This window comes from Lupinus angustifolius, chromosome LG11, assembly GCF_001865875.1.
Source record: "Lupinus angustifolius cultivar Tanjil chromosome LG11, LupAngTanjil_v1.0, whole genome shotgun sequence".
Lineage (NCBI taxonomy): Eukaryota > Viridiplantae > Streptophyta > Magnoliopsida > Fabales > Fabaceae > Lupinus > Lupinus angustifolius.
In genome coordinates, this window is record NC_032019.1 from 4,887,226 (window position 1) to 4,958,592 (window position 71,367).

Below are 71,367 nucleotides of genomic sequence, written 5' to 3' on the forward strand. Positions count from 1 at the left end.
CATCATAGTGAAAGATATTAATTGTTAACATATCTACAAAAGCACAAGGGCGATGGCTGACTTTGATGTAGGGGTGACGTGGACATTGGCTTTGATGCAAGTTGTAACACGAGCATTGGTAAAGATGCAGAAGTGTGACATGGATATTGGCTTAGATGCAAGGATGTGACCCACACATTAGTTAGCATTGACGTAGTGTGTATCCTGTGGGTATACTCCTTAGGGTGGAGTATGATAGTTCTTTTGAACTAGGATTATTGGAGTAGACAATGATGATAGTGATTGAGTCTTTACAAGGAAGCTCCAAGATTCAGTTTGACTGAGTATTGAAGAGGACGATTATTGGTGAATTTTTGTGTAGAGGTTCCTATATATCGAAAGACTGGTTAGGCAGCGTGTTCCATTTGATGGCGGTACGGGAAGCTGCACTACAAGTTTGGAGAGCTAGGCTCTTGATAACATCCTCAAGGATACCCAACAGGTCTATGCTGTAGGGGAGCAATTAAAGAGAATTAGATATTGAACAAGGTGGAGTCATATATTCGCTAAGGTGAAGATTCTTGTGTAGATTTCCAAAGGAGCGAGATATTCGTCTATTTCAATCAAGGTGAAGATTGTTGGAGATGTTTGAAATATGTTATTATATGAAGTCCCACATTGCCTAGAATTAGAATAGAGTAGAATATCAATGTTATATATTGGACTCAAGTCCTTGTTATAATATGCACCAGATATAAGCACCAAATAGAAACACCCCATGGATAGGTGGGCCCATGAGTGTGCTAGGATTTGTAATCCTTATTCTCTAATAATATCTTGGTAGTCGCTCAGATAATATCTTGGTAGCCGCTCAGAGCTCCCGGGGACGTAGGCACAATTGGTCGAACCCCGTTAACAAATTCTCTTGTTTATTGTCTTCTATTTATTCTATGCACATTATTTGATTGCTTGTGGCTAGAGTTTGTGATCCTTATGCGCAACGATCGCTTCCACTGCACAAACATTTTTTTGCACTTCTACCAAACTCGATATTATAACTGAATATCATGTTGCTTTTAAATATTGATATTAGTTTTATAGTCGTTTGTTTTAATTTTTTAGCCTTTGTAATGAAGTAATAAAAATTACAAAAAATATTAGGATGATATAAAAAATTTATATTTATAAAATATATGTCTTTGAATAAAATACATATATGATGATAAATATTAAAAAATATGTAAAAAAACAACTAAAAAAATCACAACATAAGAAAAATAACCTCATGCTTCCAAAATCATGGGTTGGATTTATTTTGGGTTAGCTTATTTTTTCTCTCTAAAGTTTTCACTTCCCATTATACTCCATTATAAAACTTGACATTTGTGTATTATTTATTTTGTGAATTGTGTAATTCAAGTTTAACAACTTCTATTTATTTGTGACTCATGTTGTTTTTAATATTGATATCTATTTTTATATTTTATTTTATTTTTATATTTTTTTAGCCCTTGTTATGCAATATTAAAAATTTAAAAATTATATTAAAAATATATATGATGATAAATATTAAAAAAATGTATATTTAAAAAAAATGTAAAAAATAAATAAAATAATCATAACATAAACAAATAATCTCATACCATTTTTTATAATTTACTATGTAAAAAACAATAGTTTTAACTTACCATTTTCTGTAATTTACTATATAAAAATAATAATATTTTCAACTTACCCAAATAAAACAACTTAATTTATATTCAATTTTCAGATAAGATACCCAAACGTAACATATTACTATCTCATAGTTTATAATCTCACCGTTTATAAACTGAAACTAAAATCATAATTAGTATCAATATATGAAACCATACATAAATTTTAAAGGAAAGATGAATATTTTTTAAGGAAAATAATCAAAAATTTAAAATAATAAAGCTTATAAGAGATCCTTGATAATCATAAGCAAAATCAAGCTCCTTATAAACTCTTGTAAAACACTCACCACATTTTAAACTTAAAAAGAATATAAATTTGAGGACAAATTTATTTTTCCTACTCTCTCCAATATATAATGAAAATGATGTGAGCATGAGATTGATGGAACTATTTTTTAAAAGAAACATTATAAATATAAACAAATGAAAAGATAGAGACAACTAATTAAGAGGAACATATAGAGAAGATATCTATTTCAATATTGACCCCACTAAAATTAATCAATCCCAATAAATTAATGTAAGAAATAAACAAATCATAAATAATTATGTCATGACTTCATGAGTACATGTTAATGTGCCTATGAAGAAATGAGATATGTTATATTTAAATATTTTCCATTTGATTATTCAAATAAGTAAAAAGATAATTGAAGGACATTTTTTAGAAAGAGTAATATAACATTTTTAAGGTGAAAAGCAAATAAGGTTTGAACGATAGAGTTATGAAAAGTATATAATATGTGTAGTAGAAGAAGGGTCACATAATATTACATATGGCGAAGTGAGCAATAATTTCTAATGATAATAAAAAATTTCTTCATGCCTAAAAAGTCATATACGACTATGTGTTGTTTTTAAGTTTTTGTTGTAATTTTGAAAACATCTTGGGTAGGTACTTCACTTGTCTTTAACAAGCTCAGCCAGTGACCATTAATATAATTAAAGAAAACCACTATCAATCAACTTAGATATAAAATAAATTATTGTCCTACTTCACTTGGATTGCAAATAATCCTGTTTTTTATAAGACGTGTTTTATTAGATTGAAAATGTGTTTTTGATTGAAATTAACTCCTAATGATGACATAGTGTCATAGATATTAATTTTGAATGATAACCATGTGGAAATATTATAAGAGTATAAAGTTTATGATTTGTATTTTTCCCTGCATTTTTCTCTCGTTCATTGCCTATTTTAACATGGGAGCATGAAACATGCCACTTTTTAATTTTCACATGGAAGAGAAAATAAAAACAAACTGTGATTGTGTTCAATCTGAACCATATATATAAACACATGCCACTTTTGTTAAGCACCAAGTCACACAAACATCCTTATTAGTTATTGCTTTGTTGATCCCTTTGGTTTCTAAGGCCTAATGGAAAAAGTAGAACAAACCAATGGTGCACTTGCACATATTGATCCTAAAGACAAACAACTTAACCATAAAAAAACTATAGTGGAAGAAGAAAAAAGCTTCACCTATGCTATGCAGCTAGTAAACTCTAGTGTTCTTTCAATGGCCTTGCAATCAACCATTGAGCTTGGTGTTTTTGACATCATAAACAAAGCAGGTGCAGGTGCCAAGCTCTCTGCTAAGGACATTGCTGAAGAGTTTTCATGCAAGAATCCTGATGCAGCAACAATGCTAGACCGTATTCTAAGGCTCCTTGCAAATCATTCCATTGTTGATTGTACTGTGATTGATGATGAAAATGGTCCTCCTCCACATTTGTTGAGGCTCTATTCCGTGGCCCCTGTGACCAAATACTTTGTTTCCAATGGTGGTGGTGGCTCATTGGGACCTTTGTTGTTGTTGACTCAGGACAAGGCCCTCCTTGAAAGTTGGTCAGTTATTATCTACTTCTTGTCATTGTCACAGCATGTGAACATTTTATTATAACATAACACATATTTTTTTACAAGCTTGTATATGTTATGTTCGTATGAAAAAACATTACAAACACTATAAAACAACACTTAAGTACCAGAGCACACAGATAAACTAATAGTGGGCTAGTGGCTTATAACTTAATCCAACTTAATTAGTGATCTCAAGTTCGAATTTTGAGCATATAATTGTCTTATAATCTGTTCGGAAGTTAGGTTTTGGAGAGAAAAGAAATGAAAAACTTTAAAGTCATCTCATAAGGGTATTTCGTGATTCTGTAACCTTTCATTTTCCTTCAAAATCCAACTCGCAAATGGACCCTTAAATGCTTTAAAAAAGTTTCACCAATCTTATGTAACACAGAAATGATTGCGTCTCATTGACTATATCTATGTTCCTAGACAAGATTAACAACGCCTATGTTTTTTTCTTAATGAACAAATTCTAAAGATAAGAGCCCATTGCTTTTGAATGATGGCTATTTTAGTTTTGTGGGAAAACACAGGATAATGATATGTGAAAATGTTTCATAAGCTAGTGCATCAAATTCATTTTGTCATCTCACAATTTGTTTACATCAGAACTTTTCGAAAACTATATGTAAATCAAATAAACTAGAGTTGTCTTATTTGATCCTTTTAGCTACTAAAAAGCTTGTGCATCCATTCTAACTTTCAAGGTACCAACTAAAGGATGCAGTTTTGGAAGGAGGTATTCCATTCAACAGGGTCCATGGCAAACACGTCTTCCAGTATGCCAATTTGGACTCAAGCTTCAATCACCTTTTCAATATAGCAATGACCAATCGTGCCACTTTACTTATGAATAAGATTCTTGAATCTTACAATGGGTTTGAGCATTTCAATAAGCTGATTGACGTTGGTGGTAGTCTTGGTGTCACCCTTAACATAATCACTTCTAAATACCCTCACATTAAGGGTATCAATTTTGACTTACCTCAGGTCATAGAACGTGCCTTTCCCTACCCAGGTATAAGAATATAAGATCTCTTGTTTATATTTGTCGTGTAACATTGAGTTCACGGTTCAAATCCTGGGATAGTCTATTCGTTTACAAGGGTACCCAATAGATGGTAGACTCGTATATTAGACCGCACTAGTTGAACTTATATTTCCAAATTATGTATGCAGGTGTTGAACATGTGGGAGGAAATATGTTCGATAATGTACCACAAGGAGATGCCATTTTGATGAAGGTTGTTACTTTAGAATGCCCATTTTTAGCAATTAATTAATAAACTTAGGTGAATTAATTTAACTATTCCTTTGTTGATCTTAATTTTATAGTGTGTACTCCATGATTGGAGTGATGAAGACTGCTTGAAAGTGTTGAAGAACTGCTATGCAGCTATTCCTGATAATGGTATACTGATTGTTGTGGAGGGAGTTCTTCCATTTGAACCTGAGACAACTGATGCAGTGAGGAGCATTTCTCAATTTGATGTTCTCATGATGACAACAAACCCAGGAGGGAAAGAGAGAAGTGAATATGAGTTCATGACACTAGCAAAAGGTGCTGGATTCAGTGGCATTAAATATAAATGCTTTGTCTATGATGTCTGGGTTATGGAATTCTTCAAGTAGATATAATATCCAATCATCTGCTATAGCATCTAGAATGCTCTTCCAAAAATAAAATAAGATTGTCATTTCTACTACTTGGACCACTAGTCTTATAAAAGAGCTTGGTATCATTTTATGGTGTTAATTTATCATCTTTGGTTAAAATTTATCTTATGAATGAAGACTTCTCCCTATGAATACAATTTTCCATTTTTAACTCCCTTAAAGGGCATTTGTTAACCACTGCAATTGAAAACGTTTCTTAAATTTGCTACCAATCTAAATATCATAGATTTCTGTCAACATTTGGTGTGGGAAACAAAAAACAATTTCAAGTCCACACAATCAATTCTAAATGCTCAAAGGTGATTAGAATTTTTCAACAAATTCATGTTTTGTTAAATTAATCGCCATATAAGGGATGAAGATAAGAGAATCATAAACTTAATTACTTATTCTTATGTGCTTCATTTTATGTTGTTGCTAATCATAAGAGATTCTTGATAATCATTAGCAAAAACTAGCTCCTTACAAACTCTTGCAAAACACTCACCATATTTTAAGCTTAGAAGAATAAAAATTTGAGGATGAAGTTATTTTTCCTGCTCTCTCAAATATAGAATGAAAATGATGTGAGCTTGAGATTGATAGAACTATTTTTTTTAAAGAAACATTGTAAATATAAACAAATGAAAAGTAGAGACAACAAAATTAAGAGTAACATATAGAGAATATACCTACTTCAATATTGACCTTATTAAAATTAATCAATCACAAAGAAAGAATTGATGCAAGAAATAAACAAATCATAAATAATTATATCATGGTTTCATGAGTACATGTTAATATGGAGAAATAAGATAAGTTATATTTGAATATTTTCCATTTTGTTATTCTAATAACTAAAAAATAATTGAATTTTTTTTTAGAAAGAGTAATATAATATTTTTTAAGGTGAAAAATAAATAAGATTTTAGTGAGAGGATTATCGAAACTTATATAAAAGGTGTAGTAGGAGAAGACTCCCATGATATTAAACATGGTGAAGCCTCATAGACCTGAAGTGATGATTTGATGATGATAATTTTTTTGATGATGACAAAAAATTTCTTCATGGCTAAAAAGTCATATAGGACTATGTGCTGTTTCTAAGTTTTTTTTGAAATTTTGAAAAAATCTTGGGATAGATTCTCCACTTGTCTCTTAGACCATTAATATAATTAAAGAAAGTCATTATCAATCAACTTAGATATGATAAAATCATTGTACTACTTGCATCCAGTGGGGATGATTATAGGGGCAGGTCGGGGCTGTTGCCCCCCTGAATTTTTGCATATCGGAACATATTTGTTGTCCCATAAAATATATTTATCCATGTGATACTTGAAAAATATTTAATTATTAAACTTTTAAATTATAAAGTACATTTTTTCAACCAATCATAACATGTGACACATAGATTAATACACTTTTTTGAAACAACACACACTCCACTTACCTACCCCAAACGACATTTTTATGAAGTAACTCATTGAAGCTCACATATTCCTTTAATTTCTACCTTGATAAATAAATGTAGTCTAACTTGTTTGTCATTCTAAAAATTATACATAAAAGGATCTAATTCTTTTACATGTGTAGATGATGATATTGCTTATAATATATGACTTCATTTGAGTTCGAAAATACTTTACACATAATGAAAGAAATTATGTATGTATTGATAATATATATCATAAAAATTCATTTAATATTAATAATATATGTATTTTTGTCCAACAATTATATGCTATGAATTTTAATGAGCAAGAGAAGAGATTAGTTTGAGATGTCAATTTCAACATTTTATTCTTGGTGTTATTAAGTCATTCAAGTTTGAAAAACTCTCAAACAAATGTTGTTAGTCATGTCTTGTTTTATCAAATTGTTCGTCTTATCTTAACTATTGTGGTTCAGCTAACATAAATATCATTTTCAACAATGAAAACAACCAAACAAAATTAGGTAGGAAGATAGAAGATAAATCTATTGCACACAACATAGTGATTAATATTGAAAAGAAAATAAATGAAAATTTTATCACATGTATAATTAATTAACGTGTAATTAAATATTATTGTCCCTCCTAAAGTTTAAGTTAAGATCCGCACTGCTTGCATCCCAAATAATCCTGTTTTTATTATTATTTACGAGACAGGTTTTATTAGATTAATTTGTTTTTGCTTTAAATTAACTACTGGTGATGACATAGTGTCATAGATATTAATTTTGAATGATAACCATGTGGAAATATTATAAAAGTATTAAGGTGATGATTAATATTTTTCCCACCATCTGTCTCTCGTTCATTGTTGGGTGGATATATTTTGTCACAAAAAGTCTACCAATCAGTATACAATTGTTTTATATTTGATGAGAAAAATATTTAATTATTAAATTTTTAATTTAATATATTTGTTTAACCAATTATCAATTGTGATATTATTTATGGGACACCAAATATACTTCCTTAATTGCTTATTTTCACATGGGAGTGTGAAACATGCTACTTTTTATTATATTTTTCACATGGAAGAGAAAATAAAATCAAACTATGATTGTGTTTAATCTGAACAATATATACAATCAGATACCACTAATTAGTTATTGCTTTGCTGATCCCTTTCGTTTCTAAGGCCTAATGGAAAAAGTAGAACAAACCAATGTTGCACTTTCACATGTTGATCCTAAAGAGGAACAATTTAACCACAAAATAATCACGGTGGAAGAAAAAAGCTTCACCTATGCTATGCAGCTGGTAAACTCTAGTGTGGTTTCAATGGCGACGAAATCAGCCATTGAGCTTGGCGTATTTGACATCATAAACAAAGCAGGTGCAGGTGCCAAGCTCTCTGCTAAGGACATTGCTGAAGAGTTTTCATGCAAGAATCCTGATGCAGCAACAATGCTAGACCGTATTCTAAGGCTCCTTGCAAATCATTCCATTGTTGATTGTACTGTGATTGATGATGAAAATGGTCCTCCTCCACATTTGCAGAGGCTCTATTCCATGGCCCCTGTGACCAAATACTTTGTTTCCAGTGGTGATGATGGGTCATTGGGACCTTTGATGGTGTTGACTCAGGACAAGGCCGTTCTTGAAAGTTGGTAAGTTTTTATCTACTTCTTGTCATTACCATGTGAATATTTTACATATATATGTAACTAGGAACAAAGATTTATTCTTCTAAATTTTATCCCAAATTATGTCCTGAACCAATGATAATGAAGTATAAACCAAAAAATAATGAAGGTTTAAATTTTTTAATTCACATGACATATTTTCATTAATGCGAGACAAAATTTAAGACATGGTTTAAGACATCATATATCATTTCATTTAATAAATGTGATAGACATGTTTTTTTACAGTATATGTTATGTTCATATGGAAAAACATCACTAACACTTATCAAACAACACTTAAGTACCAGAACATTCAGATCAACTAATAGTGGCTAATCACTTAATCCAACCTTATTAGTCATCTCAAGTTCCAATTTTGAGCATACAATTGCCTTAAATGCTTTAAGAAAAAGTTGTGCCAATCTTATCCAACTTGGAATTGATTGTCTCATTGATGAAATCTGTGTTCCTAGACAAAATAAACAACGCCCATCTTTTTTTCTATTTTAGTTGTGGGAAAACACAGAGAAGAAACACAGTATAATGATATGTGAACATGTTTCATAAGTTAGTGTATCAGATTCATTTTGTCATCTCTCAATTTGTTTACATTAGAACTTTTCAAAAACTATATGTAAATCAAATAAACTAGAGTTATCTTATTTGGTCCTTCTAGCTACTGAAACAAAAGCTTGTACATCCATTCTAACTTGTAAGGTACGAACTAAAGGATGCAATTTTGGAAGGAGGTATTCCATTCAACAGGGTCCATGGCAAACACGTCTTCCAGTATGCCAATTCGAACTTAAGCTTCAATCACCTTTTCAATATAGCAATGATCAATCGTGCCACTTTAGTTATGAATAAGATTGTTGAATCTTACAAGGGGTTTGAGCATATCAATAAGCTTATTGACGTTGGTGGTGGTCTTGGTGTCACCCTTAACATAATTACATCTAAATACCCTCACATTCAGGGTATCAATTTTGACTTGCCTCAGGTCATAGAACATGCCTCTCCATATCCAGGTATAACATCTCTTGTTTATATATCTAAGATGCTTGTTATGGGAAAAAAGTGACTATTAATTTGTGTTATATTATGCACTACTTAGTTATAACATGAAAATGGTAAGAGGTGACTTATATGCAGTACATAGTTATATTTCATAGGGTGATGCAACGACAATGTTGTTTGCCCTGTAATATCGAGGTTATGATTAAAATCTTGGAAACAACCTATATTCGCTTGTAGATCTATCCTCTCCTTTATACCTCAATAGATGAGAGACTCGTACAAATTATGTTTGAAAATTATATATGCAGGTGTTGAACATGTGGGAGGAAATATGTTCGAAAATGTACCACAAGGAGATGCCATTTTGATGAAGGTTGTTACTTTAACATGCCCATTTTTTGCAATTAATAAACTTAGGTGAACTAATTTAACTATGCCTTTGTTGATCTTAATTTTATAGTGTGTACTTCATGACTGGAGTGATGAAGACTGCTTGAAAGTGTTGAAGAATTGCTATGCTGCTATTCCTGATAATGGTAAAGTGATTGTTGTGGAAGGAGTTCTTCCATTTGAACCAGAGACAACAGATACAGTGAAGAGTATTTCTCAATTTGATGTTCTCATGATGACAACAAACCCAGGAGGGAAAGAAAGAAGTGAATATGAGTTCATGACACTAGCAAAAGGTGCTGGATTCAGTGGCATTTCATATAAATGTTTCGTCTATGAGTTCTGGGTTATGGAATTCTTCAAGTAGATATAATATCCAATCATCTGCTATAGCATCTAGAATGCTCTTCCAAAAATAAAATAAGATTGTCATTTCTACTATTTGGATCACTAGTCTTATGAAAGAGTTGATATCACTTTATGGTGTTAATTTACCATCTTTATTAAAATTTATCTTATGGGTTGAACCATGTACCACCTTTAATCATTTTTGTCTTCAAACTTGAACCATGTAAAAGTTGAATTGGGTTGAAACATTATGTCGGTTCTAAAACTAGCCCTTTTTTTTGTAATCTATAGAATTACTACAAGTGTCAATTGTAGTTTGAAAATGTTGAGTCGTGGTAAAACCAGGACTCCAAAATGGTTTGAGTTTTTTAGGTAAGAAGTTGCTCACTCTTATGTATTCTTAAGAGTAATAAAGATCTACGTAGTTTTATCTCAAAGGATAGGTAGTTTTATCTCAAAGGAGGGAAATATGGTGGAAAGCTTTTTTTGCACCTTATATTTATTCTAAATGGTATTTTTACTTATGACTTAAGTTTCTCCCTTTCTCGTAATATCTCTTTTAATTCTTCGGATTTGAGAGATTTATCTCTTGGTTTAGGAATATATATTAGGATTTGTGAATTTATTAATTATGATTTATCCTATAGATTTATCAACAAAATAATAAATTATGTTTTTCTTCTAATTATATTTTAGAATTATCAATAATATAATTCAAATATGATTTAACATTTAATATTCAAACATGTGTTAATTTGATACTTCTTGATAAGCCTAACATTGCTACTTTTCCATGTGTAGAAAAGACATTAGTGATAAGCCTAACATGTCTTTTCTACACATGGAAAAGTAGCAATGTTAGGCTTATCAAGAAGTATCAAATTAACACATGTGTTATCACTAATGTTTTTTCTAAACATGTGTTATCACTAATGTCTTTTCCGGTTAGATTTTTGGGTGGGGGGCCTTCTTAAAAACTTATTTCCAATATTATTTCAAATACTATTGATAAAGATGTCTCTATCAATGATTTGGGGGAATGAATCAATGGTGTATGGTCCTGGAAATTCACTTGGAGGAGGAACTTGTTCCTTTGGGAGCAAAAGGAGAAGGATGAACTCTTAAAAATTCTTGGGAATTTAGTACCAGATCAAAACGCCAAAGGTGGATGGAGTTGAGTTCATGACAAATGAGGACAATACTAAGTTATAAGTGTTTATAATATGATATCTCAAGAAGATAGGAGAGGCGACAACGTGGACTTCAAAAAGGTATAGAAGTGTAATGTACTACCAACGATGAAATGTTTAGTGTGGAAAATCTTCTTGGTGGAGTCCCGATAAGGTTATGTCTTGCTCAACGGGATGTCTTAGGAGCACATGTTCTACTGTGTTATGCTCTATGTGGGGAGGAGGACGGAGCAATAAATCACCTATTTTCCACTTGCTCAAAGTCTTATAATGTTTGGCAATGTATTTCAGGTTTGGTCTTGCCTCAATACTTCATAATGAGTTTAAGGTAAACTTTTCTATTCATAGGACTTTGTTGTGGTTGACGAACAAGAATAAACAAAGGTGGTTATCACTTTGCTTCATACTATTTAGAATATATGGCTTGTGAGGAACAATATTATTTTTGAAAATGCGAGATTTCGTCTTAATGAGGTGATGTAACTTATTTTCTTATATTCTTGGAACATCCTAAGAATTCGTTGTAATAGTTTCAATTTCTCTTTTTTGGATTGGACGTTGAATCCATCCAAGTGTCTTTTTGATAACTAATTTTATGTTTGTACACAGTTGACTTATAGCCAGCAGTAAGTTGTGATAGCCACAATCTAGGCATTTGCTTGCCATATAACATAGGATCAGGTGAGAGCTTCAGGCGGCATGTAACGGGCGTTAGCAGCGCATCAGGTGGTGGCAGATGTGTGGTCTTTGTACTGGTTTGAAGTGACATCTAGGTGATGATGTTGTTTCCTTAACGAGCCTATTTGGTTGGTTGATATGTGTGTCGTAGTGACTTAGAGTGTTGCCAAGTGCTTGAGCTCAACAGACATCGAGTAGTCCAGTCCAATCAACGAGACTACGAAATTTTGTTTGACCAGGATGGAACAATTTTAAAACTAAGTACATAAGTCTTCCTGACTATTTAAATACAACATTTCTAAATTGAAGATGTTCTCTATTGGTTCCTTATTTTTAAACTGTTAACAAAGCACTAGCATATGGGGTCTCTTTGGTAGTTGCTGTCAATTATATCAATTAGACCCAGGTTCAAATGCCACTATGCTCGTACCAAACAAAAAGTACGTTTAACAAAACTCATGTTTTAATTAATTCAATTATGTTTTTAATTAATTACTACTAATGCACTCATTTCATAGTTAGAAACTTAGAGGATGAAAATAAGTTGTCTACTATATTAATTACTAAAAAATAGGATGTTTAATGTGTATATGATGTTATTATGCTAATGACATATTTTAGCTTGTCCAAAAAGGATAATTATACATTGAAAATTAGTTAGCATATATTTATTAACGCATAGTGTTGGATTTATTCAAGTGTGAAGTCTCAAGTTGTATATGCGGGGAGAAGTGAAAGAATTTATAAGTGGAAAAAGTCCATGAAATTAATGCCTTAAAGTTTTGGTCCAAGACGTAGTATCTCACTTGTGACTCTACACCTTTCTCATACTCCGCTAATATGGAACTCCCTGGTGGTTGGAGCTCCCTGGTAGCAGTCTAGTCCAATAAGTGGTATTAAAGTCGATGATTCAGCTGGAACATGGTGGACTAAAGAGGAGCAGGCCAATAAGTGTATGGTATCCACACTTGAGAGGGGAGATTGTTGGATTTATTCAAGTGTGAAGTCTAACATTAGATATGCGGCAAGAAGTGAAACAGTTTATAAGTGGAGAAAACCCATGAAACTAATGCCTTAAATTTTTGCTTCAAGACGTGGTGTCTCACTTGTGACTCTACACTCTTCTCATACTTCAGCTTCAGTAACAATAGAACTACCTGATAGTTAGAGACTCGTCTACCACATGGGAACTTTATAAATATATCCTTGATAAATACATATTTTCTTTTTTTAGTAGGTAAATAATTTGGTGGTAATATTGCTGAATGTAATATGTGGAAACGATTTTAGCTTACTTATTATTTAGAAGAAAAGTGGAATCTAATTTTTGCATTATATGAGTATAGTGTGCACACTATTCCATCCCTATTACCAATGCTGGGACGTAGTCTTATACATGGATTATGCATAGGTCACATAACTGGTGGACAAACCAAGCATCCAAGCATAATAATAACAATTGAGATCCTCTTTGCTATTGGAGTTGAGGGGAATAAGAGATTAATAAATTTTGCAATTATTTATTAAAAATAGAAAAAAATTGGAAATTTTAAAAAAAATTTACACTGATACCCTAAGTTTTAGTGAAATTACATAAATCACCGGTTACTTTTCTACACCTACACAAACCTCCCCTAATTTATATACTTTCATTACACTGATCACCACTGCATAAGAAATAAGTGTAATCTTTTAAATAAAAAATGTGATAAATGTAATTAAGTTAAATAAAACATGATATATTGTGTAGACAAGTCTAAATAATATACAAATCAATGTATATTTATTATTTTTGGTTACAAAATGCATCAACAATTCTAAAGAAATATTGTTTAAATAGCTCTTATAATATAGTGTAACGAACCAAAAATAATAAAGAAATATTGACTCATATATTATTTGGATTTGTCTCCACAATATATCATGTTTTGTTTAACTTAATTGCGTTTATCACATTTTTGTAGTCAGTGTAATGAAAGTGATGGATGATTTGTGTAATTTCATTAAAACTTAAGGGGTGTCAGTGTAATTTACTAAAAAAAATGTTACAACATATCAACAGACTATATTCAGTCCAATAATTCAGGCATAGGCCAATAATGTCCAGATTCTGATTCTACAAAAATTATATAGTAGCACGGTCCCTCAAAGGTAAAGGTAAAACTCATGACTTTTGCTTCTGATTTTGGTCCAAACCATTAGCAATAGGTGTTGGCGTTTTCATGGGTTAACCACGTCCAACATCAGTGTGAACAATCTTATGCAAGCCATAATATTAAATAAACAAGATCGTGTGTTAATTTATATGAGTTTAAAATATACATGTGTACAAAAATTTACACTCTCAACTTATCATTTATGATTGATTTGTATTATTTTTGTTTAAAAATCAATAATATTTAATATATGAATAATGAATGATCAACTAACAGTGTATACATATTAAATTATTTATATAATAAGTTGCAATCAATAGTAGTTAAGTCACTGAAGTGATCATTTCTACTTCTTGGCTCTTGTGTTTTCCTTCCTCATTTGCAAGGAGCAACTCAAAATAATGATAAGGTGTATTTTAAATTGTGGTCATGATTATAATTACAATGATTTCGGTTGTTATGATGCATATTATAGTTCAATATGAATTATTTTATGAATAAAAAATATTTTTGAAATTGATACGATGCAATATGGTTGTTTTGCAATTTGATGCAGTCTGATGTGGTTGTGTCATAGTCCAAAACAATCATATCATTGTGATTCGGTGTTATATTATAATTATAATATAATGTGATTATTGCAGTAACCACAATCATAATATTATAACTACATCACTTGGTATGGTCCACAATTTGAATGACATGAAAGAAGTAATACTAGTTGAAGAAATCAAGAAAGCATTGAAAAGTAATGATGAATAAGAAATCATAAGTATATCAAAAAAAGGAATAAGAACTCATAAATTTAACTACTTAATTGAATTGATTGAAGTGTTTTTTTACCAAATTTTTTTAGGGGGAAACAGATTGTCTTGCAAGATCAAAACATGCCATAAGAAAATTAATCCAGTCTTTTGATTAGAGTAGTTAATTAAATGTTCGTTCGATTATCAGTAATCTCTTCAACTTTTTTTTACCTAAATCAAAGAAATTATCGATTTTGATGTTGTTTTTTTCAAAAAATTGTTATTGCTTCTTTTGTTATATAATTTTTTATTTTTCTCCCCACTTTAATATTATTTTTTTCTATCTATAATAACGAAGATAAGAAAATAATTGATAAAGCACTAGTTAGTATTATCTCCAACTTTGAAAAAATACATTAAGATAGCAACAACTAAAAAAACAATATTAATGGATGCAATATCTCAAATTGTAATCTTATTATTTTTGATAAAGAAACAATTTTTATGTGTTCTGCAATCATATTATGTTCCTCACTTCGTTTTATGTATTTAAAAAAAAAATTATGTTACTCAATTCAACACAAACTGCTATTTTACTTTCTAATCATACTATTATTACTTATTAGTCATTTTTACTCATATTTCTCAATTTATTTTTAATTCAATTTTCAATTGGTATTAAATAAGGTTATTTTTGTCAAATAATATATAACCTTAAACATCTCCCAATCAATAATTTTAGTTTAGATTAGTTTATTTAATGAAATAAATTATGTGTATAATTATAAATTTTTGATCAAACATTTGGCATTTGTCTCAATGTGATATTTGTGGTCTTATATCATTAGACAATACATCATTAATAAATTTGTTTTACTTTAATGTTATGCACATTTTTTAATTAAGTTTAGTTTACTAGACCCTTGTGAATTATATTGGTTAAATGTCAGAAGTTGAATTTTTGTGAACAATACTTTTTAAGACAGAATAATCATATACATCTGTATTAATTCCTTACTCAGTTTACAAATATCTTTAATCATACAGAATTTTTTTAAACTAAAGCTCAACTAATTTCAATTACGGACTTAACTAATATAGCCAAGTTATTTCAAGTTGGGTCGGTTTAATTGAGGCCCACTACTCTTATGTGCTTTTATGTGCATCGCTTGATCGTGTGAAAATTTCTAAATTTCTTAATCTAACGTGTGATGAGTTCAGGAGTACTTGATTATAAAGATTAGAAGCAAAGGAAGTAATCATGAGTGAGGAATTTGGAGATTCACAAGAAGATTGAAGAAGCTAGCTAGTGGGCTCACATTGCATGATGAGTTCTAAACTGAGACCTTCTACACCACCTTGGAGATCAGACACAAAGAGTTTGTTTGAGAGTTGAATTTTGGAAGAATAAAAAGGAAGAGAAAACTTGAGAATATGTCACAAGTGTATTTCATGACGCTCGACCCTTCCTTTTTTCTTCATTTCCCTCTAAAATCCAACTCTAAAAAATAAACATAAAGGAAAATGGGAAAGTTGAAGGAAAAAGCATAGCAGCAAGGCATAAACAATAGGAAAATGAGGTACATCACCAGCTACAAGCCTGCAACACTAGGACCAAAAATGAATAGGACTTAAGCTGGGGCTGCCCTAGAAAGGAGAGGTTAGTTTTATCCTTCTGACACATTTGCACATGGGGATGGGTGTTTCTTTTGTTTCACTATTTTCTCTTTATTTGAGAGAGACAAATATGTCATACTATAATTTTATCTTTTAAGCTGTGTGGGGTTGTGGATTGGGATTGCCCTTCATCATTATTTTGACTTTGCCCTAGTTTCCTTTATATATAGCTTCTTGTCAAACACCTTTCACTAAGGAATTTTCCACCACGTCACACTATTATTTTGCCTTTTTCTCATTGGAATGATGCCAATGAAAATAAAATTGCACGAGCAGTTTTGTAAGCAAAAAATAATACATTTTCAAACCTGGCAGTTGAATTAAGGAGGGTGCCATTCTTTGTCTCACCTTATATGGTTTGCTGTTAATTCATTCTCAACTCTCTTTGGTCATTTTATATGAATTCCAAGAGGGGAAGAAAACACAAAAAATAATGCTATTGTTGTGAAATGCTCAAATGGTAAGAATTTCATTTTAACAATTTCAAGAGAATATATATTTTAGTTGAAACAAACAAGGAATGGCATGACTGTGTATTGTCCTTTTTTTATCACACCATGCTTCCAACTCTATTATTTTTTTTATGAGAGTTGAAAATGCAGATATTATAGTTTGGGTTGGCATATCCTTATTCCTCCGTGTGATACATATACCTTAATGTATATATTTTTCAACCGTAAATCAATGATATTTCACTATTTATAACTTTTTTAGAATTTCCATGATTGATAATATTAAAAATCTTTAACACCCACATTATATATCATAAAATAACCAATCCTTAGTTAGAATATTACTTAGGTTAATTACTGGAGGACCTTCACTGTTCCATTTGCTTGATTATTTATTTCGTTAGACCCCAGCAAATTGACTCACTGTGTGAACTCAAGGCCAAAAAGAACCAAGCAGAAAGTGTGCAAACACATATAATTTATAGTACACAAAGATCACCCAAAGTCAATATAAAAAGATAAGCATCATTCCCTTCCTTGAAATTATGAGAATCGAAAGTGGGTCTTCTTCTTCATGGAAACATGTTGGGACCCACCCCCACTATCATACCACCATCAACCCAAATTCTAATTCACATAGAAATTAACAAACAAATTAAATTAAACATTAAACAAACAACAATTATACAATTTTATCATCCTGATAATTAAATTAACACAAACTATATAAGACGAGCATCAAATTAAATTAAATAACATAGCATATGCTCTATATTCTGTTAGTTACTAGTACCCTCTACCTCTAGCTACCTAACATGATACATTTCACATTGATGTATATAGATGTAGACAATATTTGAGTGCCTTATGTTCCCCGTTTCCCATCCACTCTGTGCCATCTTCATTTGCAATGATTTGTACTTTATTCTTCTGCTACAATCTCCCCTAAGGTTAAAGCTAGTTACCATTAATGAAGTTGAATATTTGATGAACTGCTTCTGCAATATCATTTGCTGAACTTAGCTTGCACTCTTCTTCAATCTGCATCACCAATACAACATGCCAACTCCATTATTCATTTATTACAACTTACAAATGTCATGGTTGGTTCATTTGGTTGTAGTGTTGTACATCAAAATGAATATATTAGTCATATAAGGTAGTTTATGCAAAATAAATAATTTTTTGTTGATGGGAAATAATGATGGAAAGAGAACCAGATTTTGCTTTGATTATATTGAAGTCAGAAAAAATAACAGTATACTACACTGACTTGATTCCACTTTCAAGCGGCGAGTTGACCAATAAAAAAAACAAATTATACATTTCAATTAGTACGGTACTATCATACATGATTGATGTAAGTTGGATTTATTCATAGATTAGATAAGAATGAATATATTTTATATTAGATAATAATGAATATATTTTAGATTAGATAATAATGAATATATTTTATTATTATTATGCACATAGAATTGAGTTGTGATGAGTCAAATCAAATAGCATAGAATAAGAAAAAAGATAGAAAATACAAAGTGATACCTTGAGATTGAAAGAGTATAGGACAGAAGTCACGGTGGAGGTAATGTTGAGGTGCAGAATAGTTAGTCTAAGGTCTTCTAAAGCAAGAATGGCCTTTATTAATTGACCATGCCTCCTTTGGCACTCAATTTTCAAGTTAACATGGGTTTGAATCAAAGTAACCTCTATGTGCCCCAAATTTGACTTCATTTCTGCCCTCACTTCATCCCCAAACTTCGCTTCTTCACTTGATAATGACCCCGCTGGCTTACACAACCCACTTGAATAAGAACCATTACCACTACCACTCTCTTCATTCTTTCTCACCATTTTCTGTGCTTCAAGTGATTGAAGCAACTGCTCCAACTCCTTCACAAAATCAATTGCACCTCCAATTATAGAAGCTTGGTCACCCTATCCCATGAAACAATTCAATATATCAATACAAAAAAGTTGAACTAAAACATAAAAAGATTAAATTTTTAACATGGATAAGGCAAAATAAAGGAATTTGAAGATCTGGGTCTGGCTCGATATTTCAGAAAGATAACTTTAACATACCCTTTGAATGTAGGAAGGGGGCACGAGAGATCTTAGAACACTGAGATGGTCATTCATTTGGCGTCTCCTATTGCGTTCGACAGCAATGTGAGTCATGCGTTGATTCTCCACGTCTTCTTTGTTCTTAGTTGGTCTTGTTCTCTTTCTCTTCCTTTTCTCCCTTGTAGCTATCTGAGTTTTATGGCATGATTGTGTGTTTGCATTTGCAATAATAACATGGTTGCACTCATCATAACTCATCATTTTCTCGACACATGAAGGTGTGTGTTGTTGAAGTTCATTGCTTTCAGATTTCATTGGTGACTGCATCTCCAATATGTCATGTGTCACACAACTCTCAAGTTCCATTGCTGCTTGAACCTGAGTCTCCATTATTGGAATGTAGGCCGTACTTTCCCATGGTTGTTGTTTCTTCATGTTTTGGAGACTCAGAATTGTTCTAAAACTTGGCTCCTTGAAAGGGAAAATGTGTGGAGTAGACTCCACGCTTTGAAGCATTTGCAAGAATGGCATGTTATCCTCTAAACTTGATATCATAAATTGTTGTTCATCTTCCACAAATCTCAAGCTTTGTGCATTAACCAAATCTTGCTCAAAACGATTCACTTCAAAATGGTCACCTTTGAACTGCAAGAAAATGAAAGTATAGTTGGATTTATGTGTTAATTCAGAAAATAGAAAAGAAAATGAAATGATTTATTAGGTGGATTTCACTTTGACACCAAACCCTTTAAAAAAGGAAGGAATGTAAGGTTCCGTTGAAGGATTTGGGGGTTGGGTCAGAATGGATAAAAGGGTAAGTCTATGGATGAAAAGTGAGCAAAAAAAGAAGCGAAGTGGAATGTGAAGAGAGCAGAACAAGTTGGCAGACAGATACATTTTCAGAAAAATAGTAATATGATGCATTCAATGCAAGGGTTTATTAGAGTAAATGGAGTCACTTTTCTAGATTCTAAAAATAGGATTTGAGAAAAAGAGAAGGAAGATGGAAGAAGAAAAGAAAGTAGTAATAGTAATAGGAATAAGTAACAGTGTAATACGTACACAGGAATTGAGGGGGCCAGGTCCTTGAAGCCTATCCATCAAAAATGCTGAGTTGAGAAGGTGAGTATCTTAAATGCTACCTTGTTCTCTTTCTCTTAAGTTATGCTGATACCTTATCTTTTGCTATTTTTCTGAGGGGTGACCAACATTCTATATAGCAGTAATGTTGATACTAACAAAAGAATAGTAATAAATGTAATCCCCAAGTAGAAGCAGAACGAGACCCCATATTAAGCAACACATGCATTCTTTTGTTTATATGATGATGATGCTGGAGGAGTGGAGGATACTCGCTTACTTATATAGAATATAGTATAAATGTATAATAATATAATAAATGTTGTTCTTGGAACAAGTACTCAAGTCACAACACACAAACACAAAGGGATTGGAGTGAGTTTAATCCTTGAAACAGTAGAGAGAGGAATGCGGTAAGAAATGAAAGGTGGAAAATTATGAAAAGGATTTGGAAGAGATATAGTACTATACTAGTAGATATGCATATGAAAGTGTGAGGGGGAGTTGGTGTGTGTGTGAGAGAGAGAGAGAGAGAGAGAGAGAGAGAGGTGTGTGTGTGTGTGTCTGGTTTAGAAGGTCCTAAGCATTATTGGCGGTGGCAGATTTGTCCAACAGCGTGTGGGACTCTCCACCATTTCTGTTTCACTCTCTCCCATGTAAGATAGTACCGCAATGTAACAAGGTAAAATACTTGGTTAATATGTTAGAACAAGGATCCACAATTACTTGTTTTTATTTATATTTTCGATCATAAAAATGTAATTTTATGATAAATAAAATAATAAAAGTGTTATTACACATATTTTTTATGTATTATTGTCTAACTTAGCTCTCCATCTCCGTTAATAGAGATGATCTCTACCATACAAAACAGAGTAATGTAATGCTATTCTACTAATTACAAAATTATCATTTATTTTGATTATTTCTTTTTTAAAAGTCATTAATAAAAAAATTATAAATAACATAATAATAGTATACATAATTCCTACAGTATCGGTATATGCATTGTTTTCCTATTGTTGTATTTATTTGTAAATCTCTTGTGCTAAAATTTTGCTAACATTTAGTAGAAGTGGCAATGAGATGGCTTTATTCTAGATTAATTTATTTTGAATTCAACTCAATAGTTCAATAGAGTTTTTGTCTTGGACCTGAATCCAACTCCAGTAGCACCTCAAGGATGAATCTAATCTAGTCAACCAGACATATTAAGGTAATGTATAAGTTTGAACATTATGGAATTGTCAAAACATAAAATGGAATAATCACAAGCTAAAGATGAAATATATTTACAATTTAAATTGTAAAGTAAATAATATTAATATAAATATATTACTACGGATTTGTTTATACTAAGTTAAATTATGTCAATTCTCATATCACTAATGATTTTCATATTAAATATAAATTACGTTGACTCATCCACTGATTAATAACTATATTTAATTTAAATCATTTGCCATAAATTCAAGAATATTTAAACATTAATATATATAGTCAAATATTTTCAATTTTCATACATTTCAAATACATTAATATTTTGAATACAGATATATTAGTAAGCAATTTTGGATTTTTGTGAAATTTATTATATTAGATCTCTATGATAGAGACAAATGGTTGATTAGATTTATATTATATAAAAATTTTATTAACTTGATGTAAATGTATCTATTTTTTGGCTGCTAAAGGCTAATAACTTACTTATAGCTAAGAAATAATATATTTAAAAAGAAAGATAAAAGGCAATAAGGTTCCAATTCCTGCAAACAGTGAGCAGTCTATTTAAAATGACGTTGTTTAGCCCAATGGACTCTCACTTTTGTCACAAAACTTTTTTTTTCTTAAGGGGCCATGAAAGTTTAACTTAATCTTTGCTTTTTCATTTGTACATTTTTTTGGGTTCATATATCTTAACCCGGACTAATTTGTCAATCTGAAAAATAAATTTGAATAACTATATTTCTCTTTATTTGGTTTTAATTTTAAGGACATCTCTATGTGATTTAAGAATGAAACCTCTTCAATCATTATTATCTAAGACCCTCAGGCTAAAAAATATGTATCATTCTAAATATTCAGAGTATATCATTCCAAAAGTACATTCTTCCTTTTGAAATATTTAAACATGCAAATAAATGCATTTTATTGATCATGTGTGCTAATTTTGTGACACTCATAACATTTATCAGTCTCGTTTCATGTTATACAAAGCATATAACAGTTTCTATCATGTATTTTTGGTATCTGGTTGCGCCATAATGTTCTAAAGTCCAGAATAGAGAGGTAGTTCAAATCAACCTTTCACAATTCACAAATATATCCAACCGTCCTTGTCTCATTTACATGCATGCCAGACATTGCATCTCTGGATTTTGGTCATAAATAATTATCAAATTTTGGACTGGGGCTTTATGCCACGTGCCTAAGACTCAAACTAAGTATACACTATAATGATTTATTGTCCCAAATAGTATTCCAAATCAATAAATCATGTTATGTCAACTAAAAAATACATTTTTTCATTTATTTTCCAATTTTTTTTCATTATCATTGGTTTGGGACATAATTTGAGATAATATATTCTTATCGAAGAATGTAATATCAGTTTTATCCGTACAGAATAATCACAACAAAGTTTTCTGAATTTCAACTTCATTAATAAGGATTGACATTCTAGATAAGTTGAGAGATAAGTGTGGATGGTAGCTGATTTTTTAGCTAACTATGTAGATTTGGATAACATGGTATCAACCAGGTATGGATATGAAGAGGGGAAAATGCCATATAAATCGTTGGCCTCAAAAGCTACAAACGTTATCCATTCTTCTGAATATCAAGGCACAATCAGTATCTTTGCAGAAATTCTCCAACTCAACTTTGATAAAGGACTAATAAAGATTCAAGAAGATTTTAATATTCCATTTTGTATCCTTGTTTAATTAGAAAGTGATATTTAATTAAAAGGAAATGTTACAAAATATAAACGAACATTTTTATATTAATTATCAGTATTTGATTAACTAGAAAAATGAATATATGAAGATATGATTTTTTTTTGGAATATGAGATCTTTGTTCAATAAAGAAAACCTTGTGCAGGGTCAATCCAACAAATGTGTCATTTTTTTCCTTGGATTGCAATCCAACAACTCACGCCTTCACTGCCCTACCAGGAAGTATTATATTCTGTCGTATAAGGCACTCAGTTTCATGTATTTCCTTTTCTCTTGGTAATTGATTTATTAGGGGCATTACTACTTACATTTTATAAGGCATGATTACCTTACATGAATTGTTAACCATTTTATTTTCTTATTGGTTTTCTTTATAAATTTTTAAATATTTTATTGCAAAGTCAAACAATTAACAAATAGTTAACAACTCATCCGTGACATCTTATATGTGAAAATACCAAAGCAAATCAGCACATGAAAAAATAGAGTTGAACTCCTTTATGGTCCTTGAAGATTCTACTACTGGAATATGAGAAAATAGGAAATATTTTTTTTCATTAAAACTAACTTAAAATTATGGTTATTAGATTTTTTATTTGATCACATGCATGTGACAATTATCATCTTATATTGAATTTTGTAGTATGAGAGATGATCTCCTTCTCATAAAACATGCCCCTTTTCTACTTTATAGGAAGAAGTGGAATACCACATTTATGCCTCCATTTCAAATACACATTTTCTTTCGGAGCACAACATGATTTTCCATATATCAATAAAAAAAGCCCACCTTTGGCTGAAGACGATTGTGGTGAATAGTTGTTTAATGGGTTTAGTGTGACTGTAGATGCCGTTCCTCTTAGGGCAGGTACACTTTGGCATGTGCCCTTTGTCTGTACTACTAAGCAATCATTGTCCACTACTAACAACTTGGAAGATGAGTTCCTAGCATGAGTTCTATTATATGACTATCTTATAAATTGTTCATTTTTTTTGTACTATTAAAAGTATTCCTTTACTTTATGTGCACAGCTTGTAATTGGTTGAAAAAATGTATTTAAGTTAAAAAATTAAATATTAAATATTTTTCTAACCAATCATAAGTAGTGATACATTAAATGGTACACTTTTATGGGACAGCAGATGTCCACCCATGGAAGAGCCGATTCACATGAATGAAGATTATTTATCCCCATTTTATTTTATAAAATTTTGATACACATTAAAAATTAACATGTTAAGAGAAAAAAATGCATGTATAAAAAATATAAAAGTTTTATATACTATAAGTCAATTATTTATTTTTCATTTTCAATCATTATTAACTCTTAAAAATGTAATATGGATAAATAATGGATAATATATTGATTGTCTATAAATTTTTACACTGCATAAATAGTACTTTAATTTTGTTCTCGTTATTCAATTTTTGTTAATATGTTTTGGGATAGCTAATCTTCATTTGTACTCATGTGTTATATAAACCTGGAACATAAGTGAGAAATACATCAATCAACTTTATTTTTTGGTTTTTCACTCTTCTTAATTTAAAAAATTTGCAAGAAAAAAATCGATTTTCCATAACCTGGTTAATCTAATTTAACCCATTCTAAAGTCTTAAGTCTTAACCAATTTTGATGGATTATCCAAGGTTTAACCGATACAACCACAAATTCAATTAATACCCTTACCCATCACCAAGAAGGACCACTCATTGTCTAATGGACCATGTCCCTCAGGTTTTGACAACCATGGTTGAAAGTCTTTGATAAAATATCCCTTCTCCCATTCTGCAAGCGATATTTATTGGGAGAGACAATCACGAATCCCGAAAAAGATTAATTACTTATTAAAAGAAAAGTAAGGTAATACATTTGGTAGTTAAAGAAAACAACTTTTATCATCCTCTGTATGATGGATGATCTATTACTACATCTATAAGTACTCACAGAGTTGTAAGGCTTGTACTGATCTTAATAAACATCCAGATCAAACTCACTTAAACTTCAAAAAAATATAGTACTAGCAACAAGCAAAGGAAATCAAATCATTTCCAAAACATTTTTCTGTTGCTTGATTTTAACAAGTTTTGTAAACAAGACCCGAGGAAAATATAAGGCTCCAAAATTCCTTTTTTGGAGCCTTCAAATGAATTATAATATGGCCACATTATTACTTAACGACTTTCCTGAGAATTAGTCAGACAAAGTCTCTGCAACTTTCATATACAGACCACCTTGAAGATATATGAAAACAAAACTTTTCAATTCATAAGCACGCATAAACACAACATATTCTTCATGCAAGTATGAATGTGTGTTGAGATATTTCGTATTTTTAAGTGAAGTATATATAGATTTTAGTGACAATTGTTTCTATGATAATTTAAGTTATACAAATTGCAAAGTTGTATATAAAATTAGAGTAGTGATACATTAAATGGTACACTTTTATGGGACAGCAGATGTCCACCCATGGAAGAGCCGATTCACATGAATGAAGATTATTTATCCCCATTTTATTTTATAAAATTTTGATACACATTAAAAATTAACATGTTAAGAGAAAAAAATGCATGTATAAAAAATATAAAAGTTTTATATACTATAAGTCAATTATTTATTTTTCATTTTCAATCATTATTAACTCTTAAAAATGTAATATGGATAAATAATGGATAATATATTGATTGTCTATAAATTTTTACACTGCATAAATAGTACTTTAATTTTGTTCTCGTTATTCAATTTTTGTTAATATGTTTTGGGATAGCTAATCTTCATTTGTACTCATGTGTTATATAAACCTGGAACATAAGTGAGAAATACATCAATCAACTTTATTTTTTGGTTTTTCACTCTTCTTAATTTAAAAAATTTGCAAGAAAAAAATCGATTTTCCATAACCTGGTTAATCTAATTTAACCCATTCTAAAGTCTTAAGTCTTAACCAATTTTGATGGATTATCCAAGGTTTAACCGATACAACCACAAATTCAATTAATACCCTTACCCATCACCAAGAAGGACCACTCATTGTCTAATGGACCATGTCCCTCAGGTTTTGACAACCATGGTTGAAAGTCTTTGATAAAATATCCCTTCTCCCATTCTGCAAGCGATATTTATTGGGAGAGACAATCACGAATCCCGAAAAAGATTAATTACTTATTAAAAGAAAAGTAAGGTAATACATTTGGTAGTTAAAGAAAACAACTTTTATCATCCTCTGTATGATGGATGATCTATTACTACATCTATAAGTACTCACAGAGTTGTAAGGCTTGTACTGATCTTAATAAACATCCAGATCAAACTCACTTAAACTTCAAAAAAATATAGTACTAGCAACAAGCAAAGGAAATCAAATCATTTCCAAAACATTTTTCTGTTGCTTGATTTTAACAAGTTTTGTAAACAAGACCCGAGGAAAATATAAGGCTCCAAAATTCCTTTTTTGGAGCCTTCAAATGAATTATAATATGGCCACATTATTACTTAACGACTTTCCTGAGAATTAGTCAGACAAAGTCTCTGCAACTTTCATATACAGACCACCTTGAAGATATATGAAAACAAAACTTTTCAATTCATAAGCACGCATAAACACAACATATTCTTCATGCAAGTATGAATGTGTGTTGAGATATTTCGTATTTTTAAGTGAAGTATATATAGATTTTAGTGACAATTGTTTCTATGATAATTTAAGTTATACAAATTGCAAAGTTGTATATAAAATTAGAGAATCTCACATTTAGTTAATTTGCGAATATAATGGTTTAATGCTATCAAGTGATGAAGAGTATGCATGCCTAACTTAATTTTAATTAATTTAAAGGAAAAATATCTATGTAACAAAAGATGAAAGAAGTACCTAATAGTGTTAACGGCTTTTGACAAATTTACAAATGACCACACACATCATTGCTCTTTAGAAAATTGGCTAGCGTGTATTAGATCTTTGTCAAGCATTTGACATCATTTTTTGGGTTAATAAAAAAATCTGTCACTTTAATAAGCATGCCTCTTGATAATATTGAGTTAATAAAAAATATACACAAGGTAAGCAACCCCCTAAACAAGTACAATCCTAAATTTGTAAGTGACAGTCAAAATAACAAGCTAAAACAAAACTCTAAGTATGCTAAATTACTACCCTTTAGCAATAACCCTACTTGTCCAATACTTCAACCAAACAGATTCCATTAAAGGCACTATACCCTACAGCTAATCCCCACCACTAATCAGTCTTGAAGTCAATTATGAATCAACTTGGCGTACAAATTGCCCTTTGACCCGAGGGCGCTGCTCTGCAAGTCTTTTCCGGCTTTGATATCGAACCTGTACAAGAAAAATTCAAGCAATGAGCATTTGAAAGACCAGTCCAGTTAACTTGGACATGAATGTCATCAGATTCCAGATTATGAGATCTTCACTGAAATACGCTATAGGAGTTTTTGACTAACTAAAATCATAGATGCGCATTTGAATAATTTTAGAGGGAATTGAACTAGCATACTTGTAGTACCTTTTTCTCATAGCATCTTTCTTTTCGTTTCAGTCGAAACTTTTCTAGAGCTGCTTCTCTTTGACTTGAGTCATAAGATTTTGTTCCTCTAAATCCACCATAATCAGGGCAACTACTGTCACTAAAAATTTGAGGGTTGTTCTTGGTTACCACACTTGAAGTAGCATTTCCATCACTTCCACTGCCTATGTTTCCATGTGCACTATTAATATGATTTGCACCATCATGGCATAAACTAGTATTACCAGCAGTTTGACTAGCAGCCGGAGAATCAAGCCTTGCATGATTCAAATTGCTTTTATCATGTACATTTTTATCACGGGAAGTATACGTAGCTTCATCACAATGGTGACAATGTTGTTCCGAGTTCTGACTTTCAGGACTGGATTGAGAGGATTGACTTGTGGGAAAGGAAGAACTCTCTTCCTGGCATACTGGTTTTGGATTGCATATGGAATGAACATCAGATTGTGCACATAAAACAGAAGTGAAAACATTATCATGTCCCATAGATGGAAGATCAGAGGTAACCCCATTCCCAGAGAAGATTCCAAATTGCTTGTTTGATAATCTTGGTTCAACATGTTCAAACTGACCAATGACCAGAGTGGTCATGTTCTCCTGATTTTGATTTGTGCCACCATACTGATATGAAGTGTCAACACTATTTCTAGATAATTTATGGGATTTATGAGAACCCCCAACCGTGTTGTTTACTATAGCAGAAGTAATTGGTGGTGATGGAAAAAGAGGTTGCAATAACTTACTACCAGTGTACCTGCAGATAGAAATTTGTCACTCATAATCAGAAATCCTATGTAGTCACAAATGATTATCACATGTTGATTTTTTGAATAAGTCAGTAGGAGAAATGCTTTTGAATGAAAGACTTGATCTACATGTAAAGGAGCACAAAAAAGACTGGGAAGGGAACAAGAAAGCAAAGGTAAAAAAATTATAAAGTGAAGAACTTCAGATTTAAATTTGCCTTTACATAAGAAATATAGTATCTGGAAATAACCTCTTCGCTTACGAGAATAAGATTACGTACATCTAATTTCCCCATACCCAACTAGTAGAGAGCCTCTTACACTAGGCTAACCTTTTAGAAGAGATATAGCATAAAATGTCTTGGGTATTATCGGTTTAGAACTAAAAAAATCAACTAACCAAGAAAAGGCAGATGTATTTGAATGGTCCATTCTTTGTCTTTCCTCAGATGCTTCATTTGCTTGCTTACATGAGCTCATAGAAGAACATCTTAAAGAAAGTTCCAATCGTGTATCAAAATCAAATTTGGTTGTGTTACCATCACTCAACCTACAGTTTTCATCAGGGTAATTCCGACGATTATCAAATGTGCCAATCAAGTTAATAGCTGCTCTTGAAGGCTCTACCAGTTCCTCACTGCTCCCTTGGATCTCAAAATTAATATAAGGGTCGATTCTGCTTAACATAACTCCTAAAACATCATCTTTGTCTTCATTTTCTGTACAGCAAAGGTCTTGTTCTAGTCTTAAATCTGCTGATTTAAAAGTTTTGCTGCAACTCGCACCCTCTAAAACAAATGTAATTGATTCCTCTGCAGTAAATGTTTTTATGGGATGACGCAACTGTCAGTAACAAAAAGAGTACAACAAATTAGAATAAACGTAGATGAGAGAATTACACACCTCCTGACCCATTATCATGCTTAGCTGATTCACTTTCAAATGTGGTAGACTCTTCATGTTTCACCACATCAATGTTGCTCAATTTCAAAGAACTCTTCATCTGGGACGCATCCGGCATATTTTCCATGTATGTACTCTCAGCTTCCAAAAATGGCAATCTGTAAGTGCTCTGCACACAAGAGTTGGCAAAAGATGAAGCTTGTGTGAAATTTCATTAAGCCAACATTATCTAGAAATATAATTTTCCTCAAGCTCAGTGGCTATGCATTGTACAAAGGATTTTAGGTTTCTAGGTTGCATGTCTTGAATGTCACTCAAGCCAACATGAGTAAAAAGTTTAGATAGAACAAAAATAAAATTAGCTGAATTAAAAATTACAACACGACAAGGACGAGGAAATCGAGGGGGATCTAAATCATTAGATTCAAGTAGGATAGATGAAATGGCAGAATTGTTCCTCCTAGTAGGACTAAGGCTTGGTTTTTGTTGTAAATAAAAACTAAACCGCTTAACACCAAATTGAAAGTTGACATATCTAAGAATCAATTTACAAGATGACTAACTAGTAAAATTGGGAAGGTGGAACATACTTGAGCCTCACTCCGTTCATTATTTTTCTGTGCGGAAGCCACAAAACCACTATATTGATTGCTTGCAGAGTTGTCTTCTGAGGCAGTTTTAAGCCTCTTCTGTAGTAAAGTTGTATTTTGAGGAGGACTTCTAATCTGTGCACACAATATACAATGGAATGAAACAAAAGATAAGTATATGCAAATTTGTAAGCCACAACAAAGCAAAAAAATATAAAAACATTTCTATAAAAATATGACATACAGCATGTCTTCTCCATACATGCTGCCACAAGTTCCCAAGCTCATTCCTCCGAACAGGTTTTATAAGAAAATCAGCTGCACCTTTTGACATGCATTTAAGAACCATGCTAACTGAATCCTGAGAAGACATCACTGCAAGTTCGAGAGAATAAACCTGAGCTCAATAGCCTTATTTAACTAGCATGAAGATTAAGAACACACATTAAGAAGACAACATACTTATAACAGGAATGTTTTTGCAAATGTCATGTTCCATGATTAAAGTGAGGAGTGGAAATCCAGATATTGCTGGCAACTGCACTTCTGTTAATATGAGATCTATGTCAGGTGCTTTCCTCTTCAATGCCTGCCACGCCTTTAATCCATCTGGAACAGCCGTAACTACACAAAAAAATCACCATTACAAAGTTCATAAGATCCTATACAGAAAAAGCATACACCTTCTGCGCACATACTTGAAGAAACTAACTTTCAGAGAGCAATCCCACTACCATAAAATAGCCACGAATATGATTGTCTGACAGAGATTGGATCAGCATAGTATAATATTCAAACCACAAATTTTAAATTGCTGCATATGGATTCGATCATTATAGAGCAGTAAGAGCACAATATGATGCATACCAATGTGATGGTGTGTATATGCTTTAGAGGACTAAAATGAGTGTGCTGCGTTTAAAACGCCAAGAGTATTGCCAAAATTGCATCTATCCAAACAATAAACTAAAAATACTAGATTCCTCTCATGTAAAATAACAGTCATTCTAGAGGGGCTTAAATATGTTTTTGGACATTTATACGTCGCGTTACTTACGACCTGTTTGCGAGTTGGATTTTGGAAAGGAAAGAAATGAGAAACTTAATAGTCGTAAATAGTCTAAATGGTTCCGAAGTCTCTCATTTCCTTTCCCTCATAAAGGAAACTCGCAAACATACGGTTAGTCTTTGTCATATACTTTTTTTTCAGTATTTAGTATGTTCCTTGAGTTGATCTTCATTTTCGAGCTAAAGTATATGATTAAATACTTCAAAAAAACGGGGACTAATATCAGCTTTACCCGTGTAGATGTAGGAATAAAACATATTTAATTCATTATAGGAAAGTAAATTGTATCTTTATCTCTCTAACGTGCCCTCTCATATCATATTCAACAGAGATCCCTAAAAAATAAAGACAAAAGATACAATTCATCTTTCATACACCCAAAACAACAAAAGGATACTAATAATCTCTAACTTAAGCAGAAGCATCATTTGGATGTTCTTATCATTCGTAAGTATCATAAAGAAATTCTCTAGAATCAAAACAAAAGAGCAGAACATAACTGAAGGCTCATTTTAGCAAGCCATCCAAAAATCCAATCCAAATAGATCGCAAACCAAACCAAACCAAAAGGAATTACAATCTACCCGGTTAAATAACTCAATCATTATTTTTTTCTATAACAAAATTTAACCTCTATTTTCATTTGTGGAAAAAAATGCAAATACATTATCCAAAAAATAGAAGAAAAGAAGACAATAATAAATACAAAAAAAATGAATTAAAAAAGAAATAGAACCTTTATAACTGCAATTTCGGAGAAGAGCAGCGATGATGTGGCGGGTAGAATAATCAGGTTCAATGAGAAGAACTCTAAGAACCATCTTTGGCAAAATCCTCTCCCACCTAATCATTTCCTCAGCACAATTACTATTATTGTCATTCTTCATCTTCGTGTTGCTCTGCTTCATCGTTGCATCTCAAACACCGTACTATATAATAAAAAACAAGGAATATACTACAATTAATTAACCTCGGCCTGTAAGGAGTAGACACGTGGAAGAAAAATATCTGGAATTTCTGCATTATTTTAGTGGGGAGCCAAGTGGGGAAAATGATTTCCAAGCTACTCTTGTCTACTGTACCTGTAATCAACCGTGAAAGTCGCCAAAAATATCTTGCATGGAATCTCTTTCTTTTTAGATTTAAAGCTAAAACCATGTTGTATGTTTTTTGTGTTTTTTCATAGTAATTTCCTCTAAGCTAATAAAAGAAATGATTAAAAAATAATATATTCTCCTTCCTAGTAATATGTGTCACATATGTTAGAGAAACAGTTATTAAAAGAAACAAAGATAAGAAAACTCTTGTTAATATTAAAAAACATATTATTAAAGATTAGAAATGATATATGTCATATTTTTTACGTGTGTAAGAATTTGAATTAGAAATTTTGTAAGAAAATATACTATTACTTAAAACGTGATATACTTCACTTTGTGGAATCAAAAGTAATATAATTACTGAATTTGACGATCCAATTAGTCTGATACTTTGTTTTGGTACATGAGCGATTGTTAGTTCTAATTCTTTTTTACTATGAAAAGTCTCGTCTGAATAAGTTAAACAGGTTGAAGTGGATATATCCGATCCGAATAGACATTTAAAGGATAAAACCGATTAAGCTTTATCTTCTTCTGATTTGATGTTTCATTACATTCTTGCGGGATATGGTGGGGTCTACCTAGTGTACAGTTGTTGCGCTTGTTGGTGCTCTTCACTCTAGATATTTTCCCTCATAGAATCATCTCGGTCCCACACTTTTCATCTTGTGGTGGTAATACGTACACGTGGAGTATCCATTATTCACTCAAATTTTATTGTCACTGTCTTCTTTATGCACAATCATATTCTTAGTATGGAGACATTTTGTGTTCATTTTAAATGAGAACAAAAACAACATAATAAATATAATATCTATATGATGATAGTGTATAGATTTATATACAATTAATATATTATTAATTATTTATTGTAAATTGTTTTCTCAAACAAAAATAACATGTAAAAGTAAAATTATCATTTTGCACCAGTTCGTAGAGGCTATGAAATCTGCAAAGGAATGTAATCAAACTTTCAGCTACATTTTCAGCCTTCAAATACATTTTCAACCTTCAAATACATTTTCAGCTTTCAGCTAATTTTCAATTTAACAACCATAATTTTAGTCAAATTTAAAAAAGCTTTTTAGTTCAAACTTTAAACATCAATTCCCAAACATTGATTTACATTGCCGTGTGATAAGGCCAAGATTCTCAGCCACTAGATAATTTGCCTACAAATATAGGACTTTGTTATCCCACGTAGCAATCATATTTGAGACACCTAAGATATAAATGGACTAACAAAAATAACATGTAAAGGTAAAATTATCATTTTACACCAGTTCGTAGAGGCTATGAAATCTGCAAAAGTATGTAATCAAACTTCGGGGATTGTTATTCTTGACATAAGTTCCACAAACAGATAAACATAAGACAAGAAAAAACAAAATTTCCAACCTAAAGAACAAGACCTGTTTATATAAGACAACATAATGCATTCTATTTAGTAAGATTTGATGACTAGAATCTGCATATAAAACTAAAAGGTCCAAGAAGATAGAAGTTGTGAAGACATAAAGATTAGACATGAGCAGTGCCTTGGGTGAATTTTGGATCCTCACATCTATACTTGCCATCTGGACCAATTCCAAAACCTTTAGGATCAGCAAACACATTCTCTAAAAGCTGGCTGCGTTCCGGATGAGGACTCGCGTCTGCAAAGTCAACAGCTTCATCTAGGAGCTCCTCGATTTTCTTGTCTATGCTCTTCAATTCTTGTTCACTGGCTAATTTGTTCTCGAGAATGTATTTGGTCAGTGCAGCGATGGGATCCCTGGTAGCATACTTTGCTTTCTCAGCTGCCAAAGCAAAAACAGATTACTATGATGATTGATAATCATTATGAACATCGCATTGCCAATTCTGATGTTAATAATGTTTTACGAACATATGAAGAAAGCATAGAAAAGCAGCCCAGTATATGAGGCTCTCACCACCTAGTGGGGTCTAGGAAAGGTAGATAGATATACACAACCTTACTATCACTTGCGAAAAAGTTGTTTCCAGAATTTGAACTCATGGCTTCCAGCCTTCCAGGTTACAAGGCAAATTATAAATTTAGCACATCTTTAATGATAAATCATGTTAAATGTATTAGACAACCCAATAACTAAGCAACTACCACCTTGCCAAAGTAGTCAAGTGACTGCTTTAAAAAGTAGTTCAAAATTTCATATAGTTCATTTAAAGTAACAAACTTCACATTATACACACATTAACATACAGATGAATGCCCCGAACAAAACAAAAATAGGAACTGATATAAAGCTAGCAATCATAATAAGCATTCCCTGCTTTGCAATAAACAACATTATGAATGGACTAAGGAAAAAGATAACACTGTAATCCAGGATAAAACAAATCAGATTTAATTTTACTTTTTCCGTCTTATACGTAAACTCCATCAGGCGAAGGATACCCTCATATGTCAAATATAAACCCTTGCAAAAACATTCACCTGTTTGTTTAGTTTTTTATTCTGTTGACAAGTGGCTAAGCATACAGACATTTGATAGGATGCTTATTATGGGATTTATTAGAAATAGGATGGTCATCATCTAACAATATAAGAACATTCTAAAAATATTGAATACAAATTATTTAATTAAATCTAAATAACTATATAATATTCTATCCTATCCCATTTCTAATAAATCCCATAATAAGCATCCTATCAACATTCCAAAACATTTCTGCGAGGAAGCCATGACAACAATAAAAGTAAAGGAAAATGGAAATCTTTTATACTCATCAACATAAATTAGGCAGTGCTAGAGATGGAATATACTACATAATCTCAGGGTCAAACTGAAGTTGTCAATAGATGTTTACAAACTTATTTACGTGGCATGACAGGGAGTCAGGGACCAAGCCTAAACAATGGGCAGATTGGTTGGTGTGGGCGGTGTTCTGGTTCAATACTAATTACAATGCTGCTATTCCATCTAAAGCGGAAGCTGTAAATCAATTACAGCAACTGCGGGATGAGGTGCTGCAGGAATTGAAGGCTCGCCTGTTGAAAGCTTAATAACAGAACCGGGTACAGGCTAAAAAACACAGATGAGAAGTAGTGTTTCAGGAAGGGGGCTGAGTCTAATTGAAGTTGCAGCCCTATAGGTCTGAAATCTGTAAAACGCCCAACCGCTAAACTTAGACCATATTTCTATGGTCCTTATCAAATCATTCAACACATTGGGCAAGTGGTATACAAGTTACAACTGCCACCGAACAGCTGCATTCACCTGGTTTTCCCATAGCACAGGGATCAAAATGCATGTCAATACACAATTTTTTCACAAATCATTTGAAATCATATGATAATGGCTCAAGACTAAGAAATTGGTTGCTTAAGGTAGAGAACCCTTCATTTATTGATTAAACCTAGTATCCCCATCCTATTGGACATCTTTTCCCAATGAAGTTACTAACATTACCAACACCCAATGATAAAGGTGGAACCTCTTTCAACCATTACTAGATTTAAAGTGCATGAGTGCAAGTTTAACCATATCAAGATATGAGGTTTATATATCGCTAATCTATATAGCCAATAAGAATCAGAATAAGAACCTCTTTGTTCTGTTGTGAGGGAAGAAGGGCTAACAAAATGACTAGCAACTACCTGAATAGGCATACATTGTCTCTGAGCATCATAATATTGTTGATCAGCAACATGTAAAAGAAAGATCTTCAAAAAATGTTTAAATTCCTAGGAAGCTTGGAAGTTAAGCAAACCAAACAACCAAGAGTTATCTTGCTTTAGATCAGTTAAGCGGTTAAGCCATTTGAGTATACAAAAAGGAAGCTTAGTAAACTATAAACTATATGACAAAATAAACAAATAGGGATGCATAGTGCAACTGAAGATAGGTAGCACCAGAAAAGCACAGGAACAATAACATATTTGCTTCAAAATTAAGACCATGGTGGAAATAAATAATTATATAAATGCTCACCAGGGTCACGAAGCTCATCGGGATCAGCCAATGAGTGTCCTCTAAATCTATAGGTCTCACATTCCACCAAAGTTGGTCCCTCTCCTCTTCTGGCTCTTTCGATTGCCTCCTTTGCCACATCTCTGACCTTCAAAACATCCATCCCATCTACATGAACCCCTGGCATCCCAAATGCTGGTCCTTTCTTCCATATCTGAGGATCAGAAGTTGACCTGAGATGTGACATCCCAATAGCCCACAAATTGTTTTCGACCACAAATATAATTGGCAACTTCCACAAAGCTGCCATGTTCAGGCATTCAAAGAATTGCCCATTATTACAAGTCCCATCTCCAAAAAATGCGACTGTCACATTATCAGCACCTGGCTCTTTCAGAACCTCTCTTCTGTACTTGCATGTAAATGCAGTCCCAGTGGCCACTGGAATTCCTTCACCAATGAAGGCAAACCCACCAATCAGATTGTGCTCTTTCGAGAACATATGCATTGAACCGCCCTGACCTCGGCAGATTCCTGTGGCCTTCCCATAGAGTTCACTCATCACACTGCGAGCCGGGACTCCCTTACTCAGTGCATGGACATGGTCCCTGTAGGTGCTCACTATATAATCTTCCTTCTTCAGAAGCCTGATAAACCCAGTTGACACAGCTTCTTGGCCGTTGTACAAGTGAACAAAACCAAACATTTTGCCCCTGTAGTACATCTGGGCGCACATGTCCTCAAATGACCTCCCTAATACCATGTCTTCATAGAGATCCAAACCTTCCTCTTTTGTAATAAGCTGCACAGACAAATACATGTAAAATCAATAGTCGCAAAAAAGAGGAATTCCCAATTGAAAATTGCAAACTAACCACAAGACTAATGTAGTGTTTACTATTTTGGAGGGTCTAAACTCAATTTTGAATATTTTTCAGCATGATTGATATTCCCAAGATAATCACCTATATCTGGATATGGAGCCCAAACCTTAGTTGAAGAAGTAATAAATTTTCAATTCTGCATTCATCAAAATACAATTTGGGTTTTCATCTACTATTATAATAATAATACCATTAGAAAATGTCATATTGTCCCATTCATTTTCACTGTGCATATTACAAATTCGGTAATATGAAATCTAAAAAGTTGGTCTTGCTAACACTATCTAAATACTATTCATTCCATATTATCCAAACATGAATAATCATTTACTACTTACTACAAACTCATTAAAATAATATTAAAATTGGAAAACCCACTCAATCAAAACTTAGTTTTACGAGTGGGTTCCCAAACACATCCTAAATGTTTTCAATAATCTGAACCCAATTGAACAAATAACACAGGAAAAAAATATCATTATCATTGTGTCAAGCAACTATACATCCAAATATACAAAAGGGCACTCAAATTTGAATCGTGCAGCTTATAAACCAACAGGGTCCAATTCACATGAGCCGAATTAAATAGTAATTACAAAAGTTCAGTTTTTTAAGATACCCATTACGAGAATCAATAGTAATTTTCAGAAAGTACAGATCTTTAATATGAAAACGAAGATGAATAAAGAGATTACCAGATTGGAGTTAGTTTTGAGCTTCTTCTCCTTGACAACATCGGAGACAGCAACAATATGTGAAGATGATGAACGGCGTTGAGAAAGAGACTTAGAGAAAGCATTGAATCGAAGTTTGTGTGTGGATCCAACAAAAGAGGAAGTAGCTTTGAATGATGGATCAAAAGAGAGAGATTTTTCAGTAGATCTGGGAGAAGGGGTGGAGGAATTGAGAGGAAGAGGGTGAACAAACTTGGTTGCAGAGAAAGACATTGTTGTTTCTGCAACAAAAAAGAGAGAGAGAAATGTTAATGAAAGAAGAAGAAGAAGAAGAAGAATGTGGATTATATATAAAAGGGTAAGGGAAGAAGGTGAATTTGACGGAGGAAACTAGGGTGAGGGACTTTGGAATTATCGTATTCAGCGTTGGGATTAAATGATAAATATTAGGCCTATAATTAGGAAATACTAACGTTTGTATGTGTGATTTATAATTCATTTTTATCAGAAAAACTAAATTAATACATTTTAAAAAAAATAATATTTCTTTTACCATTGTATTCTAACATTTAATCTTTTATTTCTTTCTTTTTTATGGTTTACATTTGTTACCGAAATTTGTTGAAAATAACAATCACATACTATAAAAAAAGATTTATTATATACCATAAATAAGAAATACTTTTTATTATTATATAAAAAAAAATTCACTTCTAACACTTTGTCCAAATCATTTCTAATGATAATAAGGTGTGTCATAAACCAAACTTTCCATCATGTTATAAAAACTGGACGGTCCGCCCAGTTTGATTACTTACTGGATTTGAAAACGGTTCTAGTTTACCGTTTTAATTGAGTGGCGGTTGGATCACTTTGAACAGGAAAAATTTTGGTCCAACCGTGTTAAACTCGGTTAAATCAGATTAACACGAGAAGTAAACTGGACGGTTCAATTAAAAATTAAAAAATGAAACATTATTCTAATATTTTGTTTTACTCTAGTCCAAAAAAAATGAAAAGACTTTACTTCAATGTAATTATACATTATTATTAATTATATAAAAGTTTACATTTGTATATAATTATATATTTATAGATAAAAATTATTAATTATGTATAAAATCGTCAGGTCAGACCAAACAGTTTAACTGTTTAAACCTAATACGAGACTTCTTCTGATTTATCGTCCGACTCGGGTTTCACAATATCACTTTAGATATCAAAGTTAGATTTTTTAACCAATGGTGCTCTCACCCTTGGTTTTGTTGTTTTTTCTTTATAATTTTCTATTTTTTTCATTTATATTGAGTAAGCACACGTTGTACTATTTTAATACATTTTTTTGTTTCAAAAAACAATCATTTCTAACCTCTCAAATCTTGTAAAATTTATTGCACCGATTTTTTTGTTATTAGTTATATATATTGCTCCAATTATGTTTCTTTTCAAAATCCATGATATATATGCGAACGTAACGAACCTTATCTTAACATTTTGTATGAAATATCCCCTATGTGAAGGTCAAGGTCACATGAGATTTTTTAACAACAAAATCATGTGACTTATTTTTCCCACATGCGACCATGATAAAACATTAAAAAAACTAATAAATTAGAAGAACCAAATATTCTTTTTGATACATTTTCCTGAAAAGGAGAATTCGTTTTTTAATATACACCTCAGTTGTAACGATTCCATAATTCCTGAAATCATTAATAGAACATAATATAAGTAGTTCTTTAAGGGTTAATTTGAGAATTAAATTTTATAGGAGAATAAATGAAAAATAAAGACTTGAGAGTCATAAAACAAGTGTATTTCATAATTTTAAGTCATTCATTTCTCTCTATTTTTATCCAAAATCTAACTCATAAAAGTATCCCTCAATGAAAAAACAAAGTGAACCATATTTCTTCAGTTGTGCTCATTTTGATTCGATGACACCAATTTTGCGGGTCTCGCTTCCACCGGTGGCCTATGGACCAAAATCCAACCAACTTTGATAGCAATAAATAGTCAATAGAATGAGGATAGACAGGTGCCACTGCCACCAAAATCCAACCAACTTTTCCAACACTACTATTCACATATTGATTAAAACAACCTTTTTAAAATAAAAACGAATTTTAAATAGTACCCGTTAAATAATATACATAATCTGATTTGGTGAACGACGTTTGATTATATAAAAATTATAATAATATATAATTATAACAATATACATCCGTATTTGGGAGAAAGAAGAAAAAAAGAATTGAGCATAATTGTTAATTTTTCAAATAGGAGAGGACTTCCATGTTTGTATATAAATCATATAATTACAACACACCTCTAAGCTCCAATCCATTTCGAGCTAATGTAAAGCCGGTAATTAAGGATAGTATATATGTTGTCTCATTTTTATACTACTCTATGTATTATTATTTTTGATTGGTTGAAAAAAATATTTAAGTTAAAATTGTAATTATTAAATATTTTTCTGACAAATTATATTTTCTGACACATTGAGTAATACAAAATAATGGGACAACAGATATGAACTCGGTGATATGAGAATGTTTTATACTTGAGCAGTTAGTCATTTTGGGTAGAGAAGAAAAATGGAGGCATTATGGGTAGATAAGTTTTATATTCTATTAAGCAATATTCATCATTTATGCTTTTAATGGTTGATGATAACGGATGGTGTAAATTGCAAAACATTGACATTGACCAAATATTATACCTTATAGTGAGAGCCTCTATCCTTAGTTGATGTGAGTTATATCTTTGGGAAATTAAGGAAATATGGTTTGGCTAGAATAGAGTTTCTACCTGAACTGAAGTAAGTGAATGGATTGAATATGTAAACCTTGTTACATGCAGACCTGGCACACTTCCAAGTCCTTTTCATACAGAAAAAAGAGTGTCCCTTATTCAAGCTAGTTGTCAATGTTATATGCAAACATGTCGTGTCTTCAAATTCATAATTTTTTTGGACAGAGTAATATACTTCACAATCTATTTTATTTTTGTGATTTCTATCATAATTTTACAATTAAATGTTTCTACCATTTCACATGGTAATAAATAATATGATTAAATAATTCAAACTCATTTGTAACATATTTAATTTCAAATTGAAATAACATTTCAATGGCAACATTTCCTACTCCCCGATTGAAATAACAGATAATGATAATTTGTCATCCTCCGCTCAGTTTGTTCAAGAATGAAGAGAGTGAGTGACCCGCTTAATTTCAATTGCAACGTTCCTACCATTATCTCAACATATATTGTTTTTTGTGTATAAATATTAAATCATCTCGAAACATATATCATATGGGTCCATAGCTCAGTGGTAGAGCATTTGACTGCAGATCAAGAGGTCACCGGTTCGAACCCGGTTGGGCCCTTTTATATGTTTTTCAGTATATTTTTCTCTCCTTTTTTTGGGATTCAACAATTAGTTTATGGACAAAACAGGTTAAAACTAGGCTTTCGGCCCAATATTATCCAGTAAGTTATTACTACAACAATAAGAAAAATATCATAATTCTAAGAAAACATGTGTTTGAAAACGGTTTTTTAAAACAAAACAAAAATATTAGCTTAGAATAACCAATGCTTCTTGATCCAAGCGGTAAGGAGTTTGGTTCCTTTAAGTAAAGTTCTAGGTTCAAATATTATGAATAGAAAATTGGAATATGAATATCTGTATTAGCAAGTTGATTGTTTTTTTAGTGGAGCTAGTTGATTAGTTTTTTTAGTGGAGCTAGTTGATTAGTTAATTTCATCAAATATTTCTACTTCATTCACTAAGCTTTCAGCCTATAACTTCCCAGGTTTTAAGTAGCTTTCAAAAAGACTGTGCTAATGATTATGGATGCCTACTATACTACCTGGAGAAAATTTCTACATCAAACTCGAGCTGAAACTGAATCATTTATAAGAAATTGCATTGGCTAAAAGCAAGGTAATGATCCTTAAACAACAAGGAAGGAAAACAGGAGTAGATGGTTTCCTTATCAAATTATTTGATCACTCTTTTCTTTTACATTATTCAGAATATCTTAAATCAACCTGCAAAGGAATTAATGATCTTTATATTGTGTAATGTACACATGTAAAAGTATAAAATCTTGTGTATAATATAACATATAGTTACAAAAGTTAGTAAAATGTACATGAAGTATACTACTAATTCTAAAGAATGATACTGGCTAATAGGGTTGAGATACATCAAAATCCCGTAGCTATATAGATGTTAGCCTGTATAGTTGGTTAGTACTTGGTCTCTCTCGCCTATACAGTTCTCTTGTTCTTCAAAAACAGTTCCTCACCGCTTACTTGTTTTCTCTTTACCTGCAAACAAGTTTCCCTTGTGTCAGAATTAAACAACAGACAGTCCTAAAGACAACCATAACTTTCTTCAACAACATTGTCATCACTCACCAAATATACTTGATTTTAAAGGAAATCGAATTGATGAACCTTTAACTCTAAGCTCCCGGTTTTGCTTGTTTCTACTTTGTTTCTCTACAACTGCAGAACTATTGCTATGTTCTCCTGCCAGAAAACCTGGGACTTTATTTACCTTCTCATGGTACACAGCAGGCGGGGCAAGCCTCAACTGCGGCAAGTTTTCTATTTGGATAAATCTCTGATTTTTCTGCAAGCTGTTCAACATCTCAAACTGCAGCACCAAGATAAACTATTAAATGTCTAGCAGTATAGAAAGCCTGAACATGGACAAAATATTAATGAGATGATATAAAGAGGTTTGTTTATATTACCCGCGATATCTGTTGATGCCCATACATATTCTCTGATAAATCGCTTTCATGCGGATGAACAGTACTACCATGAGGGTATTGGCGTGCTGATGAGAATTTATTGATCAAGCCATTCTCTGCAATAACTGATTTGTTTCTAGACGGTAGGGGTTTCTGGTTAGGCATGCATATGGGGCATCCAGGTGAAGAACCTCTGCTTGATGACTCAATTTCCAGAGCTTCACATTGGAGATGAATTGCATGGCCACAGTTGAAAATTCGAATTCCGGAGCTAATGAAGTTCTTTGTTAGGAGGCAATTACAAATACAGCACACTAGACTCTTGGGAGCATATCCATGAGATGCCCCTTTCTTCAGTAAACTCATAGTATAAAACGTGTCATCCTCTATCAAGGATTTGGCAGCATCCTAAAGTGCACAAGGAGTGGCAAGAGAAGTAAATCAGGATAAAATATAAAACCTCTTCAAGATGAATGGAAGAAAATTTAAATTTTGTAACTATAAGGTTTTCATAGAAGAGACAGAAATTGTCCATAAAAAGTTCATACAATGTCAAAACTATTGCAAGTAATAGCTACTGGTCCACAGTTTACTAAAGGGATTCATATTTACAATAAGGTAAAGGAATTCATTTTATTCTTACAAAGCCCACTATTTTACAGATATCTAGAAATGAACACAACCTGGTGATGTAAAAGTAAATAAATGAATATACAACAAGAACAACCAAACCTCAGTCTCACTAGGTAGGATGGGCTAACTAGGTGGGGTCGGCTATAAATATGTCAACAAATTACATGAAAATTCAAGGACAGAAGCTAGTCACAGCCTATTGCATAATGGTGATTGTGATAAAAATGGTACAAGATAAAACTCATGTATAAATTCAAGTTTACAACCATATTTTGATTCCGAATGAATTGTCAACAAATACAACAAGCAAGATTACATGCATAAAAATTCACGTTGAAAACATTTTGTCGAATTTTGAAAATATCTTATTTAAAGCATCATCTGATAATTTTAATTGGGAGTATATGAAGAATAATATACTTCGTAAAGCTAGATTATAGAAACATATTTTTAAAATATAAACAATAAAATGGAACAGGTTCACCTTACCAGAATTCTTCTTTCAAAACCATATGTTCCCAGCATACCCAATATGGTGAGTTTAAAATCGCCAAATTCTTGAGTCCCATTATCAGACAGGAGTTTGGACATGATAGCTGGAAGGTGAACAAGACCTATCATTCCCTCAACAATATCTTTAATGAACTGGGATAGCAATCTTCTCAATATTTGACCATTTCGGGACTTCGAGATTTTCCAACTGCTTTTATATGTGTTTTTATCTGGTTGTGAATCATCTAATCCAGCTAGCACTCCAAAATAATTGTTTCTATCATTTGCTCTCTCTTCAGCATTTGAATCCATCAATGGGTCACAAAACCTGAATAAAAATCAAAGGATAGTTACTGAAAGATCTCTCAAATCAAATGTCAGTGACGATAATAGTGAAGATTTTTCTTCAGACGTTTTAGTTCATTAATTAATAAGGGCAGCCCAGTTCACGAGGCACCCACCTAGTGGGGTTTGGGAAAGATAGATATATGAAGCCTTACTCTGCACCTGAAGAGACTATCTCCAAGATTTGAACCCGTGACTTCTTGGTCACTAAACAACAATCTTATCGTTGCGCCAAGGCTTCCCTCTATTTTAGTTCATCAATTATTATAAACAATTAAACACTTCATGTAAGTCTGTCAGTCACTTTCATCTTGGATAAATTGTAACTTCTATGTTCATAGTGAGAATAGTGGGACTCCACAGCCAAAATGCCGTATCATATTTTGCCTTTTTCACATAAAAATCACTGCTATACTCTTCTTATTTTTTTTGGCTAAAACAATGAGATGGCCAGATAAATGTCTGCTGGGCATAGAATCCTTGAGAAGGGGGTTAAGAATACCACATGTTATTTCATTGCTAAGGAGAAAAACTCTGATAACTAACCTACAAATTAACCCATAAATAAAATACACGCAACAATGGAAATGTATGTTGATATTAAACTTACGAGTCAAGTAATTTAAACCAATGTGCCTCTGATTCTTCAGGATTTAGACGAGGAGTGTTCCGCTGACACAGACCAATGCAGGCATGCAATAACTTGTGTATGTCATTCACCTATTGGATTAGCAACCATCTAAAATATTAGTTTACTTAATAGTACAAAACACACCCATCAAAGCATACATTCATCTTTACAGATTCATTTAAAATAATACAATTCCAGGAACAGATATAAGACCTCCTTAATTCTTGAAACAATGTTGAATACTTCCACATTGGAAGAACCACCCAAGGATTGGCTTGAAACTACAGTTTCGACAGCGGCATCAAGCTCAACAAATTTATCATTCAGATCTGAAAGTGTAAGTGAAAGAGCAGTTCCAACATCACCAACCCTTTCTAATAAAAATGCAGCAGCATCAATAATGCCATACTTTTGGCACAGGCGTAAACATTGTTCGACACGATAGCTATCAAACATTTCGAGAAACTTGAGAACTGAACCCCCTTCATACTGGCATAATAACTGCAAAATCAAAACATGAAAAAAAATTAGTTTTTTCTTCAACTACAGCAACAAAATTCCGGGACTAGAAAACTGTTTTACCAAACATGAGAAGATAAAAAAGCCTAAATACAGAAAAAGCAAATAAATAAGAATTAAGATCTGTATCTCCAACCCCAATCCTGAGGGAAAATGGAAATTTGGAAGTGATAGAAACTTTAGAAAGAAGTAACCACATAAACTGGAAAATTAAACATCCCAAGAACAATAACGAAGACAGTGACACTAAGCCTTTCTAGATGACAAAAAGAATAAAACTAAAAAATCAAATTCATCATGTCCATGCACAAACATTGTTAAAAAAACTCACCTCAAGGTAAAGCTCAATAAGATCATCAGGGACATGGATAGGATTTTCACGAATATACTTGGGGAAATTAGAAATGTTCTCTAAGTAGTCACTGAGTCCTTGGTGGTAATCTTTAACCTGCTTATCATTACATGGATTCATAATATGATCCCTTCTCAATTTAGATAAGTCTAGGGTGCCAAATAAGTGGAGCTCAATGAGTGTCTTTAAATAAAGGAAAAGACTTCTTCGATGCGAGTGAAGTTCAGTGAGGATGTGTGCACTTTCATCACTAAAATGACTGATAACCATATGGAACGTACCCTCCCTACAAGTAATTAAAAAGATTAAATGAACATAACAATTATTTGGGTTGAATAAATAAAGAAACCACAAATGCTGTATAGCCTGCCAAACAAGTCCAAGCTGAGTAAAACTGTATAAGGAGAATTACCTGCTTAATTCAATCAACTCAGGAATTCGAGATATGACTGCTGATCGAATTGCAGCATGGTTGTTGCCAGTCAACTGTGACAATGTTCTGTTAATGAAGGAGAACGCATGAACAGGCTCATCTACATCATTCATATAACTATCTAAGGCAGCCACAGGCTCATGTCTGATGGTATGAATCAACCCACAAACCTGAAACCCAACAAACAAAGCTAGAAGAATCACTTAACCAGATAAAAATAAATATTTGGTACACTGGACCACACTATGCTTCTGAAGACAGTATCATCAAGACGGACAATGAGATACCTGGTGAAACTGGGCTCTTTCACATAGCTCTAGCACATATGATGTATCCCACTCTGACTCAGGCAGTACTTCCAGAAGTGCAAGCACTTGCTTTTCTCTATTTTTTGGAGTTGAACTATGACTAGAAACATTAGTTGTAAAGTAACTATCTGTTGTCAAATATTTCAATATTTGACACAACACACCTTTTGAGACTTTAGCTCTTTGGAGAGCAACATAGTAAGAAATGAACTCAAACAGATACACTATGTCCTTTGAAGGCCACTCTTTTAACAATCCATCATCACCACTACTTGAGGTGGTATCTGTCGTAACAACATTCATATCAATTATTTGAATGAGAGCATCTACTGTGCTCTGAACCAAAGTATTTTGAGTTTCAGTAACATTATCAGTTTCTATTTTTGCATCCTCAATAGAGCTATCATCTGTACTCAACGAAGATGTGAGGGCATTTGAAATTTCATCAACCACAAAAGCACATTTGAGGACATCCAACGTAGCTTCACTGTCTAACTCTAAGAGTAGATATAGATTCAGGTAGGGTCCTTTGGATACAAAATCTGAAACTTTTTGTGATTTATGCATATTTGATTCCTCTAACAAAAACTCTACAAGTTCTTTTCTAAGAGATGGTAAACGTGTACGAGGAATGGTTCCATGGCCTGAAAATATATGCAGCAGATGAGCCATCTTTATGCAGTATGAATGCAAATCTGCAACAATATAGCAGAAAATAAAAGAACCGGAGGGATCACCTGGTGGAAAAGCAAGACCTGTAAAGCAATACTTGAGATAAACTAACATTCTATACCTGTTCAAGGAGAGATTAAACAACAGAAATACAGATTTAATAGCATCAAATGAGCTTAAACGAAACTAACAATTTTCACTGAGAAGAAATGGAGTGATTAAATTGCTGTCAGATTATTTATACACAAATGTGAGACAGACACTGGGAAATTGTAGCCAGTTTCCAATTCAATTTTCGTATTAGGATAAGTGTGTAAAACAAACTGATGAAGGCCCCATGGAATATCACAACTGGGTTCAAATGAGAAAGTAAATGGACATAAAGGTTGCATGTAGCTGGAAAGTTTCGTTCAAGCATAATTTCAATATGATAATTTTTTACTTATTGCCAACCAATGAATAAGAAACAATCACTACGTTGTTTATTTTTCGATGGGATGTCAGAGGAAAGGGAGGGCCAGAGAATGTTCAAGTGAGAATCCATCATTAATTAGGTAATTGGCACTACAAACACCTAGTTTGTTCTCTTAATACACTTCTCATGGTTACATTTCTCAAGAAGAGAAATTTTTTCCCGTTTTATTCCATGAGAATGCAAACAAAATCATTAATTTCAAAAACAGATAAATCAGCATTACCTAGTGAAAGCAATATAGGAATAATATATTAAAAAAAGAAAGGCAACATACCCGAGTGCAGTAGCATTTTCCTTTTCGCTATTTTGTAAGACTGCAAACAGTTCCTCCAGAGGTGCCCTAAAATCGTCCAAGCCTTTATTAAATAGATACACCAGAGCACTATATAGTCCACACTCCCGGCATAATTTGACAACCTAAAGAATGTATCAAATATAACCATTCAATAAATTGGCCAATAAAAAAAGATTTTAAAAGACCTAACAAGAACCTGATTAAAATCCAAGGATGAGATATCCATGTGAAGCACACATTGCTCAACCCGCTGCAACCACCCTTTGGAGCTATAATACTCTACCAGTTCTTGCATTATCTTGAGAAAAGACGGAAAAATCCATAAAGGAGAAAAATATTAAACAAATGGAAATATAAAATTAAAATAAAAAATTCAATATCAATGATGTATCTCTGACTAGGTCAAAAAGGCTGACATGATCCAATACCTCAGGAGGAAGAGATCCAAGCATGTCCTTTAAAATATATGGTTCCAGAAGCTCCAAAAATGTTTCTGGAAATTTTTTATCGAGTATCTGCACTGTTATTCATTTGAAGCTGGAAAAAGCTAGATTTACAAACTATTCACATCTCCTAGTCCACGTCAACTCAATAACTTAATTGTAAAACATAGCTTCAGAATAGCATCCATTTACATAATGCAGCCATGAATCAATGAAAACAGAAAAGTAAAATCATTTAACAATTATGAGTCACTATTTCAAAAGGATCTTCAATTGATTTTCTTTCTGCAATTCTTAGTGGTCCAAACACTGAAATACTCTGCTAAAACTTTATTTTGCCAACTGATTAAAGAAAAAATAATAATCAGTTAAGATTTGAACTCGTGACCTCATTATAGATTAAAAATAACTCCTGATGTATCCAAGCTCGGTTCTAGGGAGACTGTTTCCAGGATTAAATAACTCATGATAGGTTAAAAATATTCTTAGTATTACAAAAGAAAAAGATGATACAGTGGAATGAAAATTTAGTTTTATGTTCGAAAAATTCTGAGCATCCATTTCAATTGCAGTAATAGAAAATTTAGAACGACCCAATATAAACTAAGATGTATTGAGGTCTCCCTTTGTATTGGTAAGTACAAAACGAATATCTACCTAGACTAAATCAAGATAATTTAGTTTTTTTTTCTCAACCTCCTCTTTGAGGTTGGCAGCGTCTATTTTCATAATTCATTGTGTTATTAACAATAATGCTAAGTTGCTAACATGATTTTCCCTATTGGTAGTGTAAGGAATGATGGTCACTACGAACTTAAAAAACTAACCAATGGAAATGATTGAAGCTTGGGCTGACAGGGATGAAAATAAGAAGTGAATTGAAAACTGAAGCAATCTTAATGATAACCTACCACACAAAGCAAAGACAATTAGTTACCTCTCTGTTGAACATGAGTATCCATGAACTTTGAGAAAATTTTGTCAAAAAGGATGTCTGTCCGTTTGATATGACAACAAAATTCAACAGCAACTCCACCGACACGGGTGTATTGCTCCTTTATCTCAGAATGCACTGAATTGTTTCTACTATTTGAATCATTGGATTGATCCAATTTTCCAATTTGGTTGCAGAATGCCACTGAAATATAGGAGAACACTTCATCGACATATGATATCAGCAACTCCACCGAGAAGGGCATTATGGCCTCATGTACAGCATCCAAGGTTCTAGGAAGGTCAACAACCCCATGAGCATGGCCATCATAAAGAGTCATTGCCATGTTCAAGGCTCCTATCCAGTCACCTGCTTTCTTCAATACAAGAATACGCTCTTTCCAAGGGAGAAGACGAGAAATGACCAGGTGTGTTGGACCAAGTATATAAATAGAAGCTCCTCTTACAGCAACAGAGTTATGATAAGCTTTCTCAGGATTTCCATATATATTGATGAAGTGAGTATGATAAGAAACAAGATCATCGCCTCCAATCCCATCTACAGCAAAACTTGTTTGGTGAATGACAGTACCATCCTTGGCAAATAAATAAAGTTGTCCAGTTGAAGTGAGAACTACCAGCATCTGAGCAAATGCAACAAAAAAAAACATTTTTAACTACCATAGACACGGGGAGAAGAGTAAAAGGGAAGGAGACATTAAATACTATAAGTTGCCACAGCTAACCTAGGTAGACAGGAGATGATATAATACCTGATCGTCCAACCATGCCAGACCTACAGCTGCACTTTCAAGAGTCCATTTCCCATATACTTTCAAATCTGATTTGACCAACTTTGCAACCTGAACTTCTTGTTCCCAAGCAATTGCAAGCAACGAAACTTTTTCCACAGATTCCGCAGAATTGTTCTCTACAAGAGAGGAATAGTTAGAAATAAGTCAACAGGAAATATAACAAAATGACTCCATACCAGTAGAACTACATGTTTGTGCCATGTGTTTCCATGCAGTATATGGCATGGAACCCTCCCGAATTCCATCTGGCCTAGAGAGTTGAGCATAAACTTCCAACTTAGGAGTCAGTCGTACCTATAACAAAGATTTAGTAACTTCAAGAAACGATGCAAAAAAAGTCTCAACAAAGATGAAAAAGAGTTAACAGGATAAAAGGTACACTTAATCAGCAAAAACATCTGAGCTGTCATACCACCAAAGCAGTTTGATAGGTGACAAATACAACCACCCCTTCTTCAACAAAAGAAGAGCCTTCATTGAAGAGTTTCCAACCTGCATCTCCCCCAACTACACCTCCCATCATGCTGCTTAAACTGCTGGCAGGGATGGAAGCACTTCCACTGAATTCATCAGAAAGGAGTGGTGAAGCTGATAGCACTAAGCCCGTTCTTTGCCCATCAAGAAGACACTACGAAATTAATACATGTTCAACAAAAAAGAGAAACATGAGATGATTGGATATTAAATTAACTCACTAGCTCCCTGTATAACACGATGCCAGACTCAAAGCATTGCAATAATGGAAAATATGATTTACCTGAGTTTTGATTTTGAATGTATTAAGCAAAAGGACCACTGAGAAACTGTGTAAGAGAACCAGACCCTTACAATCACCAGTAATTGCTTTAAACTGACGAGTATTCTGAGGATCCTGTCCAAGAAACAGCGTATGCACTACAGGCACTGTATGCTCTCCGCTAATGACTTTGGCTACTACACCTTTCTGTACATCCCAGAGAGTAACATGGCCGTCACCATAACCAGCTAAAAGAAAGTCTCCTTGTTGATTGAAAGACATGGAAGTTACTGGAGCATGTAATCGATCACCTTGTTCAGCAAGCATCAACATCTAACAAATAAATGGCATAAATTGATAAATGAAGCTACATCTGATATGCTAGAAATTTTAAGGATCTGCATTACAAATTTATATAAACGGATAAATGGTTGTTCAAATTCATACTTCAAAGGACATCTTTATTCTAAACACTAATAATGTTTAAAGGGACAGATGTTGACCTGATTTTTTCCGGTGAGATGGTTCAACTCAGGTGTTTCAATCTTATTTTTTTTCTTAAATAAATAAACATTTTTTGCATTATTACATTAAGTTTCTCATTCATTATGTCAAGCAAAGTGACTCAGATATTTTGGTACAAATCTGATAGAAACTAACTTCATGCAAATTCAAAAAGAGAAATTGGGAAGTTAAACGATAGTGGTAAACATAATACTAAATTAGTTTCAATTATTTTGCATATTGCACCAGATCTTTGCATGAAAAGATTTAAGTTTTCATAATTCATGAACTTGAACTAGTTTAAGAAGATTATTAGATAAGGAAACAACCTTTCCGCCAGTGTTGTCAGCATGATAAATGGAATATTTACTGGGTACTACAACAATGAGCCCTTTTGTCATTCCTACTGCAATGTAATTGGCATGAACTGCCAACACTTGAGCTGAACCGTGTTCGTGCCTGAAGGCTTGGGATGAAATGGCTCGTGTGACAGCATTATCAGTATTAGCGTCAAAATATCCCACTGCCGTGGACCCTCTTCGAACGCCCTCCAGCCTCATTGGCTGGGCAGCAGCACCCTCTTCCAAATGAAAACCGGTTGAAGCATGCTTCTTCTCCAGTTCTTCAGCTAATTCAAGTGGCTTCTTTGAAAACTTTAATTTTTCGTCTCCTCTCCCAGTGTCCCTTCCCCTCTCTAGTTCCTCAAGTATACCTTCAACTAGCTCATTAACATCTTGACTTATCGAACTACTGTCATCATTGTCACCAACATTCACCTCATTATAACTGTCCTCCACAGAACAACTACCATTCACTAGTTCTTCTGTTTCCACAGCTTCAATCATCAACCCATTCTCACTGACACTCTTATCACTAATATCAAGATTAGTAATACTAGGTTTTTCATCATTGTCGGTAAAAGGTGCATAATTCATATTCTTCTCAGAATCAGGTTCATCCTCATCCAAATCACTCTTCTCCTTACTCACTAAAGAATAATCATTATGAACCTCACTGCCAATAATATTATCAGCCTTTAAAATTGAATCATCCACTTCAGTTGCTAATTCTGCATCATTTATCTCATCAATATTCTGAAATTTTTCAACTTTAGTTGTTACCTCATTAAAATTTTCTACACTAGAAGATTGAGAACCACCGAATTTATCACTAGAATCACCCAATTCACCTTTGGAAGAAGAAACATCATCAAAACCACTACCACCGCCGCGGATCAAACTCGGTTCAACACTCCCCGCAACTGACGATGCAACTTTCTGCAAAGACCCGCTCCCTGCTCTCCTCATCGCGGCGGCATGAGGCGTCAGAACAGATCTAGAAGCGGCAGCAGCAGCCGCCAACGCCGCACCAGGTTTCGCATTGGACCTCACCCCAGCGAACAGAGACGAGAACGGCCTGGTCCGATACGGTTCATCCGGTCGAGAAAACGAACCGGGTTTGGAGCGAACCGAATTGTGAGAATTTAGGGTTACGAGAGAATGATTGAGAGAGGGAGAGGGTTTAGGAGAAGAAGGAGGAGAAGGTGATGATGAAGAGGAAGTGTCACAGTCATTGAGAATCTCATCGATGGAACGATGAGGGAGATCAGATATGTCATCGTCATCGTTGTCTGGTGAATCAAGGAAGGAGTAGATGTTGTCGAGTTCCATTGAAATTGTTGAAACTGTCAAATTCACAAACCCAATAGGAACTAATAACTGCAGTAGTAAAGCCTTTCCTTCCTTCGCACTTTCTTTTCTTTTGGTTCACAACGGGTTTAGTTTATGAACGAGTGAAGAAACATATCATATTTTCATCTAGATTACGTCTTAGATAAAAAAATCAAATCATCAACTTAGTCACTATTTTCCCCCATAATAACATTAGCCTCCATTATTTTATCTTGGGTTTGCTAACTATAATAGAAGGGCATATGCCTAGGGATGTCATTAAAAAATGAATTACACTAGAAAATATTGTCTTAGTTGGGGTTTGTTGGAAATTTTTTGAAATGATCCATGAAATGCAATATTTTGATGATCTGATTCATTTTTTAAATATAAAACGTGAAACAAAATCATTTTGCTTAGTACAATTTAAACTTATAGCATGGAAATTATGAAAGGTACCCAGAGTGAAAGAAGGACATGAACATGCGTTTGTTCAAGTGATTTGATTTCCTTAAGCAATGTCTTAGGTTCGAATTTTATGGATGAAAAAAATGTTCGCTAGAAGAGTTAGCCTCACGTACATGTGGATGTTCTTGGCTCGTACATGATTGTCTCCGGTGCGATGATACATGTGGAAAACCAAAAAAAAGGACTAACATGTGTCATGACAAAAAATTGGGGATTAAGTTGCAATTGTTTTAGAATGAAATTGGTACAAGGAAATTTGAAAATCTTAACGAACTAAAATAAATCTTTACTCTTTATAATTTGCTTATATTATGCTTGGAAACATGTCAATACAAATTGATAATAGTTAAATATGAGTTTAGATATTAATGAAATGTTTAAATTTATTTTCTTAGCATATATCCACATCCTAGTCTAATGGCATGTTTAAATGGGGAGAAAATGTAACATTTTAATATAAAATGGTAAAAATATAAATTTTTATGCACACCAAAGATTCTCCTTTCACTATCAACAAAGTTGGAACATCTGGTGGTAAATTGTAAACTCTAGACAATGTTGAATATAATGGACAAATCGTATGATCCATCGATATTCGTTTCCCCTTTAATAATTGTTCCATGTTGTACATCACTTGATTTACTCTTTGAAGTACTATTAGCTAGTTTACATAGTTTCATACATATATATAATCAATCATGGATAATAGCGTAGTACAGGAGTTTAAGTGTGTTTTTGCAGGGATTATTTGGAGTTCCTAGATCATCTTCTAGTAATTGGTGATTTTGCATCTAGTGTTTGGATGTATTTTTATTCTTGGTTTCAAATCTCTTATTAGCAGAATTCAAACATTGAGTTTGATCTGCTGGAGTTGCATGACTCATTTTATAAAATACGGAAAGGTATGAAGTAGTAGTAAATGCTTTAGTTTACAACTAACTTTGTGGTCTAGTTGGTTGATGAGGAGCAATTTGATGCTATTTTCTCTAATCATGAGGCCAGTTATACCCATATCATGTATTTGATCTAGGTGCCATCTTGAACCTAATTTTAATTTGTTATAATAGTGATCTTAATAGTATTGTTTTTGCTGATTGGTATATTAGTCCTTGGTCTTGTATTCAACATCTTTATAGTAAGAATCATTAGTGATTGTGATTGTTGTATATGGGTGGACACTCTTGTGGTGTTTAATTAATCTTTTCCCTATAAAAAGAAGAGTCTCGGGCAGATAGTCGGATAGTTGATAGTGGGGTGTTTAGGGATGGTAATTATGACACCAAACACCACCCAAGTGCACAAGAAGAATGCATTGTCTTATAGACTTAGACTATCAGTTAAAGAAGAAGAAACCATAACTCAACAACAATGAGCTATGAATGATGGAATGTAGTGTCTTGCAATAAATTGCTGTATCTCATTAAAAATAGTAGTGGCTTGGTAGAAACTGCGTAGGATGATGGTGAATAAAGGTTTTGAGCCTAAGGCTATGTTTTTCAAATTATGAAGGTGGTGGGGTGGATCTCTATGATCTGAGTTTTTTGTGAGGATAAATCCACAATGGGTTTGGACCAGAAAGGAGAAGAACAAAGAAGATATGAGGAAGAAGATCGTGGTAAAGGATATTTGGATTGATAGATAATTTCGAGGAAGAAGACAGCAAAAGTAAGGATAATATGGAGATTTAATGAGTTAAAAGTTGGTAAATAAGACATTTAGAAAATAAAAGCGAGGTTAAATATAACTTTTGATGAGTTCAAACGAAATAGAATTGTATGAGAAAAAGTAATGGAATAAAAAAATACTAAAACTAAAGCCCTCACTTACCGAAGAAAGTTATTAGCTACTGATGAAAAATATAATGGAAGACCACTTTATTTTGAAAAAAATATTTAATTTTAAATTATTGTTATTAAATATTTTTTTGACTAATAATATATTCTGACATATAAAATAATACAAAGGAGTAATTATGTAGAAGATGTAGACCCATACATCACTAATATGCTATGACGTGATTTATCACTATTGATTACCTAAATTCACCCACCATTATTATATATAAAATGTAAATATGCAATGTGATTGCACAACTAAGATACTTCCAGCACGAACAGAATAAGGTTCAAAACTTGAAGACATCACTTATATTATATGTGCTCAAAGAAAGTTAATTAATATTAAACCCAAATAAAGACGCCCGAAAAAATTCAATAAAAATATGAAGAGAACAAAAGTCTACTTAGTCTCTAAGTTGCACCAAGAGCCACACAATTGTGTACGAAAATATAGTAAGGACTCACAAGAACTCCATCAATTAAGCACTTCTTTACACATTGGCTCGGCTACCAAAAAAACAACCCAACAAAAACTGTAACACTACTGAGTTTTGAAAGGGAAAAACCCAGGAAAAAAAAGAAAGAAAAAAGAGGGGAAAAGGAAATCGTTATAATGATATACTATGATATATATATAGTTATGTAAGCTTACATGTAATGAATAAAGCTAGCCCGTGAGATAGTGCTTTCAACAGCAAATTCGAAATTTAAGTTATTTCAACTCTCCATGATTGTCCTTTCAAAAGAAGAATAAGACTCTCCATGATTATAATGCCGTTATGCAATTAATTAGTTCAACTAAACCTTAGATTATCATGTGTTGCATATAATCCTACGAATAGATTGGACCATCTCACAAAAACTATGCTTATAATTAAATAATTAGTGTGTGCAGACATTAATGGAAGTGGCCTTTTGGTACATATAGGAATTATACCTTTTAAGTTAAAGTGCTTGTGTCACATTATTTGCGGTATTGATAGTATGTAACAACTTAATCATTTCAACTACTTGAATCATATTTATACTTAGATTTGAACACAATATATTCAGTACTCCAATAAAAAGTGAATATATATTTATGTGAAAGCGAAATTGTTTTCTACATTTGTCTTCCAATTATTTATGAAAATTGATTGAATGATATTTGATGATTCCTAGAATATTTATTTATGTGATTGATAAATACTGGAATAGTTTAAAATCTATGTACTGATGTGTAAAGTTTTTTACATTGTCAGCATATCATCCACCAATGATGGTTAACAAATCAATGGTAGATGATTTATTAACAGTGTAAAAAATATTTAAACTGTCTCAGTATATGCATATTAAATCCATATTGGAAATCACTATTGGCATTAAAATTAAGTGTGGTGACTTGGGCATTTTCATTGACTAGTAAAAGGGTGTAGTTTAGACCATTCTAACTCTACATAAATGGGTAGATCATAAACATATATGTCTTAAGACATATAAAAGCAACTTGATGCAATTGCTTAAATTTAATCTAATCTTGAGAAAAGAATGATGAGGGAAATATTCTAGCCTATAATATAATCATGGCATTCTTAAGATCCTTGCTAGCATTATTTCTTGTAAAAAAGTCCCTTTTATAACATTTCAATGCTATTCATAGAATTAGAAAAGTTTGTCCAAACGTGATGAACCTAAACTAACGGACCTTAGTTCCTTTTGTTCTAGGGTAAAGACACTGATATGGCAATACTAAGAACTGCTTTAATCCACCAGATTTCATCATTATTAGCCAAGTTTCAATTTGTAATCAAGTATCACCGAAAGTTACGTTGTAGGGCTGTCACAATGCTAGATAGGGAAAAGGTAAAGAGAATCGAAAAACTTCCTCTACAATATATGGCTAAGTTCCTCTTTCAATTACCTAGCTACTTGGGGTTTTTTTAGAGTTGATTTTTGGAGGGAAATGAAGGGAAATGGGAGGCTCGTGAGTTATCTCAGAAGTATATTTTATGGCTCATAAACTTTTTATTTAGTCTCCTCCAAAATTCAACTCTCAAATAAACCCTTAAACTCATGCGCCAATGGACTAGTTAAACCCTTAAATAACAGTGTGTTTTTAAAATTGTACCGATTATCAAATCGGTCAGAGTACTGGTATAGTGATACAATGGTACAACCAATAGTTCAGTAATTAAACTGCATGTCAGTTAAACTATACCTACCTACTTATATTTATATATAAATATAAACCTTTGACAAAAAAATATTCAAATAGGTAGATACTCAAATTTATAATCTATATTCATAATCTACTCAAAATTCACATAAACAAACAACTTTAAGTCTTTAACAAATTTAAAGTCTAGATTACAAAACATATATCAATCTAAAAATATCACTTAATAGCCGCAAAATATAAATAAATGACACAAGCTCACAATTCACTCTACAAAACAAATAAATTTAGAATTTTAACATTTAACACCAATGAGTCAAAGTTGTCTCATATCGAGATTATATTTTTATACCAAATCATATCTTCAAACAATACTCCAAGATTACACAAATGTCACTGAGATTATACACGAATGTTAGAAACCAAAAGATGTAATCTAAATATGCATCAGAAGTATGTGCCTTTGAAGTGTTGAAGAAAGGTTGGAAAGATGTGTCACATTGTAATAAGATTTTAAGTTTTAAAAAAAATTTATATATATATATATATATATATCTATAAATTAAACCGGTCGGTTTAGTCAAATACCGACTGGTTCACTGGTTTTGATACTTGACTGGTTCAACATCTGTACCGTACTGGTTAGGGGCCCGATTCGCTGGTTTTCCGATCGAACTAGCCGGTACGGTACGGTTTTTACATCATTGGTAAATAATAGATTATAATCTTAAAAATTAATACAAAGGTATTTTAATATTTGATCATATCTTAACAAGGTTATATTATTGTAATTTTCCCAGCCAAAGATTCAGAATTAGTGATCCAACATCAGTTTATATATGACCTCTTGTGTACCTTCCTGAATTTTAAGAAATTGGTGGGCGTCTCAATTAGGAAATATGTTAAACTGACATAAAAATTTGGACAACAATAATGAAAATAGGTGTATACAAATACAATAAGAAAACTTTGGTATTCAAAATAACCAAACTTTGTCAATTATACATCGTATATAAGTGGGTCTCAAGCAGTTGCCAAACCAAGGTTCTGGTATCACAACCTGCACATGCTGTCTAGCTATTTCATGGCACAATGAGAGCCAAAAACATACCTATGGTCACCAAGGATTCTCATTTTGACTGGTTGGAATCAATGTTGTTCAACTCTCATTATCATTAGGATCACTCACAATCCTTTTATCCTACCATCTCTTTGTGTGGCCCTACCCTCATCCTCCACCAAGCTTCCTCATACTAAAACCACCTGCTATTATTAGCTACTTAATTTATTGAACCCTCATTTTAATATTGAAGCCTTTACAGCACCCACTCATCTTTATATATCCGTCGGTGAAAAGTGGGTCCTCTTTCTAAAAGCAAAGGTAAAATGGACAAAACCCTTTGAATTAATGAAAATGGAGAGAATCTGAAGTGAACTCAGTAGAATAATAACATCTAAGAATAACAAAAGTCCATGAGCATGTGAATCATTATCCCCGATCGTTGACAGCTTATATTTCGTTTTATATGCGACCCATCTAGGGTTTATGGAATGATCTATTTTTGCCTCATTTTTAAAAAAATTCTATTTAATCATATACAACAATTCTATTTAATCATATACAACAATTCTATTTTATGGCTTTGATTAATGGTGATATGTATAATAATTTTTTTTCTTACTCGGATTGAGTTTAATTCAATATTTTATCTTAATTCCAATGTATAATTAGTTATTGTCTTTATTTGTTTTGTTTCATTTTTTTTAAATTTCCTTTGTAATTATTTTATATTAATATAATATTTGATGAATTGTCTGGATTTGAAGTCCCAGGTATTTAAATATTTTGAGGAAGAGTCCAAATTTGTATTTTTTTTATAATTGTTATTGCATATAGTAATCTTATCTTGTTTGAATATCATCTTTTGTGAAAGGTATCATAAATGTTAACCATGCTGAGTCAAACCACAACTTATGTCCATATTTTTTTCTTCTACTTCTAAACTGAGCCAAGAAGACTCCTAAACCTAACCGAGCATAATATTCTCAACCCGAATGACACGGTTTAGGATTAACAATCCTTAGTAAGTTCTTTCCTTCCAAATAAAACAAGCCAAGTGGGGCCACCCCACAATAAAACCCACCAATCAATGCCATAACCTGATACCTCCAAAACAATGTACAGGTTCCGGATCACAAAGAAGAAACGGATTTGATGCCTTTTGTGTCAGCTAGTCATCCTATATTACCATGAACAAGAAACCTCAAGAAAACTCCTCATCACTCCTCCCTCATCACCATTCAAACCCAAAACCAAACCCTATTAACTAACCACACACACCATCAAAACTTCAAACTCTAAGTTCACGTGCACAACAATATATCCAGCAGCCATATATTCATAGTTTTAACAATGGGTAACTGTGTGTTCAAAGGGTACCATCATCATGAAACCTTGGAAGACATGATGGTGAAGGTGGTAACCTCAAACGGAGGCATCATGGAGCTCCACTCTCCCATAACCGTGGAGTGCATAACCAAAGAGTTCCCAGGCCATGGAATCTTCCAGAACAAGAGCATCACCACGCAACTATTCTCTCAACCACTCCCAAACAACCAAGAGCTTCATGGTGGTGAAGTCTATTACCTCCTCCCTCTCATCAACCCTACCACACAACTAACTAACACTGCCACCGCCACCGCCGCCGCTGCAACCTTAACACCTTACCGTCTTTCTATGTGTGATAGGAATAATAGCAACAACAAGATGTGGTCGGAGACTGAAGTGTTTCCGAGGTATAACAGCAGCGGAGTGTGGAAGGTGAAGTTAGTAATAAGCCCGGAGAAGCTATCGGAGATTTTGTCACAGGAGTCGAGGACGGAGGCGTTGATAGAGAGTGTGAGGACGGTGGCAAAGTGCGGCAATGGGGTGCCGTCGTCGGTGGCCAACTCCGACCAGTGGAGTGTGTCCAGCAGTTGGAAGGGTTCTATCATGGGTTTAGATAGCTAAATTATTTTTAGTATTTTATTATTTTGGCTTAATAACATGATATTCTCTATCTCAATAAAACTATGGTTCTATCTCTCTATCTTTTTTTGTTAACCAAATTGTATTAAAAGCAGCACAAATGGTGCTAACCCAATACAAGACAAAGATCAAATATTGATCTTTTTAGAAGTTAATATAATACAAGTTTTTAGATCGTTACACCAATTAGCAAACACAAGAGAAGTTGAAGCAATTTTAGAGAGAAACCACGACCAAGACCTAGCTTGGATTAAATCCAAAATATGCACATAATTCATAGCCTTGTTGGAAAAGATCAATTCATTCCTCATAATCCAAATGGGCCAAACGACAGTGAACCATACCATCCTCCACAAACTTGCCCATTTTACCTTCGGTCTAAGAGCATCATGCATTACTAAGAATTCCCGAATCGAATTTGGAAGTTGAATGGAGACTTGTAGCCAAGAGTAAACTCCTCTCCACACAGCAGAAGCAACATCACAAGAAATAAACAAATGATCAACAGATTCCGCATGGTTCAAACAAATAGCACAATTAATGTCCTCAATCCTCTGAATAATCTTCCTTTTAAGTAATTCTACCTTTGCAGGAATTCTCTGTCTAATGAGCTTCCAAACAAAACAACATATTTTTGAGTGAACACAATTAATCTAACAATTTTTTAACAAGTTACTTAAAGGAGAAGTACTTTGGTCCACTTGACTGAGATAAGCGGACTTGATAGTGTATCTCCCAGATGCATCCAAACTCCAGCCCCAACTGTCTGCAATAGCCCTCTTGCAAGAGTGATTTTGAATCAAGGCATACAAGTTCTCAATGATATTCTTTTCTCTATCAAGTAGATCCCTACGCCAAACCACCTCCCACTTCCACACATCATCACACCAATCACCACAATCCGCCACAAAAGCCTCTCTATTTAGAGCTAAAGTGAAAAGTCTAGGGAAGACCTCTTTCAAGCTATGATTTCCCACCCAAATATCTAACCAAAAACGAGTTTGAGATCCATCACCAATGACCCTCCAAATTTTCTCATCAAACCATCCTCCCATAAAGCCAACTGAAGAATCAACTTTACACAAATCCTTCCACCATCTAGAAGAATTGGCCGAAGATGAGAAATATATAGTATTTCCATACTTTGAGTTAACCACCTTAACCCAAAGCGCCTCCTTATCCTGAAGTCTACGGCATTTCCATTTCCCCAGCAAAGCATCATTGAACGAGCCAAGTCTCTAACACCCAAGCCACCAAGAGATTTAGGCTTACAAACCTCCGCCCAGGAAACCTAAGCAATACCTTTACCACCTCTCTTGTTACCCCAAAGAAAACGCCTTTGCAAATTCACTAGTTTTGCTAAGACCTTTTTAGGAGCCTTATACAAAGAAAGCAGATAAGTAGGAATATTGGCAAGTACTGAATTTAGAAGAATTACTCTTCCACCAAGAGAAATATGCTTATGTTTCCACAAAACAAGTCTTTTAGTAACCACATCAATAGTGTTTTGCCAAGTCTCAAGTCTTCTAGGATTAGCCCCCACCGGTACCCCCAAGTAGAGAAAGGGAAGAGTGCCAGTTCTACAAGCCAAGAAAAACATCCCATCTGCCAAGAAAGATTCAGACACCTCAATACCATATAAAGAACTCTTTTGGTAGTTCACTTTCATACCCGAGGCTAATTCAAAACACTTCAGAATAAATTTGATGCACCACAAGTTTGACACAGTTGGTTTACACACCAAAATTGTATAATCCGCAAACTGAAGATCACATACTTCGACCTCCTGCCTACCGATTTTGTACCCAAGCATCCCTAATCTTCTAGCATTTCGGACTAAACCAGCAAAGCCTTCTGCAACCAAAAGAAAAAGAAAAGGAGCCAAATGATCACCTTGCCTAATACCCTATGAAACAGAGAACTGATCAGAATGGGTACCATTGACTAAAACAGACATAGAAGTAGAACAAAGACAAGCATTAATCAACCTCCTCCACTTATCAGAAAAACCAAATCTGGACAACATATAATTCAAGAAGCCCCAGTCAACAGAGTCGTAAGCTTTCTCAAAATCCACATTCAGCAGAAGACACCCATCTTTATTCCTCATAGTCGAGTTAATTGTTTCATTAACCACCACAGTTGCATCAAGAATATACTTGTCTTGGATAAAGGCTGACTGAGAAGAACTAATAATAGAACCCATCACCCCTTTCAGTCTACTTCCCATAATCTTCGCCAAAGTCTTGTACAACGAACCAATTAGAGATATGGGTCGGAAATCCTGGAACTTAGTAGGACAATTAATCTTAGGGATCAAAGCTATGAAGGAAGCATTTAGACCCCTAGAAAGCTTTCCAGAACGCTGAAATTCCCCCACAAAAAGAATAATGTCTTTTTTAATCGTATCCCAAAAAGTCTGAAAAATTTTGAAATTAAAACCATCAGGACTAGGGCTCTTATCCCCATCACAACTCCAAACTGCCAATTTGACCTCCTCCTCCGAAAAGGGTAAGTCGAGAGAAGTCCTTTGAGAATCTGAAATCATACTAAACACAACACCAGCAAGGATGGGCTTTGGCGAATGCACTTGCGTAAACAATTTCTTAAAATAATTCGAGGCACCACTTCTAATATGATCTTCCTCTTCACACCATAATCCATTTATCCACACTCCATGGATCTGATTTCTTCTTCTTCTATTATTTATACAAGCATAAAAAAAGCTAGTATTAGCATCCCCCTCCTTTAACCACTTGTTCCGTGACTTTTGTCTCAAAAGATTATCCCTCCAATTTGCTGTTTTCCACCACTCAGCAGTTAGATTCTTCTTTTCTACAACTTGGACATCATCTAGAGAAATAGTTTCACCAATCAAGTCAAGAGCTTGGATGTCTCTAGATAACACACTCAGAGTTGTATCAATACAACAAAAAATCTTTTTATTCCAAGCTTTGATAGCTTCTTTTAAAATCTTCAACTTTTCTTTAAGAACAAAAGCCCTACAACCCACAACATTCGAGTTCTCCCACTTATTTATCACCAGGTTCTCAAAAGTATGATGTTGCAACCAACAATTATTGAACCTAAAGGGGCTAGGACCTCTGTCCAATTTTTTTATATCTTAACACAACAGGGCAATGATCAGAGAATTCTCTAATAAGAGCCCATTGAGATGAGTCTGCTCAAGCCAAGTTCCAATCAGGAGACAAAAGGAAACGATCAAGTCTGCTCATTGAACCATTACTAGCATGATACCAAGTGAAACTTCTTCCTATTAGTGGGAGATCAATTAACTCCATCTTTCCAATCCACTCATTAAAGAGGTTAGCTTCTCTTGAAGAGAAAACTCCTTCAACTCCCTTTCTTTCTGAGGCACTTCTAACTGCATTAAAGTCTCCAAAACAACACCACACACCATCTCTCACAATTCCTTTCAAGGATAGTAACTCCTCCCATAGTTGTTTTTTGAGAGAAAAAATACAAGGGGAATAAATGTTCACTAGGCAGCAATGAACCTGAGTAGACAACCAAGTTCCATACACCGCCAAGAATCCAACTCCTCTGTAAACACTAATTTTCTGAAATTTGTTACTATCCCATAAGCTTAGGATCCCTCCTGATCTTCCTGACGATGGACTGAACTCCCAATCACAATTCTTATTGCCCCATAAACCAAAACATAGAGAATCATCACAAACCTCCAATTTAGTTTCTTGAATCCCAACAAAATCAATAGCATTCTTCGAAATAATACTCTTAACCCCTCTTCTCTTCACACTACTCCTTAATCATCTAACATTTAAAGATAAAAAAATCATGGATTACCTTCAACATCCCTTAGGTCGGATTGAGTAAACTCACTCCTATCCCTTTCCTCCAATTCAGCAATTTTTGTAATTAATACCTCCTCACACCCATAAAATGACAATGCCAAGCTCTTTCCTAAGCTCCAAATTTTGCTTGTGGTGTGCATACTATTTTTCAAGTGAAGGAGGTTAGCAGACCGAACATTCGAGTCAATAATAGAATTACTTATCGAAGAGTCTACAATTTGATCAACACCTCCAACCTCTTCTAGCCCCGATATAACTGGAGGTAGAATGGGGGTAATATAATTTAACTTACACTTTTTCTATCTCTCTATCTAATACTACATCAAATAAGTAATATAGAATATTAATTTATATTTTTATAATTTTTTTATTTAATTAAGTAACACATCATCAGCCATTTCTTTCTTTTCCTTTGTTTCCTACTTTACTTATGAAAAAGCATCATTTGAAGTAGGATCACATGTTTTTAAAAAATTTGTCTTCATATACCAAGCCAATTTCATAACAATAAGTAATAAACAAAATATTTTCTGTTTTTATGATTTTTTTCTTAATTAGTTGATACATTTTGATGGGATTAATATACAATGGAACACCAAATTTTGGGACAGATGATTTTCATTCGGGATTAGGGATGATAATTGGTGGACTGGACATGGGTAGTGCTTTCCCATACCTATACCCGCACTATTTACAAGTACTCGCACATGTAGGTATTTGTGGGTACCCATAGGTTTAAGTTCCAATATATATTTATACATTTTATAATAATCAATACATATAAAATAATTATTACATAAATAATAAATTTTATATACATGTTAAATTTATCATATATTTTAATTACTAAAATTCATTATAAAATAATACAAAGTTAGATAATATATAATTATAAAATAATAAAAAATGTAATATATAGAAATTATTTAATTAAAAATAAATTCATAAATAAGTGGGTATCAGCAGTGCGGGTATCATGATACCCTCTTTCACATTATGGGTACCTGTTGCAGATATTTTAACGAGTACCTATGAGGCGGATATTTTTGCCATCCATATTTGGAATAATATGTTTCATAGCTGGACTGAGATTCTTTATCTCTATGTCCCTATCCAATAGTATTTCACAAAATAATATAAAATATTGATTTATTTTTTATAACTTTTTTCTAATTAAATAATACATTTTGATTGACTTGTGACAACATAGAAATACCAATGAAGACATAAGATCTTTATCCTCCATAGCATGTTCCAATTCAATGTTTTCCCAAATTAAAAATTGACATATAAATAAATAAATTTTAAAAACACAGTATTATATTTTTATATTATTTATTCAAAGCTGAGTAGAAAGGGATAGAGTTTTGAAGTGTGGGAAGGAGGATCGACTTTCCTTTTAGTGTGTGTAAATATGTATGTGAGGTCATTAATTATTCATGTTCTTGAAATCGGTGTAACTTTTTTTAATCAATAGTATTTATTCCCTAGGTCATGGATAAAAAATTAAACTTTTTGAGATGGATGACTATTACTTTTGAGAATAGAACATAAATATTTGATCTTGTAAAATGTCTAAATAACTTGTAATTATTTAGATCCATTGGATTAATTAATTATTTACTTATTGACACTATTAATCACTAATCATGGACAATCATGGGTGGAAAAAATAAAATATATAGCTAGCATATGAGTCTAGAGTAAATTTATTCACCACTTCTTACTTTCTTTAAGATAAAATCAAATACATTACATTTTATGTCATTCCATATGTTATAATATTGTAATTGACTAATATCATGTTTTCTAATTTCTGAATTAAGTATATTTATTGAGTGTAATATATATGTGTTATTAGTGTAAATATTTATATACAGTCAATATATTATTTACCATTTATTTATAATATTTTAAAAAAAATTAATAATAATTAAATATAAATGGTGATAATACAATAATAATATTTAAAATTTATAGACTGTCATCCATACATTTTCTTCTTCCCTCCCTAATAGGCCTCCTATGTCTTTCCTGAAAACTTTATTTATTATTGTTATTATTGACCTGATTTATTTTAATTTTCTATTCTAAATACTCTGGAGGAGGAGAAACTATCTTTTTTGGAGAGTACATTGTTTTATTTTTTATTTTATTTTTGCACTAATGATCTCTTTCATTTGACACTTAAAAACTATTTATTTCCAAAAGTAGAAATGATTGAAAGAAGACAAGGGGAAATTATGAATAAATTGACTAATCATTTTTGTCCTTGCTACAAGGGTATCCATTTGCAATTTAGAGGAGAGATTAATATATTTTGAATAACTTCAGCTGACCAATCAAGAAATGTCATTCCCATGGTTCAATCTTCTTCTTTGACCTTGTACACAATATAATACTTAGTCGGGCTCTTCTCCCATAAATCTTTGATATTTCATTTAAAATAGTACTCGTTATTAAATATGATCGAATATCTTAGAGATAATATGGAACAACTCCTTATTCAATCATTCTATTAAATATGAACAAAGGATATTTTATTAAAAGCAAGCAAAACTACATTGTACACTAGACATCCTATCAATCATATTATTACCTTAAATAAGGTTTAAACAATAATATATGAGGAAAAAGATACATGTAAACACAGACAATGTATGAGTTTTATACATTGTTATCGCATTATTCATCATTCACGTTTTATCATTATTGACTTTTTAAAAAATAATACAAATAAACGGTACATGATATATTATATGTTTATAAACTTTTACATTATTAGTACATAAATATTATATTCTATTAAAAATTTAGGAGAGTTGCATGTCAGCAGTTGGATGAAAATATTGATTTCCCACATCAAATATGAAATGACTAAATATAACACTTGTAAAGATTAGGGTGTCCGTTATATCAGCTAACATTTTTTCTCCTCTTTAAGAGGCTATCAAAGGCAACCTAGTCACTTCTCCTAAAGTGGAAACAGGCTAACAAAATAAAATTCTGCTCTGAATCACGTGCCAAGGCAACACAAATATTAACCCTATCCGCGATACATTTATTTCATTTTATGTATGGAAACATTTATTTCATTGAATATAATAAACAAGAAGATATAATAGGAGCTATATCCTCTTATTTTTTCATTTATTTCGTTGAATATAATAAACAAGAAGATATAATAAAATGTAATTCTTATTTGATTATGGAATGATGGAAGTGGAACATGTTATGTTTTTTTGGTGCTAACAAAGATATCATTTCACTTTTTTGGTAAGAAACTAATCCATTTTGATGTTTGAAGCTGTCTCTCCTAATAAGTGTCGCTCTCAAGAATCGAATGTTATGTGTAAACATGGGGTTGAGACTTGGGAGATGCAAAACTAAAGGAAGTTAGGACGGTTTTTGCTAATATTATTATTTATGTTAAAGTCATCATCCCACCTTCATTATCAATCAACCATGGCTGTCTTTCATTGTTTTTCCATGTTGTTATTTCATTACTATTGCTATTGGGCTTATATTTGTTTCCAGCCCACTTTTATATTTTTCTGTTTATTTTCTCTACTGAGCTTTTATACCTTTGCCAAACCCATTTTCCTTTCTGTTTGCTTATTACTTTATATAGTGGTTAGTTAGGACAGTTAGCAATCACTTTCCTTTTTGGTATCATTCAGTTAGCAAAGGTAAAAGCCCAGTAGAGAAAATAAACAGAAAAATATAAAAGTGTGCTGGAAAATATTATTTTTAGAGGGAAAAATATTATTTTTAGAGAAGGAAATACTAGTTTTATTCATATTACAGACTTGATCCAAATTAGATCGTGATTATCGTTCTAAAAAAATATGGGTTCGTATGCTTGCACTTTTGCTCATTGGTATAACGGCCCATATTTTTGTATTAATCTTTTTTATAAGTTATAATTGGATTGGTACCTTTTGTACCTTTTTCTAATACATTTACTTATAAAATAAAATGAAAAGTGTGCTGGAAACAAACATAAGCCCAATACGAATAGTAATGAAATAACAACATAGAAGAACAATGAAAGGCAGCCATGGTTGATTGATAATGAAGGTACCATAATGGCTTTAACAATTCAAAGGAAAATTATATTCAAAATGTGTTACATTGTTGGTAATTAAAAGAATTTTCCTCCTCTACATTTAGACATCATGGGAAGAAAATATGAAAATTCAAAAAACAAAATTTAATCTCACAAAATACCTAAAACTCAAATTTTATTGATCCTTTTTTCTCCCTATTATTTTTGTTTCTCACAAGTGCATTATAATTGTCTACAAAACATCCTATTTATAGGACATACAAAATCATTAAAGGGTAATAACACAATCATATAAAAATTATCAATAAAGCTTACAATATACTTTTGACATGTTGACAATAATTATACTATATATATATATAGTTAAAACTTAAAAATAATTGTAAAGTTAATATTTTGACTAATAGATAAATATAGAATAACTTATAGATATTTTGTTCAAAATTTCAAGTTTAAAATCTAACATTCTCTCTTAAAATTGGATTCATCATTTCGAGTATTTTCTTCAAGCTTCAATAGAACAACTTCACTTTGGGTGGCTTTATAAAAATATATACTCCATCTCGTATGCATCGAATCACTTTGGTTATTAAACACAATTGCATAAATTTCTTTGCACCCTTTGGTTATTAAACACACTTCTATCAAGAATTTTCACATGACAATATATTTGAAGAAAAAAGTGTTTGTACTTACTAGACTTGGTTTACACCCGTACTTGTACTTATATTTGTTGCCATTTTGATACAAGTAGTTAATTATGATGTCATATATTGACAATTGAAAATATCATTGCTGAAATTGAGATGCTATAAGAAAAAAATATGAACAATCAAGGAACAAAATTTAATCTCATAAAATCATCTCTCACACACTTGCTCTAGTCTCTCTCTTTTTCATTTATGCTTTTGTTTCTTATAAGTAAAGTGCTATTGTTTTCAAGTTTTCAATAGGACTTACAAGTTAATTAAACGATAATACTACCATATTAAAATTATCAAAAAATAACTAATATATTTTTTATAAGATTTACATCTTAACTAACTAAAATAATTAGATCTTATCTCGATACAAGCATAGTTGTGAATCTAATATTTTGACAAATAACTTCTACATATATTTTTTTAATTTTCCAACTTTAATATCTAGTATATGTTGCAAATGCATTATTGAGAAGGAATCTTGTCTCCTATTGCTTTGGCCACTATTTGTTTATTGCTAAAAGGTAGTATATATATTATTCAGTGTACCAATAATATATACATCGTTAGGTGTTCTAATTACTTAATTAGGGAAAGTGGGATACCATGATAAACTTTCTATTTGAGTGTCTATTTTTTGGTACGTTTTCGATTTGGGTGTCTAAATAAGTTATTCACGGTGAGGTATCTGCGTTCAACTTTAGATCCAAAACGAACCTTTCTATGACTATATATGTTGACATCTCACCTTGAATACGACCTTCCCAACCATAAAAGAAGAACCAAAATGTAATGTTGCTTCACATGCAAAATACTTAGCTAAATAGCTACCACCCCTTTCTATTCTTTCCATCTAGATTTAAGAAATCAACTCCGTTAATTTGGTTCCTACTAAAAAACGAATTGATAGTATATTTTTTTATAAGTGTAATATTTATGTATTATAATAGTAAAGATTTATATACAAACAATATATTATTATTACTCATTTGTATTATTTTTTGAAAAGTTAATAATAATTAAACATAAATGATTGATGATGTAATACCAATGCATACATATATTTTTATTTTATACAAAAATATTCCTTTTGAAATTTGTTTTTTTGTACCATTAAGAGGATCGTATCACTTTGTTAACAAGGAACTAATCCCTTTCGGGATTCATGACTGCTCATTCCAACAAATGTTGTTATCAGGAATCAAATCATCAACCTTGAGAATCCAATGAAGTCTTACACCACTAAACCAATTTGTTTAATACAATTAATGTGTTGAAGTTCTTTTCCATATTTTTTTAAGAAGTTAGTGTTTAGTTCGATTAAGTGACACATATTCAGTCATAATTCGATTGGTTTTCATTAAATGTGTGGAACAAACTCTAATAATTGTTTTCATAGTGGAAAATTGCAATTAGTGCTGGCGGCAGAGTTATATCTTCTTCAAAATGATACATTGCAATTAGGAGTCACTTACCCTCAAAATGATAGCATTACTCTTACCCATAAGTATATCTTCATTGTAACAACTTGTGGTTACTATTTTTGTCATCTAGTTTTGTCGGAGATCAATGATGCCCCTCTTCTTTGTTTACTGAATATCTAGCAAGGTCAAATCATTGTTTGACAACTTTCTGAAAATGATTACAATATTTGCAAAAACTAAGGAAATTAAAAGTTTATTTCAGTTTCACACCTCCTAAAAAAAGTGCACCACATTATTATATTATACATTGTTTCTCTTGGACCTCTTGTTTATTTAAGACAAGATTGTGGTAAGTTGAACTAACTAGTATTTATAGTCAAAATATTTTACACGAGATAGATATATAAGTATTGTTTATCATTACGTTTTTTATTGGATACTTGAGCTTAAAGCAACAAATATGCGTTTGTATAAAAGAAAAAACAAAAGGGTTTAATTAATTACGGAAAGATCGTGCTTTGTTAAGAGGAAAAGAAGAGAAAACATAAAAATTGGCTAAAGCATGCATTGCAAAAAAAAAAAGAGAGCTTTTATTACACAGAAAGGCGACTGGAACTCTGAAATATTGTTTTAATTGCTATGTAATCAGAGTAAATTATGTGCTAGTTCTTTGAATATTGGTTATAGGTCATATTATTGTTATGCCGGTTAACATAGTGGGTTTTATAATCCAATCATGTCTAATAATGATTAATGATTATACAAGTTCAAATTCTATACCTACACTTGGAACCATGTTTCTCTGATCTAATATGACAAACAAATTACATGTTTAGGAAATCCATTGGATGGACTAATAAAGAAAACATATGTAAAGTTAGTATTAATAAGGATCTCAACTCACATGGTAATAACCAAATCTTTCAATGGTGGTAATGGGGTTTGAATTTATGACCCCCGGAGACAATCCAAATTATAAATTAATTAAACCCCTCACAACTAAACAATAGTTTAGTCAATATTTATCCTCATAGGTTGAGAGGAGATCCATCCACTTACTCAAAGAGTAAGTTTAAAAGCTCCACATTTTAACTATAAGTTTTAGAGAAATCTAATGGTTTGAATTAGTGAGTATATATAACTATTAGATTTTCCTAAAATTGATGGTCATGATGTGAAGTAAATCATTTAAACTTACTTTTTGAGTTAGTAAATCCCTTCTGATATATATTTAGTGCGTTGATGAGTTGCAATTTTATATG

General features: G+C 32.5%; 8 protein-coding genes and 1 non-coding gene across 17 annotated transcripts; 4 read left to right on the plus strand and 5 right to left on the minus strand.

Annotated features, from left to right (window-relative positions):
• Positions 2,998–5,267, plus strand: LOC109359349 (caffeic acid 3-O-methyltransferase-like). The gene is made up of 4 exons (XM_019603976.1): positions 2,998–3,549; positions 4,272–4,582; positions 4,744–4,808; positions 4,900–5,267. Exons 1-4 carry the CDS (start codon positions 3,080–3,082, stop codon positions 5,194–5,196), a joined length of 1,143 nt encoding a protein of 380 aa, XP_019459521.1. The 5' UTR covers positions 2,998–3,079; the 3' UTR covers positions 5,197–5,267.
• LOC109359350 (anthranilate N-methyltransferase-like) lies at positions 7,845–10,268 on the plus strand. The gene is made up of 4 exons (XM_019603978.1): positions 7,845–8,322; positions 9,058–9,368; positions 9,666–9,730; positions 9,818–10,268. The coding sequence occupies exons 1-4, from the start codon at positions 7,856–7,858 to the stop codon at positions 10,112–10,114; spliced, it is 1,140 nt and encodes a 379-aa protein (XP_019459523.1). The 5' UTR covers positions 7,845–7,855; the 3' UTR covers positions 10,115–10,268.
• LOC109361214 (transcription factor bHLH67-like) lies at positions 17,633–20,625 on the minus strand. Of its 2 annotated transcripts, XR_002109277.1 has the most exons (5): positions 20,124–20,625; positions 19,080–19,706; positions 18,540–18,932; positions 17,900–18,035; positions 17,633–17,790 (listed from the first exon to the last, which is right to left on the minus strand). XR_002109277.1 is itself a non-coding variant. In XM_019606590.1 (4 exons), exons 1-4 carry the CDS (start codon positions 20,160–20,162, stop codon positions 17,952–17,954), a joined length of 1,143 nt encoding a protein of 380 aa, XP_019462135.1. In that variant the 5' UTR covers positions 20,163–20,624; the 3' UTR covers positions 17,633–17,951. The 2 variants fall into 2 exon arrangements, 1 of the variants encoding a protein (XP_019462135.1); XM_019606590.1 differs by having other exon boundaries at positions 17,633–18,035; positions 20,124–20,624.
• LOC109360983 (two-component response regulator-like APRR3) lies at positions 27,290–32,103 on the minus strand. 4 transcript variants are annotated; one of them, XM_019606243.1, is made up of 8 exons: positions 31,699–32,103; positions 30,356–30,517; positions 30,141–30,268; positions 29,894–30,028; positions 29,304–29,472; positions 28,801–29,227; positions 27,631–28,408; positions 27,290–27,443 (listed from the first exon to the last, which is right to left on the minus strand). In XM_019606243.1, exons 1-8 carry the CDS (start codon positions 31,868–31,870, stop codon positions 27,363–27,365), a joined length of 2,052 nt encoding a protein of 683 aa, XP_019461788.1. In that variant the 5' UTR covers positions 31,871–32,103; the 3' UTR covers positions 27,290–27,362. The 4 variants fall into 4 exon arrangements, with proteins under 4 accessions (XP_019461788.1, XP_019461787.1, XP_019461790.1 ...); XM_019606242.1 differs by having other exon boundaries at positions 30,138–30,268; XM_019606245.1 differs by having other exon boundaries at positions 28,801–29,119; positions 30,138–30,268; positions 31,699–32,102.
• On the minus strand, positions 33,364–37,984 carry LOC109360637 (pyruvate dehydrogenase E1 component subunit alpha-3, chloroplastic). Of its 2 annotated transcripts, XM_019605671.1 has the most exons (4): positions 37,577–37,984; positions 36,019–36,799; positions 33,577–33,861; positions 33,364–33,530 (listed from the first exon to the last, which is right to left on the minus strand). In XM_019605671.1, exons 1-3 carry the CDS (start codon positions 37,826–37,828, stop codon positions 33,584–33,586), a joined length of 1,311 nt encoding a protein of 436 aa, XP_019461216.1. In that variant the 5' UTR covers positions 37,829–37,984; the 3' UTR covers positions 33,364–33,530; positions 33,577–33,583. The 2 variants fall into 2 exon arrangements, with proteins under 2 accessions (XP_019461216.1, XP_019461215.1); XM_019605670.1 differs by having other exon boundaries at positions 33,364–33,861.
• TRNAC-GCA lies at positions 40,879–40,950 on the plus strand. The gene has a single exon. It is a non-coding gene; the product is annotated as a tRNA-Cys (tRNA).
• Positions 41,533–52,686, minus strand: LOC109360502 (vacuolar protein sorting-associated protein 8 homolog). 4 transcript variants are annotated; one of them, XM_019605450.1, is made up of 21 exons: positions 51,246–52,586; positions 50,434–50,745; positions 50,089–50,304; positions 49,853–49,970; positions 49,635–49,792; positions 48,866–49,505; positions 47,914–47,978; positions 47,682–47,783; positions 47,465–47,607; positions 46,781–46,836; positions 46,023–46,687; positions 45,715–45,905; positions 45,282–45,588; positions 44,645–44,932; positions 44,411–44,520; positions 43,453–43,783; positions 42,331–42,738; positions 41,990–42,230; positions 41,862–41,899; positions 41,794–41,828; positions 41,533–41,760 (listed from the first exon to the last, which is right to left on the minus strand). In XM_019605450.1, the coding sequence occupies exons 1-19, from the start codon at positions 52,584–52,586 to the stop codon at positions 41,874–41,876; spliced, it is 5,718 nt and encodes a 1,905-aa protein (XP_019460995.1). In that variant the 3' UTR covers positions 41,533–41,760; positions 41,794–41,828; positions 41,862–41,873. The 4 variants fall into 4 exon arrangements, with proteins under 4 accessions (XP_019460995.1, XP_019460993.1, XP_019460994.1 ...); XM_019605448.1 differs by having other exon boundaries at positions 41,533–41,828; XM_019605449.1 differs by having other exon boundaries at positions 41,533–41,899; positions 51,246–52,684.
• On the plus strand, positions 59,212–60,077 carry LOC109360013. Its single transcript, XM_019604750.1, has one exon. The coding sequence runs from the start codon at positions 59,461–59,463 to the stop codon at positions 60,055–60,057; it is 597 nt and encodes a 198-aa protein (XP_019460295.1). The 5' UTR covers positions 59,212–59,460; the 3' UTR covers positions 60,058–60,077.
• Positions 60,729–64,642, minus strand: LOC109359661. The gene is made up of 8 exons (XM_019604358.1): positions 64,588–64,642; positions 63,904–64,167; positions 63,594–63,790; positions 63,373–63,460; positions 63,178–63,256; positions 62,014–63,077; positions 61,442–61,929; positions 60,729–61,313 (listed from the first exon to the last, which is right to left on the minus strand). The coding sequence occupies exons 1-8, from the start codon at positions 64,640–64,642 to the stop codon at positions 60,729–60,731; spliced, it is 2,820 nt and encodes a 939-aa protein (XP_019459903.1).

Coding starts and splice junctions, on each gene's coding strand:
- LOC109359349 (XM_019603976.1), top strand. CDS start 3,080: ATGGAAAAAGTAGAACAAACCAATGGTGCACTTGCACATATTGATCCT. Junction 3,550..4,271: donor AAGGCCCTCCTTGAAAGTTG/GTCAGTTATTAT, acceptor CTAACTTTCAAG/GTACCAACTAAAGGATGCAG. Junction 4,583..4,743: donor ACGTGCCTTTCCCTACCCAG/GTATAAGAATAT, acceptor TTATGTATGCAG/GTGTTGAACATGTGGGAGGA.
- LOC109359350 (XM_019603978.1), top strand. CDS start 7,856: ATGGAAAAAGTAGAACAAACCAATGTTGCACTTTCACATGTTGATCCT. Junction 8,323..9,057: donor AAGGCCGTTCTTGAAAGTTG/GTAAGTTTTTAT, acceptor CTAACTTGTAAG/GTACGAACTAAAGGATGCAA. Junction 9,731..9,817: donor GAGATGCCATTTTGATGAAG/GTTGTTACTTTA, acceptor TTAATTTTATAG/TGTGTACTTCATGACTGGAG.
- LOC109361214 (XM_019606590.1), bottom strand. CDS start 20,162: ATGGATAGGCTTCAAGGACCTGGCCCCCTCAATTCCTGT. Junction 19,707..20,123: donor CTGGCCCCCTCAATTCCTGT/GTACGTATTACA, acceptor ATTTTCTTGCAG/TTCAAAGGTGACCATTTTGA. Junction 18,933..19,079: donor CCCCTTCCTACATTCAAAGG/GTATGTTAAAGT, acceptor TTCATGGGATAG/GGTGACCAAGCTTCTATAAT.
- LOC109360983 (XM_019606242.1), bottom strand. CDS start 31,870: ATGAAGCAGAGCAACACGAAGATGAAGAATGACAATAATAGTAATTGT. Junction 29,228..29,303: donor GCATGATAATGGGTCAGGAG/GTGTGTAATTCT, acceptor GTCATCCCATAA/AAACATTTACTGCAGAGGAA. Junction 28,409..28,800: donor AATACATCTGCCTTTTCTTG/GTTAGTTGATTT, acceptor TTCTATCTGCAG/GTACACTGGTAGTAAGTTAT.
- LOC109360637 (XM_019605671.1), bottom strand. CDS start 37,828: ATGTCTTTCTCTGCAACCAAGTTTGTTCACCCTCTTCCTCTCAATTCC. Junction 36,800..37,576: donor TCAAAACTAACTCCAATCTG/GTAATCTCTTTA, acceptor TTGTCTGTGCAG/CTTATTACAAAAGAGGAAGG. Junction 33,862..36,018: donor CGATGAGCTTCGTGACCCTG/GTGAGCATTTAT, acceptor TTGCTTTGGCAG/CTGAGAAAGCAAAGTATGCT.
- LOC109360502 (XM_019605449.1), bottom strand. CDS start 52,586: ATGGAACTCGACAACATCTACTCCTTCCTTGATTCACCAGACAACGAT. Junction 49,971..50,088: donor CCTATCAAACTGCTTTGGTG/GTATGACAGCTC, acceptor TCTTTGTTATAG/GTACGACTGACTCCTAAGTT. Junction 45,906..46,022: donor AAAGAGCCCAGTTTCACCAG/GTATCTCATTGT, acceptor GTTGGGTTTCAG/GTTTGTGGGTTGATTCATAC.
- LOC109360013 (XM_019604750.1), top strand. CDS start 59,461: ATGGGTAACTGTGTGTTCAAAGGGTACCATCATCATGAAACCTTGGAA.
- LOC109359661 (XM_019604358.1), bottom strand. CDS start 64,642: ATGGGTACCCACAAATACCTACATGTGCGAGTACTTGTAAATAGTGCG. Junction 64,168..64,587: donor TGTAAATAGTGCGGGTATAG/GTATGGGAAAGC, acceptor TTCTACCTCCAG/TTATATCGGGGCTAGAAGAG. Junction 63,791..63,903: donor CGACCTAAGGGATGTTGAAG/GTAATCCATGAT, acceptor TTGGGATTCAAG/AAACTAAATTGGAGGTTTGT.